General features: G+C 43.5%; 1 protein-coding gene across 1 annotated transcript; it reads right to left on the bottom strand.

Annotated features, from left to right (window-relative positions):
• Positions 1-30,118: 30,118 nt before the first annotated feature.
• Positions 30,119-51,426, bottom strand: LOC139267096 (large ribosomal subunit protein uL5-like). Its single transcript, XM_070884887.1, has 6 exons — positions 51,323-51,426; positions 45,764-45,908; positions 43,451-43,557; positions 35,877-36,008; positions 31,474-31,584; positions 30,119-30,194 (listed from the first exon to the last, which is right to left on the bottom strand). Exons 1-6 carry the CDS (start codon positions 51,326-51,328, stop codon positions 30,165-30,167), a joined length of 531 nt encoding a protein of 176 aa, XP_070740988.1. The 5' UTR covers positions 51,329-51,426; the 3' UTR covers positions 30,119-30,164.
• Between the last annotated feature and the right edge of the window lie 20,663 nt (positions 51,427-72,089).

The raw sequence follows: 72,089 nt of genomic DNA, 5'->3' as shown, positions 1-72,089 counted from the left end.
ACTGTACACATACTGTTTGTGTTTAACACTCTTCAATAAATCTGACTTGTAATTTGCAGTTGAAGCCATGACCTGATGGTGTGTGTTCTTCTGCCTTTCAAAGTTGAGGAAATCATGTGAGGGAACATAGTATATGCAGTAAGCTAGAATACTAACAAGGATTTTTTATTCAACTCCTGGGCTCATTACATTTACCTAGGTATCGGGTTTAAAAAAAAAAAGAACACATTCTGGGTTGTGAGGTGTGCAGACTCTCCTACAGGAGTGATCGATGACATTGAACCTGAGGAACATATTTAGAGTTTAAAAACCCCAAAACATAATATGATATAGTGCCATCACTCTACTAGTTTCATCTTGTAGTCAGCGGAGACATTTTAGCTGATTAGGTTTTGTCACAGCAACATATAACATTGGGTCTCATGGAACTGTACCCCCCCATCCTCTGCTCATCTTGAACTCATGATCAGGGATATTTTTTTAGGTTTTTAGGATACTCCCTATCCTCCACCTCAATGCAGGTTCAATGACCAGGAAATATAGAGACACCTGATTAATAAAGTTTATTAATAAACACACTAATACAACCCATTACTGTGTCTGAGATCAATGTCAAAAACTAACAGGCATAGAACTCACCAAGGCTGGTGAAATGGCTTCTCTCCACTGCTCGCAGTATTCGACTACACAGAGTTCCGAAAGTCCAACAGTGTAGCTTGGACTTGTATGGTTAACTACTGGACCAATACTTCATCACCTTGTATTGCTAGGTCAGCTTGTTTAGTGGTTCTGTCAAATGCTATCATTCAATCCACATGTCAATTAATGCCTTTTAGGATTATTGCACTCTGGATGTTCCCCATGCATGAGTGCTCATTCGGATTCTTTGTAGCTTTTAATCCCTTATCTCTCTCAAATCTTTATTGCAAAGGAACTTATTCCCCATCTACACTGGAGTCCATTAGGCATTGACATTCTCTTTTCCTGATGTGCTGAAAAGCCTGTCTGCTAAATTTGTCTAACCTACAGTGCTCCAGCTCAATAATTATATAATTTTATGTAATGCTAACTAGCTGCTTCTATTTAATAATGTCTACCTGCCTAATTTACATTTTTGTTTCATGCAGTTTGCTTCCATTTGTCTGAATGGGTTGTCATTGTACAAGAGCAGTGCGATTATCCAAACAGCTTTCCTTGTACAAGCTGTTCTATCCGTCTCCTGCTAAACCTGTGGGTGGGTGCCATGTTTCTGCCCTGAATGCTTTCTATAACTGAGGTGCCAGCCAGCCTGTCTTTCTGTTCCTCCAACAATGCTCGTGTTTCTCAATGCGGACCAGAATCACAGGCAGCAGGATGATTTATGTTGTTTTCTGCAAAGGCTACAGTTTGACATTCACCTGTCAATTTTAGGTATCAATTTTAGTGTCTTGCTGTTCCACTCGCATTGATCATGTGAGTGTTGCTATGTTGGTATTCCAGTATGGTAAGTCGGAGATGCTGAGTTCCATTTACAGGCTGCACACAAAACACAAGGGGAGAAATAGGGTGCATTTGCGCCTCCCGTAGGGAGCTCGTGAAGTCCATGCCATGCGCATCGCTCCATTAGCACCCCAGACCTGAAATTCACATCCTCCCCCTGCAGCAGCGCCGGGCAAAAACACCAGCAGCTGCAGGAGGCATGGATATGGTGGCCGGCTGCTACCGGGGCGATAATTAAAGGCGAGGTGGCAGAGGAAAGTATAAAATAATTTTTTTTAATTTACTTTGCCGTTTTCGTCTCAGGTTCCTCCCCGCGATCGTTCCACCCGGCTCTCGAAGTGCTGGGCTGATTGCACGGGATCGCTGTGGCCTTGGTGGTCCAGATAGGTGACTCTTAAATTGCTGAGCCTGCAACAATGGTCCTTCCCATTAAGGAAGGGAAGGGCCTCATTGAACACAGCAGGGCTGTATGGCCCAGTGTGCAGCATTGCTGAGGTCTCTGCCGCCCCCCCGGCGTGTTCTTTAGCACTCCAAGAAAGTCCTCTCTCACCATCCTCCTTCAGAGCCCTGTCTTCCCCCTTGCTCTCTTGCCCTTTCTCTCTTTTTCTCTCTCTCTCTCTCTCTCTCTCTCTCTCTCTCTCTCTCTCTCTCTCTCTCTCTCTCTCTCTCTCTCTCTCTTTCTCTCAACCCCTCCTCAATCACCGCCCCCTCCACTCTCTTTTTTTTCTGTCTCCTCCTCAATTTTAAAATTTTTATCCTGGTGTTCAGACCCCTCCAAGGCCTCGCCTCTCCCTATCTCTGTGACTTCCTCCATTCCTACAACCCTCCTAGTACTCTGTGTTCTTCTAATTCTGACCTCGAGCACATCACCAACTTCCTTTGCCCCGCCATTGGTGGCTGTGTCTTCGGTTATCGCAGCCCTCCCTAAACCTCTCCGCCTCTCTCTCTCTCTCTCTCTCTCTCTCTCCTCCTTTTAAGACACTCCTTAAAACTTGCCTTTCTGATAAAGCTTCATCTGTCCACATATATCTCCTTGTGGCTCGGTGTCACCAGGAAAAATTATGAAATTGAATTCAATAAATGTGGTCATTTGTAGCCTGGCTCCAGAAAAATATCGCCATTGCTCGGAAAAACTCAACTGGTTTACTGGTTTTCAGGGAGGTGAATTTGCCACCCCTAACCAGTCTGGTGTACCCCACTCCAGTACAAGTCTTAATACTCTCAAATAGCCTAGAAAACCAAACTGCTGTAAAACAGTTACTACCATCTAAAGATGGGCAATAAATTTAGCCATTTAGCTTTCCTATTGTGATGGCAACTATTTTTAAAAGTACAGTTCGAAGTCCTTTTCTAACCTAATATGTAAAAAGCCCAACAAGGGAGGATTCGCTATTGGATCCAGTAATGGGGAATGAACCAGAGCAGATACAAGAGGTAAAAGTAGGGCAATATCTAGGCAATAGTGACCATAATATAATACGCTTTAAGATGATAACTGAGAATGTCATAAGTATAACAAAAACCTGCGTAATAGATTGGCGAAAAGTTGATTTTGAGGGGCTGAGAATAGAACTTCTGAAAATAAAATGGGCAACGAAATTGGCAAACAATGATGTAGAGCAGTAATGGGAAATATTTAAAACCGTGTTCAACAGAGTGCAGGAACAATATATTCTGCTAAAAGTAAAGAACAGACACTAATGAGAATCCTTGGATGATTAAAGTCATAAGGGAACAATTGGGGGTAAGGAAAGAGGCATGCATTACGTACATTGACAGCAGGGGAAAGTATGATGATGGAGAATATGACAAGATTGGGAGAGAAGTAAAAAAAAAAAACACAATTAGGGAGGTAAAGAGGAACGATGAAATTAAATTATCAAAGAACATAAAAGAAAATAGTAAAATATTTTACAGGCACATCAATTAAAAGAAGGTTGAGATGGGAATACGGCCATTAAGGGATCGACCATAGAAACATAGAAAATAGGTGCAGGAGCAGGCCATTCAGCCCTTCTAGCCTGCACCGCCATTCAATGAGTTCATGGCTGAACATGAAACTTCAGTACCCCCTTCCTGCTTTTCACGCCATACCCCTTGATCCCCCGAGTAGTAAGGACTTCATCTAACTCCCTTTTGAATATATTTAGTGAATTGGCCTCAACTACTTCCTGTGGTAGAGAATTCCACAGGTTCACCACTCTCTGGGTGAAGAAGTTTCTCCTTATCTCGGTCCTAAATGGCTTACCCCTTATCCTTAGACTGTGACCCCTGGTTCTGGACTTCCCCAACATTGGGAACATTCTTCCTGCATCCAACCTGTCCAAACCCGTCAGAATTTTAAACGTTTCTATGAGGTCCCCTCTCACTCTTCTGAACTCCAGTGAATACAAGCCCAGTTGATCCAGTCTTTCTTGATAGGTCAGTCCCACCATCCCGGGAATCAGTCTGGTGAATCTTCGCTGCACTCCCTCAATAGCAAGAATGTCCTTCCTCAAGTTAGGAGACCAAAACTGTACACAATACTCCAGGTGTGGCCTCACCAAGGCCCTGTACAACTGTAGCAACACTCCCTGCCCCTGTTCTCAAATCCCCTCGCTATGAAGGCCAACATGCCATTTGCTTTCTTAACCGCCTGCTGTACCTGCATGCCAACCTTCAATGACTGATGTACCATGACACCCAGGTCTCGTTGCACCTTCCCTTTTCCTAATCTGTCACCATTCAGATAATAGTCTGTCTCTCTGTTTTTACCACCAAAGTGGATAACCTCACATTTATCCACATTATACTTCATCTGCCACGCATTTGCCCACTCACCTAACCTATCCAAGTCACTCTGTAGCCTCATAGCATCCTCCTCGCAGCTCACACTGCCACCCAACTTAGTGTCATCCGCAAATTTGGAGATACTACATTTAATCCCCTCGTCTAAATCATTAATGTACAATGTAAACAGCTGGGGCCCCAGCACAGAACCCTGCGGTACCCCACTAGTCACTGCCTGCCATTCCGAAAAGTACCCATTTACTCCTACTCTTTGCTTCCTGTCTGCCAACCAGTTCTCAATCCACGTCAGCACACTACCCCCAATCCCATGTGCTTTAACTTTGCACATTAATCTCCTGTGTGGGACCTTGTCGAAAGCTTTCTGAAAGTCCAAATATACCACATCAACTGGTACTCCTTTGTCCACTTTATTGGAAACATCCTCAAAAAATTCCTGAAGATTTGTCAAGCATGATCTCCCTTTCACAAATCCATGCTGACTTGGACCTATCATGTCACCATTTTCCAAATGCGCTGCTATGACATCCTTAATAATTGATTCCATCATTTTACCCACTACTGAGGTCAGGCTGACCGGTCTATAATGCTTTCTCTCTCCCTCCTTTTTTAAAAAGTGGGGTTACATTGGCTACCCTCCACTCGATAGGAACTGATCCAGAGTCAATGGAATGTTGGAAAATGACTGTCAATGCATCCGCTATTTCCAAGGCCACCTCCTTAAGTACTCTGGGATGCAGTCCATCAGGCCCTGGGGATTTATCGGCCTTCAATCCCATCAATTTCCCCAACACAATTTCCCGACTAATAAAGATTTCCCTCAGTTCCTCCTCCTTACTAGACCCTCTGACCACTTTTATATCCGGAAGGTTGTTTGTGTCCTCCTTAGTGAATACTGAACCACAGTACTTGTTCAATTGGTCTGCCATTTCTTTGTTCCCCGTTATGACTTCCCCTGATTCTGACTGCAGGGGACCTACGTTTGTCTTTACTAACCTTTTTCTCTTTACATACCTATAGAAACTTTTGCAATCCGCCTTAATGTTCCCTGCAAGCTTCTTCTCGTACTCCATTTTCCCTGCCCTAATCAAACCCTTTGTCCTTCTCTGCTGAGTTCTAAATTTCTCCCAGTCCCCAGGTTCGCTGCTATTTCTGGCCAATGTGTATGCCATTTCCTTGGCTTTAATACTATCGCTGATTTCCCTAGATAGCCATATAATACCACAGGTAACGATAATGATTTAATATTTCTGCCATCTATTTATTTCACTTCAGTGTTTACCAGGGCAATAGAATAGGTGGACATGACATTGAATGATGAGATTAGTAAAGAGATAAGTACATTTAAAATAAAAAGAGAGGCTATATTAAGTAAACTAATCAAACACGGAGGATAAAACCTCTGGTCAGGCTGGATTGTGTCCACGTATTTCAAAAGAATCTAGAGAAGAGATAGCAAAGGCATTAATACACATTTAATAATTCATTAGAAAAAGGTGTAGTGCCAGAAGACTGATAATTATGTAACACCTATATTTAAGAAGAGGGATAGAACATGTTGAGGGAATTATAGACCAGTTAGCTTAACATCGATGATAAGAAAAATAATGGAATTCCTACTAAAGGAGAAAATAGAAGAACATCTAGAAAACAAAAATATAATAACAGTCAGCATGGATTTCTAACGGGAAAGTTTTGCTTGCCCAACCTCAGTGTCCACTCTGTTACTTCTTCAAAAAATTCAGTGATAAAGCAGTAGATGTAATTTATCTAGATTGTTTTTAAAAGTCCTTCGATAAGGTACCCCATAATAGATTGATCAACAAGGTCAGAGAATGCGGAGTCAGAGGACAAGGAGCAGACTGGACAGCTAGCTGGCTTCAAGACAGAAAACAGCTGGTAGGGGTAAAAGTAGCTATTCACAGTGGCTGAAGGTAGATAGTGGTGTTCCACAAGGATCAGTCATCATCATCATAGGCAGTCCCTCAAAATGAGGATGACTTGCTTCCACGCCAAAAAAAAATGAGTTCACAGGTGTTTCAATGAAGGACCCAAACTACATCCTCAAGGGTGGATTTTTTTTTTTAATGTGTGGTGGCCGTTGCACACCAGCCACCGCACGGGCTTGACAGAGCTAGGTCTTGGTCCCGTGGCAAGAATTACCCAAGACAACTGGAGACCAGTTCTGTGCACGGGCCTAGTGCGTACACACATCGCAGTGTGGGCTGGCCCCGAACTCTCGCCTCCCCTGGGCCCCGATCACGTCCCTCCACAGTCTCTCACCGCTCCTTTGCCATGACCTCGCCGTTCCTGCTGTATCTGCCCCTGCTCCAATCATCGACCTGGACCTTGATGACATCACTCATTGCTGCCGTCTCCCTCCTGCACCAACTTGTGCTGCTCCCTAAAGGGGCCACCATGGTGCTCCCGGGCCGTTGCTCACCGCTCCTTTTATGGCGCCGACCTGCCTCTGGTGTTCTCATGCAGGTCGGGGCCTCCACGCTGGACCATTGTTGTTCATAATTTATATTAATGATTTAGACTTTTGAATCAAAACACTTTCTAAATTTGCGGATGACACCAAATTGGGGGAAATAGTCGATACTGAGGAGGACTAACAAACGACAGGAGGACATTAATAAATTTGCAGAATGGGCATATAATTGGCAAATGAAGGTCAACACTGATAAATGTGAGATTACATTTTGGTAGGAAGAATATGGAGGTCACGTATTACTTGGAGGGTGAGAGTCGAGGTGGGGTAGAGGAACAAAGGGATCTCGGAGTACAGATACACAAATCACTAAAAGTTGTGACACAGGTTAGCAAGGCCATAAAAAAGCAAACCAAGCACACTGGTTTATTTCTAGACGTCTAGAATTGAAAAGTAAGGAAGTTATGATAAACCTGTATCGAACCTTGGTTGGACACTGCGTACAGATCTGGTCACCATATTATAAAAAAGGACATAGAGGCACTGGAGAGGGTGCAGAGAAGATTTACAAGGATGATACCAGAAATGCGAGGGTATATTTATCAGGAAAGGATAAACAGGCTGGGTCTCTTTTCTCTTGGATAAAAAGAAGGCTGAGGGATGACCTAATAGAGGTCTTTAAAATTATGAAAGGATTTGATAGAGTGGACACAGAGAGATTGTTTCCACTGTGGGGAAGAGCATAACTAGAGGCCATCAATATAAGATAGTCACCAAGAAATCTAATAGGGAATTCAGAAGAAACTTCTTTACCTATAGAATGGTGAAATTGTGGAAGTCGCTACCACAAGGAGTGGTTGAAGCGAATAATTTAGATGTATTTAACGGGAGGCTAGACAAGTATATGAGGGAGAAGGGAATAGAGGGTTATGCTGTTAGATTTAGATGAGGAAAGACGGGAGGAGGCTCGAGTGGAGCATAAACGCCAGCATGGACTGGTTGGGCCGAATGGCCTGTTTCTGTGTTGTATATCCTATGTAGTCAGCATAGTATGATAGCCTTGTGCCATACCAGAAACTCTGACTTGTCCTGTTTTCAGCTGATTCTGCTGCGCACACAGCTGCACAAGGTTTAAATCAAATAAATCATCAAATACTGTTTTATGTACAGTAACCACTGCGGCCACTGGACCTGCTACCAGTTAAAGTTAATTGTATATCATTGTATGTGGTAACACACACGCGTGCATTGCTAGTGTAGCAGACGCAGTGGTGCTTGCTTATGTTCACAATTGAAACTCAGCACCATCCACAGCTCCTACCTGCTATTACTGCTCTGGGGGGAACCAAAAGGGGTTTAAATTTGGGACCACTGTTTTTGAGGAGGTGTCACTGCCTGAGTGCTGATTTTGACACCGGGTGTAGGTGCATCCTCAAATTCCTAAATTCAGTTTTTACTCCCAAAGATGAGAGAGCAACGCTAAAAAGTGGCGTTGCACAACAATCCTCGGGCGGGAGCTCAGGAGACCGACTGAATTTCCCCGATGGGAGGCTGCCAGATTGCTAGAAAAAAATCGGGAAGGAAAAAAACATAACTGCAACTTCTCCGATCCATGCACACACTCTTCCCGCCCCCCTGCCTTAAAACTAATGAAAACATGCAGAAATAAATAAAGAGAAAAACTTACCTTCCTTTCGTGCCAATTCCGCCCGAGATCCGCTCTTTAATCACCACTTTTTCCTGGCTGTGCGATCACCTTTTTGTACAGCAGCCGTACAAAGCGAATATCACGACAGAGTTGTTGTATGTTGGATGACGTCCCCACACAGGTGGTGTTAGCCGGCTCAGCATTACCTCTTGGTGCCTCTGCCAAAGAGCCGACTTAATTTAGGGTGAGACATCGATGCTGCTTACCAACAACGGTAGGCATTTGCTGCCCCTTAGCTGCCTCCCGCGCGGTAACGGGCAACATACAAAACTGAATTTCGACCCCATAGTGCTGCACATTGAGGGTGGGAATTCTTGCACTAGTTTTGCACAAGGGGCATTCAATCACCTGGCGCAATAGTATGAGAGAGAAAGTGCTGCATTTCTGCCCGGGCAAAGATGAGCAGCTTTTGCGCAGAATAATTGGGAGCGCAGAAGAACCACCGCACAAAGTCTTTCAGCCCAATGCTCTTCACTCTCCACATAGCCCTGTATCTGCTTCTATTCCAAATATTTTTCTTTGCTTCCAAAAAAAACAGTTTCTGACCCAATTGCTCCTTGTTGCTAAGCATTTCATGCTCTATAGAAACATTTCTCCGAACCTTTCATCGGTGACTCTGCAGCCAGATCATCTTTCCCTAATCGACCTCACAACATCCTTCATCATTTTTAAAACTTCTATTATATCTCATCTTGGCCAGCTTTCCTCCAGTGGCAATAATCCCACTTTTTCAAGTCTTATAATCCTCATAACCTTTCCTCATACCCCTTTCCCACCTTTGTTATCACCCTGGGGAATCTCAGCTGTATGCTCTCTATAGCTTTAATATCCTTCCTATAATAAGGTGCCAAAGAATGTACATGGTATTCTCATCATCATCATCATCATAGGCAGTCCCTCGAAACGAGGATGACTTGCTTCCATGCCAAAAAGGGATGAGTTCACAGGTGTTTCAATGAAGGACCTAATATTCCAGATGCTGAACTACATCGTGAAGGGTGGAAGATGCTAAGATAGATTGGGTAATGATACTTAAGGGATTGACTGTGGATGGGCAATGGCAGACATTTAGAGACCGCATGGATGAATTACAACAATTGTACATTCCTGTCTGGCGTAAAAATAAAAAAGGGAAGGTGGCTCAACCGTGGCTATCTAGGGAAATCAGTGATAGTATTAAAGCCAAGGAAGTGGCATACAAATTGGCCAGAAATAGCAGCGAACCTGGGGACTGGGAGAAATTTAGAACTCAGCAGAGGAGGACAAAGGGTTTGATTAGGGCAGGGAAAATGGAGTACGAGAAGAAGCTTGCAGGGAACATTAAGGCGGATTGCAAAAGTTTCTATAGGTATGTAAAGAGAAAAAGGTTAGTAAAGACAAACGTAGGTCCCCTGCAGTCAGAATCAGGGGAAGTCATAACGGGGAACAAAGAAATGGCAGACCAATTGAACAAGTACTTTGGTTCAGTATTCACTAAGGAGGACACAAACAACCTTCCGGATATAAAAGTGGTCAGAGGGTCTAGTAAGGAGGAGGAACTGAGGGAAATCTTTATTAGTCGGGAAATTGTGTTGGGGAAATTGATGGGATTGAAGGCCGATAAATCCCCAGGGCCTGATGGACTGCATCCCAGAGTACTTAAGGAGGTTGCCTTGGAAATAGCAGATGCATTGACAGTCATTTTCCAACATTCCATTGACTCTGGATCAGTTCCTATCGAGTGGAGGGTAGCCAATGTAACCCCACTTTTTAAAAAAGGAGGGAGAGAGAAAACAGGGAATTATAGACCGGCCAGCCTGACCTCAGTAGTGGGTAAAATGATGGAATCAATTATTAAGGATGTCATAGCAGCGCATTTGGAAAATGGTGACATGATAGGTCCAAGTCAGCATGGATTTGTGAAAGGGAGATCATGCTTGACAAATCTTCTGGAATTTTTGGAGGATGTTTCCAATAAAGTGGACAAAGGAGTACCAGTTGATGTGGTATATTTGGACTTTCAGAAAGCTTTCGACAAGGTCCCACACAGGAGATTAATGTGCAAAGTTAAAGCACATGGGATTGGGGGTAGTGTGCTGACGTGGATTGAGAACTGGTTGTCAGACAGGAAGCAAAGAGTAGGAGTAAATGGGTACTTTTCGGAATGGCAGGCAGTGACTAGTGGGGTACCGCAGGGTTCTGTGCTGGGGCCCCAGTTGTTTACATTGTACATTAATGATTTAGATGAGGGGATTAAATGTAGTATCTCCAAATTTGCGGATGACACTAAGTTGGGTGGCAGTGTGAGCTGCGAGGAGGATGCTATGAGGCTGCAGAGTGACTTGGATAGGTTAGGGGAGTGGGCAAATGCATGGCAGATGAAGTATAATGTGGATAAATGTGAGGTTATCCACTTTGGTGATAAAAACAGAGAGACAGACTATTATCTGAATGGTGACAGATTAGGAAAAGGGAAGGTGCAACGAGACCTGGGTGTCATGGTACATCAGTCATTGAAGGTTGGCATGCAGGTACAGCAGGCGGTTAAGAAAGCAAATGGCATGTTGGTCTTCATAGCGAGGGGATTTGAGTACAGGGGCAGGGAGGTGTTGCTACAGTTGTACAGGGCCTTGGTGAGGCCACACCTGGAGTATTGTGTACAGTTTTGGTCTCCTAACTTGAGGAAGGACATTCTTGCTATTGAGGTAGTGCAGCGAAGATTCACCAGACTGATTCCCGGGATGGTGGGACTGACCTATCAAGAAAGACTGGATCAACTGGGCTTGTATTCACTGGAGTTCAGAAGAGTGAGAGGGGACCTCATCAAAACGTTTAAAATTCTGACGGGTTTGGACAGGTTGGATGCAGGAAGAATGTTCCCAATGTTGGGGAAGTCCAGAACCAGGGGTCACAGTCTAAGGATAAGGGGTAAGCCATTTAGGACCGAGATAAGGAGAAACTTCTTCACCCAGAGAGTGGTGAACCTGTGGAATTCTCTACCACAGGAAGTAGTTGAGGCCAATTCACTAAATATATTCAAAAGGGAGTTAGATGAAGTCCTTACTACTCGGGGGATCAAGGGGTATGGCGTGAAAGCAGGAAGGGGGTACTGAAGTTTCATGTTCAGCCATGAACTCATTGAATGGCGGTGCAGGCTAGAAGGGCTAAATGGCCTGCTCCTGCACCTATTTTCTATGTTTCTATGTTTCTATGTTTCTATGCCTGTGCTTGGATTTTTTTAATGTGTGGTGGCTGTTGTACACCAGCCACCACACGGGCTTGACTGAGCTAGGTCTTAGTCCAGTCACAAGGATTACCCAAGACTAATTGGGGACCAGCTGTGCTGCACAGACCGAGCATGCACACACATCGCAGTGTGGGCTGGCCCGTGCTGTCCCTGGACTCTAACCATAACCTCACAATTGCCATGTACAAATTAATCAGAACTTTGTTTTGCTTTTGTATTGTGTAATATATCTGCGTCACTGTTCCCATGTTGTATTTTCCCTGGTACCATCACGACTTGTTCGTCATATACTGTTGTAGTGAAAAATGCTCTAGCGTTATGGGCTTTACGTGACCACATACTATGTGTACACTCCCAGAAGTAATGTTAATGATGATTGCCTACCTAATCTTGAAATGATTCCTTGCTTGACTTTAATCATTTGTGCAGTGTTTCCATTGCGCTCTTTTCATTAATAGATCATCAGAGTTACTGAACATCCAGAGTACATGACCTTGCCTACCCGATCAGCATCACGTGGTGCAACAGTCTCTGTAAATTAATCATTATCCTCACACCAGCCAAACTTCACAATTAATTAGAATGTCAACAAAACTAAGCATCTGCATATTTAGTCAACTGTGAAACCAAACGTTTCTTTGGTGAACAAAAGTTGGACTGGGTGTTAATTTAATCTCAGAACAATTTGTGCATGGCGTTTGCTGGATGTGCTCCATTGTTGAAGATTAAGCCCACATTGCTCTATACTAGCCACAGTGCAGAAGAGAGCTTTAGTTTGGCTCAATTCTCTCAGCTGTTGGAACTACAAGCTTGCATCTGGTCCAGCAAGTAGTGAAAATTGACAACATTGCTGTTAATTCCAATCTGTTTTATAGCTTTTGCAATATAATTTCCATGATTTTTTTCTCTGCATATTCTAATTACTGGAGCTATTTTCCTTTACACTTTGAACTGTTTCTTTAAATCTAAATTTTAAACATTCCAAACGCTGAATAGTTAACACTTGCGGCAATTCCAGCTACATTCTAAACCATGTACAATACAATTTGCTGCATCATTGATTCTTTTTAACTATTTTTTTGCAGCGAGTTATGATCTGGAATGCACAGCCTGAATGGGTGGTAGAAGCAGATTAAATAATAACTTTCAAAAGGAAATTGGATAAATACTTCAAGGGGAAAAAAATTGCAGGGCTATGACGAAAGGGAATGAGACAAATTGGACCATTCTTTCCAAGAGCCTGCACAGGCACCCTGGGCCAAATTACCACCTGTGCTGTACCATTCTATGATTTTTGCCCAAATAATTCCCAGCTATTTTAAGGTTGATCGTGCATTTGGAAATTGTAATTTTTTTTTTTCAGGTTGTGTGCATATGTTTTGGGGGCAAAAATAAAACCATGTTCAAATGTAATCAGCCAAACCATTTTGGAAAGAACAAGTGTAAATTAAAGAAAAGCTTGTAACTGCTGCATTTTCCCTCCTTGCCCTCTTCAACATTTAATACAGCCAACCATTTGATTCTCCTCCCTTGCCTCTCCTCAGTTGTCCGGCTCTGTGGGTTTGGCCTCAGCTGGTTGCACCCCTACCTATCGAAACAAAGCCAGCACACCTACGGCAATGGCTCCTCTTCCAACCCCTGAGCAGTCACCCTGGAATGCTCACCCTCCTTCCCCATCTACACGTTGCCACTCAAGCGATATCTGCAGGCACTGAGTCAGTATCCACATGTATGCTACTGACTCCCAGCTTGACCTCGCCACCACTTATCTCAACCTCACAACAACCGGTTGAGTTGTCAAGGCACGCATGAGTTAAAGTTCCCTGCAACTGAATGTAGAAAAGAGCGGAACCATAATTTTTAGCCCCTGCCATAATCTTTGCTCCCTTGTCACTGACATTACAACTCGCCCCAGCCGTGCACAGAGGCTGAACCAGATCATGCAAAACCTTGCCACCCTGTTTGACCCACAGTTTAGCTTCAATCTCCACAACCTGTCTATCACTAAAACCGCTTTCATCTCAGCAAACTTACCTGTGTTTGCCCCACAATGTGAGAGCCCTTTTTATTTGTTTGAGAAGTGGGCAATGCTGGCAAGGCTGCATTCATTGCCCATCACCAATTGCCCTGAAAAGGTTGTGCTGGACCTTGTCCTTGAACTATTGCACATTTTTGTCACCTCCAATGTCCTCCTTGCTGAGTCCCATATTCTCCTAAGCTCATTTGCCCATTCCCATCCTTGCTGACCTAAACTGACTTCCTGTCCTGCAGTGCATTGAATTTAAAATCTTCTTCCTCCTCTTCAAGTTCCATAGATTCCCCCACCTACCTCAGCAACCTCATCCAGCTTTGTATTTCCTCAGTGATTGCTCCATCTCTGGCCCTTTGTACATCCATAAACCCAGCTTGACTCTACTGTCCGGAATTCTCTCCCGAAATCCCTGTGTTTCACCATTTCTCACTTCACCTTTTAAAAAAAAAACTCTCAAAAGTCATCATTTTGATCAAGCTTTTGGTCACGTCTCCTACTATGGTTTGGTGTCTGTTCCTTTATCTATTTCATTCATTTGTTCTTTCCCTCTGGTTTTTAAGCTACAGGTGTTGTATAAATTAATTTGTTGTTGCCATCTTCATAATGTAACATGCTAAAAGGAGTTGGTATGCATCATTAGATCCATCCTCAGTGTCTCCTCCCCCCACACTTTCACTCAGCTAATTGACTACATTGTACACTGCACATTGGTGCTTTCAGTATGGGGAGAAGATGAAGTCCCCCTAAAACAAGAAGGGGAAATCATTGTGCCATATCCAAAATGAAGTGTCTAAATAATGACATTTCTGAGTATTATTGGGTTTAACTCTCATTTCGAAATTCTTCTTTCAAGAGTTACTGGATTTGGTCCTTTAAATCAAAGGGCTTATATATGAACAGTGCATTTATCAGCCTGTCAATTCTAGTCCTTCTCAAGGCAAGAGTTGGAAGCGTAAGATGGGGCTGGCTCAAAGGCACATATCTTGGGCACAATAGGAGGGACAGATGGCATCACGAGTATGTGCCTTATTGGAGATCAGACAGATATGGCAGAGTTGTGCTTTAATGTTGGTCATAGTGGTAGAACAGAATGGAGCAATGTTCTTTGTCAAGCTCATTAAGATTAGAGTTAGAGGAAAAGTAAGTGGACCATCAGTATGACAGAGGTGGAAGGGAGGAATCTCCGAACTTGGCTGCTGAAATGCATCAGAAATAAGAACTGATAGGATAGGAAGACAATAATTAACACTCTTGTGTGTAGCAGTTCTAATAGTGGACTTGCAGGTATAGTACCTGTACTATACATGGCAGTAACCTTGTTTAACCTTATTGCCTGTAAATATATTAAATGTGCAATCCAGGTACAATGTCTCAAATCTGGAATCCTCGGGACCGAATCCGTGCCGGATTCCGGGTTTTGACGGATTTCGGACCTCACCACCCAACGATCCTCCGCTCGCCGATTCCCTCTGCTCTTCGCCTCCCATCCCCCAGCGCCAATGGACCCCCGGCGCTGCATTGTTTTACCGGTTTCCTCATCCCTTGCTGCCCAATGTCGCCATCTCGGCCGCCTCAAAAATGTCTGGTTTTTGGACAATTCCAGTTTTGGGAATTCCGGATTCTGGACATTGTACCTGTATTATGATGGAAAGTATTGGACAAACCTTTTTCAATTAGAATATCAGAAGAATGGGAGCTCCCACAGTGACTTAGTGAGTATACCATGTGTGGCACCAAGTCATATAGAGCAGAAGGTCTCTGTTCTGATTGCCAGTGCTACAATTGGCCTCTGCATGCCTGGGATAGCATGCTGAAAAATAAACCAGAGCTTACTACTCCTGATTCCTATCTATTAACCCTTGCTGGAAAGTGCATATGTGAATAGTGGGTGAGGACATGGCCAGGCTTGCCTATGATGACCTCTAAGCTCAAATAGCCTGTCGCTTCATTAATGGTGCCTGAACAACTATCTGTAAGCAAGAGTTAGTGTCCTCAGGAAGGTGGAGAAAATTGGGCTGGAGGACAAAAGAAAAAGCCATTTTTTTCGTCAAGCCCGTGACAATCTACCCTATTATGAACTCCCTATTTATATCTGAAGGAATTATTGGCATATTTCAAAATTCTCATCCTCATTTTCAAATCCCTCCATGGCCTCGCCCCTCCCTATTTATGTATCGTCCTCCAGCCCCACAAACCACCCCCCCACCCCCCCGAGATATCTGTGCTCCTCAAATTCTGCTCTCTTGAGCATCCATGATTATATTCGCTCAACCATTGACGGCCGTGCCTTCTGTTGCCTAGGTCCTAAGCTCTGCAATTCCCTCCCTGAGCCTCTCTACCTCTCTTTCCTCCTTCAAGACATGCCTTAAAACCCACCCAAGAATTCGATCACCTGCCCTAATTTCTCCTTATGCGGCTCAGTGACAATTTAAAAAAATCTCCTAATACTCCTTTGAAGCGCCTTGGCACATTTCACTACGTTAAAGATGCTCTATAAATGCAAGTTGTTGTTGTTGTTGTAAATAGACAAAGGTAAACTTAAAAATATTCATTAGCAGAGAAAGAAAAGCTGTGTATAATGTTCCTTGTGCATAACCACAGCAATGATGCATTTTAATAAGATTTATATCCATATGTCTTCTGCTTGTGAGCAAACATAAAAAAATGTTTGCCAGGTACTTTTCAATGAAGACCATATTCCTTTTATCGTGAGGTAACAGGAAGGACTGGTGTGCACAGCTATAGTGCCCCTTGCTGGCTCAACTCCACATTGCACTGAAACATCACATCTCATTAATGACAGAATGACTGTGCCAGTAATCTTAGCAGAAACAATTAAATCTTGGCAGGGGAATTCCTTTAACAACACCTCATTGGCAATCATTAGTGATGAGCTAAAATATTCTGAAGTGCTGATAGATCTCCCATGGCATTGCTTATGTGTAATCCAGCACATATGTTGTGGAATGCAGCATGGGTTAGGGAGTTTGACCAGCTCGGAGTTGGAGTGGAGATAGAGCAACATGAGACTTAAATTGAAGATGGGATGGAGTGGGGTCAATTTAGCATCTGGAAGGTACTTGGCATCAGTTCAGAGCCTGAGGTGGCCTAACACCAGAGTGTTTGCAGTCTCGGGATGAGGCCAGGAGTATAGGCAGCTCTAGATTTGAGGCTGGGCAAAGGTTGGGGAGTGTGATGGGGGTATGAAAAAAGATCAACTCTGACCTTTGAGGGTCTTTGACTAGAATATTAAAGTATTTGAAGACGATTTTATAGCTAAGTCTAATTATGTACAAATTTTAAAATGTTTTTATGTGTGGAATGATTTTGTTTCCAGTCCATTGTTGGCAGGTAGAGGGGGAAACAAAGGTGATGAAGGAATTTTCAAAATGTTTTTTGTGCAATTTGTTTGATTTGTCTTCTCTTGACTGCTCGTTGAGGATTCATTGTTTTCAAAAGTCCTTATTCATTTCTCATGATTATTTTCTAACTGCTATCCTCACTTTTGACTTGCACGTTCCCAAACTTAGCAGCTCGCATTTGTTGCTGTTTCAATTTAAGGGAATCAAAAAGTGTGATGCCAAAAATGACATGACCGGAAGTGCTGACTTTATCTCAGTTTAATAAATGATATAGGAACAAGAGTAGGCTATTCAGCTGTTTAATTAGATCATGGATGATCTGTATTTTAACTGCATCTACCCGCCTTGGTTCCGTAACCCTTACTACCCTTGCCCATCAAAAATCTATGAATTTCTGCTTTGAAATTTTCAATTGATTTAGCCTCAACAGCTTTTTGGGGGAGAGAGCCCTATATTTCCACTACACTTTGTGTGAAGAAATGCTTCCTGACATCACCTCTGAACGGCCTAGCTCTAATTTTAAGGCTATGGCCCCTTGTTCTGGACTCCCCCCACCAGAGGAAATTGTTTCTCTCTATCTATCCTATCAAATCCTTTAACCATTTTAAACACCTCAATTAGATCACCCCTTCATCTTCTATACTCAAAGGAATAAAAGCCGAGTCTATGCAACCTGTCCTCATCATTTAACTCGTAACCCGGATAGCATTCTAGTGAATCTGTGCTACACCCTCGAAAGTTAATATATCCTTCTGAGGTGCAGTACCCAGAACTGAACGCAATACTCCAGGTGGGGTCTAACTAGAGCCTTATACAACTGTAGGATAACTTCCACTCTTTTGCATTCTGGTTTAGCCATTCACTGCCACATCTGGCTGGACTACATAAAACATTATTGGGTCCTACTCTTGTCTGCCAAAACTGCTCACACTTCAAGAATCATTCTGGAATGCAAAGAGAACCCCCAGCTACTATTCTCTACTGCTAACCATCTTCTTCAACTCCTCTCCCATGTCTCCACCACAATTACCTCCAACAACAAGATCAAGGAGCTTATGGACTTCTTTGTCTCAAAGATTGAGACCATCCGATCAGCTGCCTCTGCCAATTCCCTTTCTTCCCTGAGCCCACCAGGCCACACTTCTGAGATTATCCCCTGCCCTAGCTCTAAACTCGCATCTTTCTCCAGTTTCTCTCTGATCTCCCCACTTGACCTCTCCACGCTCATCCTGTCCATAAGAACATAAGAATTAGGAACAGGAGTAGGCCATCTAGCCCCTCGAGCCTACTCCGCCATTCAATAAGATCATGGCTGATCTGGCCGTGGACTCAGCTCCACTTACCTGCCCTCTCCCCGTAACCCTTAATTCCCTTATTGGTTAAAAATCTATCTATCTGTGATTTGAATACATTCAATGAGCTAGCCTCAACTGCTTCCTTGGGCAGAGAATTCCACAGATTTCACAACCCTCTGGGAGAAGAAATTCCTTCTCAACTCGGTTTTAAATTGGCTCCCCCGTATTTTGAGGCTGTGCCCCCTAGTTCTAGTCTCCCCGACCAGTGGAAACAACCTCTCTGCCTCTATCTTGTCTATCCCTTTCATGATTTTAAATGTTTCTATAAGATCACCCCTCATCCTTCTGAAATCCAACGAGTAAAGACCCAGTCTACTCAATCTATCATCATAAGGTAACCCCCTCATCTCCGGAATCAGCCTAGTGAATCGTCTCTGTACCCCCTCCAAAGCCAGTATATCCTTCCTTAAGTAAGGTGACCAAAACTGCACGCAGTACTCCAGGTGCGGCCTTACCAATACCCTACACAGTTGCAGCAGGACCTCCCTGCTTTTGTACTCCATCCAAAGAGTAGGAGTAAATGGGTACTTTTCAGAATGGCAGGCAGTGACTAGTGGGGTACCGCAAGGTTCTGTGCTGGGGCCCCAGCTGTTTACATTGTACATTAATGATTTAGACGAGGGGATTAAATGTAGTATCTCCAAATTTGCGGGTGACACTAAGTTGGGTGGCAGTGTGAGCTGCGAGGAGGATGCTATGAGGCTGCAGAGTGACTTGGATAGGTTAAGTGAGTGGGCAAATGCATGGCAGATGAAGTATAATGTGGATAAATGTGAGGTTATCCACTTTGGTGGTAAAAACAGAGAGACAGACTATTATCTGAATGGTGACAGATTAGGAAAAGGGAAGGTGCAACGAGACCTGGGTGTCATGGTACATCAGTCATTGAAGGTTGGCATGCAGGTACAGCAGGCGGTTAAGAAAGCAAATGGCATGTTGGCCTTCATAGCGAGGGGATTTGAGTACAGGGGCAGGGAGGTGTTGCTACAGTTGTACAGGGCCTTGGTGAGGCCACACCTGGAGTATTGTGTACAGTTTTGGTCTCCTAACTTGAGGAAGGACATTCTTGCTATTGAGGGAGTGCAGCGAAGATTCACCAGACTGATTCCCGGGATGGTGGGACTGACCTATCAAGAAAGACTGGATCGACTGGGCTTTTATTCACTGGAGTTCAGAAGAGTAAGAGGGGACCTCATAGAAACTTTTAAAATTCTGACGGGTTTGGACAGGTTGGATGCAGGAAGAATGTTCCCAATGTTGGGGAAGTCCAGAACCAGGGGTCACAGTCTAAGGATAAGGGGTAAGCCATTTAGGACCGAGATGAGGAGAAACTTCTTCACCCAGAGAGTGGTGAACCTATGGAATTCTCTACCACAGAAAGTAGTTGAGGCCAATTCACTAAATATATTCAAAAGGGAGTTAGATGAAGTCCTTACTACTCGGGGGATCAAGGGGTATGGCGTGAAAGCAGGAAGGGGGTACTGAAGTTTCATGTTCAGCCATGAACTCATTGAATGGCGGTGCAGGCTAGAAGGGCTGAATGGCCTGCTCCTGCACCTATTTTCTATGTTTCTATGTTTCTATTCCTCTATCCATTCGCCTTCCTGATTACCTGCTGCACCTGCAAACTAACTTTTTGGGATTCATGCACAAGGACCCCCAGGTCCCTCTGCATCTCAGCATGTTGTAATTTCTCCCCATTCAAATAATATTCCTTTTTACTGTGTTTTTTCCCAAGGTGGATGACCTCACACTTTCCGACGTTGTATTCCATCTGCCAAACCTTCGCCCATTCGCTTAACCTATCCAAATCTCTTTGCAGCCTCTCTGTGTCCTCTACACAACCCGCTTTCTCACTAATCTTAGTGTCATCTGCAAATTTTGTTACACTACACTCTGTCCCCTCTTCCAGGTCATCGATGTATATTGTAAACAGTTGTGGTCCCAGCACCGATCCCTGTGGCACACCACTAACCACTGATTTCCTACCCGAAAAGGACCCATTTATCCCAACTCTCTGCTTTCTGTTAGCCAGCCAATTCTCTATCCATGCTAATACATTTCCTCTAACTCCGCGTACCTCTATCTTCTGCAGTAACCTTTTGTGTGGCACCTTATCGAATGCCTTTTGGAAATCTAAATACACCACATCCATCGGTACACCTCTATCCACCATGTTCGTTATATCCTCAAAGAATTCTAGTAAATTAGTTAAACATGATTTTCCCTTCATGAATCCATGCTGCGTCTGCTTGATTGCACTATTCCCGCTATTTCTTCCTTAATGATAGTTTCAAGCATTTTTCCCACTACAGATGTTAAACTAACCGACATATAGTTACCTGCCTTTTGTCTGCCCCCTTTTTTAAACAGAGACGTTACATTAGCTGCTTTCCAATCCGCTGGTACCTCCCCAGAGTCCAGAGAATTTTGGTAGATTATAACAAATGCATCTGCTATAACTTCTGCCATCTCTTTTAATACCCTGGGATGCATTTCATCAGGACCAGGGGACTTGTCTACCTTGAGTCCCATTAGCCTGTCCAGCACTACCCCCCTAGTGATAGTGATTGTCTCAAGGTCCTCCCTTCCCACATTCCCGTGATCAGCAATTTTTGGCATGGTTTTTGTGTCTTTCACTGTGAAGACCGAAGCAAAATAATTGTTTAAGGTCTCAGCCATTTCCACATTTCCCATTATTAAATCCCCCTTCTCATCTTCTAAGGGACCAACATTTATTTTAGTCACTCTTTTCCGTTTTATATATCTGTAAAAGCTTTTACTATCTGTTTTTATGTTTTGCGCAAGTTTACCTTCGAAATCTATCTTTCCTTTCTTTATTGCTTTTTTAGTCATTTTTTGCTGTTGTTTAAAATTTTCCCAATCCTCTAGTTTCCCACTAACCTTGGCCATCTTATACGCATTGGTCTTTGATTTGATACTCTCCTTTACTTCCTTAGTTATCCACGGCTGGTTATCCCTTCTCTTACCGCCCTTCTTTTTCACTGGAATATATTTTTGTTGCGCACTAGGAAAGAGCTCCTTAAAAGTCCTCCACTGTTCCTCAATTGTGCCACCGTTTAGTCTTTGTTTCCAGTCTACTTTAGCCAACTCTGCCCTCATCCCACTGTAGTCCCCTTTGTTTAAGCATAGTATGCTCGTTTCTGACACAACTTCCTCACCCTCAGTCTGTATTACAAATTCAACCATACTGTGATCACTCATTCCGAGAGGATCTTTTACTAGCAGATCGTTTATTTTTCCTGTCTCATTACACAGGACCAGATCTAAGATAGCTTGCTCCCTTGTAGGTTCTGTTACATACTTTTTGAAGAAACAATCCCATATGCATTCTATGAATTCCTCCTCCAGGCTACCCTGTGCGATTTGAGTTGACCAATCGATATGTAGGTTAAAATCCCCCATGATTACTGCCATTCCTTTTTCACATGCCTCCATTATTCCCTTGATTATTGCCCGCCCCACCGTGAAGTTATTATTTGGGGGCCTATAAACTACGCCCACCAGTGAATTTTTCCCCTTACTATCTCTAATCTCCACCCACAATGATTCAACATTTTGTTCATTAGAGCCAATATCATCTCTGACAACCGCCCTGATATCATCCTTTATTAACAGAGCTATCCCACCTCCTTTCCCTTCTGCCCACTTCCTGCTCCCATTACCCTATTCCCACTAAACTGCTGACCACCCAACTTCCTTTTTTGGCCCGCATGACCCATTCTCCACAGCTCTCTGGGGCAGAGAATTCCATAGATTTACAATCCTCAGAGAAGAAATTTCTCGTCTGTTTTAAATGAGCGCCCCCTTATTCTGAGACTATGTCCCCTAGTTTTAGTTTCCCCTATGAGTGGAAATATCCTCTCTGCATCCACCTTGTTGAGCCCTCTTATTATCTTATATGTTTTGATAAGATCACCTCTCATTCTTCTGAACTCCAATGAGTAGAGGCCCAGCCTACCTTCATAAGTCAACCCTCTCATCTCTGGAATCAACCTCGTGAACCTTCTCTGAACAGCCTTCAAAGTATATCCTTCCTTAAATACGGAGACCAAAACTGTACGCAGTCCTCCAGGTGTGGCCTCACCAATGTCCTGTACAGTTGTAGCAGTTTCTACGCCTGCATCCTATCCAGCGACCTCCGCTACAAAGTGCACGTATGTGGTCGCTGGGTGAGAGTAGAATTGGCCTCAGCTGCAAAGCTCTCTGCAATTGAGTAACCCCCTGACACTCACTATTCTGCACTACAGAAGGGACTTGTGGTCGATGCGCTGGAGAACTGCTGACTCTCATGGATTCGTAGCCCACCATTGAGGTGTGCTAATTGGAGACCAGCACTTTCACAGCATGAGGTTATGTAGGAGGCATCTTTTGGAAGCCAACTCAAGAGCCGTAGTAGCAGATCATGGGACTCAGTCACTAGTTAGGCCTCAGCTAGAGCATTGTGTCCAATTCTGTGCAGCACACTTCACAAAGGCCTTGGAGCGGGTTCAGAGGTGATTTACTAGAGTGATACCAGGGATGAGAGACTTCAGTTATGTGGAGAGACTTGAGAAGCTGCGATTCTTCTTCTTAAGAGCAGAGAAGGTCTAGTAGAACTGTTCAAAATTATGAACTTTTTGTTCACTGCTTGTGCAGACTTTGTAGCTCTTTTGGTTTTGCTCAAATCACCCCACAGTATAAACCGAGGGACTATGGAACCTCAGACTGTTGAATTAACTGGGTGAAATATGTTAGAATTACAACTCTGGACTTCCACCTCAAACAGGATAACTGTTTCAGAAGCTACTTTAAGGAAACAGCATGTTCTGTACCATTACATAGGATATATACAACACAGAAACAGGCTGTTCACGCCAACCAATCCATGCTGGCGTTAGATACAGGTGGTCTAATTTGCTGATTTTGCTATGGCGGGGGGGGGGGGGGGGAGGAGGAGAGAGAATCCTGGAAATGCAGTTGGTTGGTCAGTATTTGAAAAATAAATATGGTGTTTTGGAATGGGATTACAAAACATTTTTCTCAGATTCAGTGTCTCAACCAACTGGACCATAAGGAGTTATCTGGTTATTGTAGCTGAGGGAAAGCCCAAACCGTTCAGTATCAATACTGGAATTAATACATCCCTTGGGCTTTGTTTGTATATGTTTATTGATAGTTTTTTAAAAAAGTTTGAGACACATTTGTATTTGGTTGCCCTTGTCAGTTAGAAGAAAGTATTTCTCAGCCTGACTATGGACCATCAGAAAGGCCAGGGAGCCTATGTGGATTGATGAGCAATAACCCTTACATGAAAGCAGGGATCTTGGTTCATCCACACCCTCCAGCATCTTGCCCTTATATTCCTGTTTTTTCCTCCTCAATTAACGATATTGAATCTGTCTGATGCAGATTGCTTTTACTTGAATACTTCAGAAAGTATAGATTATATGGAAATTTGCCAAATGTAGTTTCCTTTTTCATAAAAGCTAATAAACTAAAAATCCAAGTATTTTTATTGTTGGAACAGGAGACAATAATTACAACTGATCAAGATTTTATTTACATTGTTTAAAAGCTGAATGACTACGGTCCTCGAAATATCTGAACATTAAGCAACAGAAGCACATGTAACACAAAGTAAACTCATGAGATGACACTACTGCAGCACAAATGTATACCAGAAATATCCAGTGGAGTAGCTGGCAGGGTCATTGCTTTACTAGTGACCAAATAAATTAAATTATTTGTTATGAAATTATGGGTTATGTATCACATTGTGCTACTGTTTTATGGTGACTAAACAAGTCAGTAATTTTTATTGTATGGGACTACAGGATTTTCTGGGTGATGTAGGCATTGCTTTCTGCGATTGGTTCATTTTTCAGTGAGAACTGCAAAACAATGACCTCGGTGGTGATGACCGATCATACCAACATGAAAAGAGCAAGAGAACATTCAGAACAAAACATTCTGCCAAGCTAAAAACCACAAGAAATATTACAATTAAGTAAAATAAAAACAGGATCAGTGAGTGAACATTCTCGCTCCATGACTACCAAAATTCAAGCCAAAGACTTGTGATAATTTAACGTTTGTTCTTTGGCGCTTGGGAAGTTATGTGACACAACTCCTGTATATATAACCTTGTCCAACAATACTATTAATATTTATGTAGGCCCTTTAGTGCAGTTGTTGCTGTAATTTGGGGAAATGCAGCAACCAGAAACAGCAATGAGATAAATGATCAGATAATCTGTTTATGTTGGTTGAGGTGGTCAAGATACCAGAACTCTCCTACTCAAATAGTACCACAGAATCAGGCTCAATACTGCAGAAACCCTGGGAGTATAGAAAGTGCAGGGGTGAGATTAAAAATAAAATTGGGAAAGCAAAGAGCTTGAAAACATTTAGGCAAGTAAAACCCAAAGATGTTTTAAAAATACATTAAGATCAAGTGGATAATTAAAGAGTAGGGCCTATTAGAGACCATAAAGGTAATTGATGTGTGAAGGCGAGAGATGTGGGTATGGTTCTTAATGAATACTTTGTAGGAAAGGGGTACTGAGGGAATGATCAGCCAAATGGCCGACTCCTGCACCTATTTTCTATGTTTCTATCTGTTTTCACAAAAGAGGGGTGATGCAGACACTGCTATCATAGAGATGTGTGAAATTAGGGACAGGATAAATCTTCATTTAGAAAGACATGGATTAATCAAGGAGTCAGCATGGATTTAAGGGAAGGTCGTGTCTGACTTACTTGATTGAATTTTGAGGTGGTAACAAGGAGGGTAGTGCATATGGATTTTAGCAAGGTTTTTCTATTCCTACCAAAGTGAATTACCTCACATTTCCCCACATTATACTCCATCTGCCACCTTATTGCCTACTCACAACCTGTCTATCCCTTTACAGACTCTGTTCTTCTCACAGCTTATTGTAGGCAGCAAATCTGGATACATTACATGGTCCCTTAATCAGTCATTAATAGATTGTAAATAGCCAAAGGACCAACAGTGAACCTTGCAGCATCCCACGAGTTAGACTACCAACCTGAAATTGACCAATTTATCCCTATTTTAGTTATCCAAACATGAATAATTCCAAAGCAGGACATTTGGAAAAACATAATTCGGTCAGGGAGTTGGCCTGGATTTATGAAGGGGAAGTCATGTTTGACAAATTTGCTGGAATTCTTTGAGGATGTAACAAACAGGGTGGATAAAGGGGAACCAGTGGATGTGGTGTATTTGGATTTCCAGAAGGCATTTGACAAGGCTCCACATAAAAGGTTACAGGGTTGGGGGTAATATATTAGCACAGATAGAGGATTGGCTAACCAACAGAAAACAGAGAGTCGGGATAAATGGTTCATTCTCTGGTCGGCAATCGGTAATGAGTGGGGTGCCGCAGGTATCAGTGCTGGGACCCCAACTATTTACAATCTATATTAATGACTTGGAAGAAAGGACCGAGTGTAACATAGCCAAGTTTGCTGATGATACAAAGATGGGAGGAAAAGCAATGTGTGAGGACACAACAAATCTGCAAAAGGACATAGACAGGCTTAGTGAGTGGGCAAAAATTTGGCAGATAGAGTATAATGTTGGAAAGTGTGAGGTCATGCACATTGGCAGAAAAAAATCAAAGAGCAAGTTATTATTTAAATGGAGAAAAATTGCAAAGTGCTGCAGTACAACGGGACCTGGGGGGACTTGTCCATGAAACACAAAAGGTTAGTATGCAGGTACATCAAGTGATCAGGAAGGCCAATGGAATCTTGGTCTTTATTGCAAAGGGGATAGAGTGTAAAAGCAGGGAAGTCTTGCTAAGTTATATAGGGTATTGGTGAGGCCACGCCTGGAATACTGTTTACAGTTTTGGTTTTCATATTTACGAAAGGATATACTTGCTTTGGAGGCAGTTCAGAGAAGGTTCACTAGGTTGATTCTGGAGATGAGAGGGTTGAGTAGATTGGGCCTCTGCTCATTGGAATTCAGATGAGAGGTGATCTTATCAAAATGTATAAGATTATGAGGGGGCTTGACAAGGTGGATGCAGAGAGGATGTTTCCACTGATAGGGGAGACTAGAACTAGGGTGCATAATCTTAGAATAAGGGGCTGCCTATTTAAAACTGAGATGAGGAGGAATTTCTTCTGAGGGTTGTAAATCTGTGAAATTCGCTGCCAGAGAGCTGTGGAAGTCGGGACATTGAAAAAGATTTAAGATAGTTTCTTAATCAATAAGGGATTAAGGGGTTATGGGGAGCAGGCAGGGAAGTGGACCAGAGTCCATGATCGGATCAGCCATAATCGTATTAAATGGCCGACTCCTGCTCCTATTTCTTATATGTTCTAAAGTACTAAATAGCTACAATACAATAACATTTTTACCTGCACTCATTTAGTCATCCACACAATTATTCTTTTAATCTTTAATTTTACTCTTTACACTATTTTAGGTTTACATTTAATGTACCTTTAAGGCACCTTGATCTGACTGAACTTTGCAAAAGGTGGCAGCAACAATTGAAGTATTGGCTAAAAATCAGCATTGCGTTCAAACAAAAGATTGGCAGTCGCCACAGGGGTGAAGATCAGGTCAAAACGCGAAGTGCCTTTTGGCAGAGTAAACTCAATCACGTATTTCCCACTTCATAATTAGAAAAATTGAATCCTGGTGTAAATCCAAAATTGCAACCAACAGTTTCAAGTTACATTTTGTATTAGTGTAGTTCATTTTAACTAATCTAAACAAAACAAAGCAGCATGGCAATATTAGCATTTCTAAATTATAGGGTGGGGTAAAAGGAATCCAGTCCAACAGTACGATTATGAATTATCTTCACATTTCATGGTGTGCTTTTAAAAAAGTTACTACTTTCATTTTTCCTGCTATTTTCTTCAGCATGCTGGTCCTTGATTTACATACAATGAAAAGTTTGGCGAGGGGGCAACAATGATGACTACAACCTTGAGTGCAACTCCTTTAGATCGCTGCCACGCAGACTTCGTGTCATTCCCATTTAATTTACAACTAACCTTCTCTGGAGCTGTGGGAATTCTTCAAGGGAAGCTAAAACTAACCACTGCATGGTGGTGTACCGTATTAAGGTAGCCCATGTTAGGCACTCGCTTGTACTGACATTACATAATCACCTATGCTCTATTTTTGCACTACGGAGCCCAGTTACCAACTTTCTCAAGTTACACTTTGCACCATCATTGCTTAATTTACAAAAGCAGTGCACGGTTTAAAAACTCTGCGTTGTAAATGTTTGACTGCACCTCTAACAATAACCTGTAAATTTGACTGATTACAAGAACAACTTTTACTGGGCACCGTCACATTGAAGCTATTCTTACTGGTTAATTATGACGTTGAGAGTTTATTTCACCATCAAAAACTGGACAAGTAACCAGAACTCCAGGTTAACAAACATTCTGGGAAGAGAAATCTAGACCTCTCCTGGGCATGTGCTTGAGAAATAAAGACCTGATGTGAATTAAGACCTACCCAACTCGACTCGTAAGAACCAGAGGTGGTCTCGGTCGAAAGGCAAGAGACAGCGTGGATGTATTTCACCCGGACGAGGTCCAGTCTCTGAAGTGTTACTTCAACAAATGGCATAGTCGGCAGGATTACCAAGCAGACGACTTAAGCGGACAGATCATTGGGGTCAAGTAGTCATTTTTGAATACTTACTAGAGCCTAAATGAGTGTTCCTTCGGTTCAGACGCAATATGGAAATTGGGCAAGAGCGGTCAGGGAAAGAAGTCACTCAGGCAGTAAGTGGACACAGTTACTTGGGTGCAAAAAGGCACCAGGCATGGTAGTTACAGCGGCAGGACAAAGTGGCAGGAAAGGGCAACAGTAAGGGAGACAAAAGTCTAACAAAGACCCTAAGAAAAGAACGAGAAGACCCAGAATAAAATGAGGAAGTTGGTGGGATGCAGACTGGACACCATCCCAGAGCATTTTGGGATCAGCTAAAGAAAGGTAGCATCAAGGGCAATGCCATCAAAATATCCTGTGCCAGTGTTATGAATACACCACCAAGTGTCTGGGAGAAGCCACTAAACAAATCACTGAGGCCAGTAAGGTGCAGACACTGTTAGAAACAGTTACAGGAGAAAGACCAGCAGTTACAGGATGTTAAGGTGCAGAAAGACCAAGTTATATTTGAAGCGAATCCTCCCTAGTAGCTGCAACAGTTTTAGAAATTTGAAAGCTGCCATTAAGGTGATGCAGGGAAAGGTGGAACAAGGTAGGCAGAAGGACCCTGTAGATTCCAAAAGCAAGTTAAGCATATGTTTACTGTTGTATGATGATTGTGAGAAAGATGGAAACAGTAGAGAAGCATTATGATCCTCAGGTGAACCTGACACTTAAACTTCTAACTTTAGTGCTGAGAAAAACATAGAATTTGCTACTATGGATGCTTGAATATATTGTGTGATGTTTGTGTGAATGGTAAAGTTATAAACATGGAGAAGTTTGTCTTAGTGCCTGTAGCTTTCCTCTCTTTTCCCCCCCCTCCCCCCCAAACTGGCACGTGTCAATTTATGATATTGATTTGAATTAATTGAGTTAGAGGTTAATTAACCTATTAAAACCAGATTTTTATTATGGTCATGGTGAAATTCTGATTGGGTTAAATTGTGGGGAAAAACCTCTAGTTCCAGACATGAGGCAATCACAGATATTTTAAAAATAAAATTTTGGACCAATTTCAATAACGTGTGGCCAGGGGAGAAAAAGTGACTGCTGGTGAGTGGAGTACAGAATGATTGTAATGGATGCTATTGGTTTGCATGGTGTTGCTTTACATGGATTCAAAAAGTAGAGATCATGCACAACTAATAAAGCAAATATGCATAACCAATAAAGCACGTGAAAGTAAGTGAGTCCAATAGTTACACATTTCAGAATTAAAAATAAAAACAAGGCAAGATGATGGATTTGAGCTCAACCCAAAGGCCATATATATCCTTTTCCTGTTTCTAATGTTAAAATCCATATTCACTTGTACATTTCCATGTGACCTTTTCCTGTCTGTACTAAACTTTATTGGTCTATATAGATTTTAGGTATGGCTCCAGAGTTTAATACCTGTGTTAGAGGTCTGTTTTCCATATTCTAAAAATCAAGAAACTCCCTAGAATATAGTAAATTAAAAAAAAATTAAGCTTTCCTAATTTTGATGTCCACATCCTCTTAAAAGTCCTTCAGTATTGCTGCATTAGTTTGTGACCGAGGAGCGGAGAGAGATCGTGGCAGAGGTGCAACAGATGAGGGTACGGGGCAAAGAGGTGAGGGCCCAGGGTCAGCACGGGCCAGCCCACAGTGATGTGCGCGTGCACTAGATCAGTGCAACAGAGGTTTTGTTCTGGTTAACCCTTGCCACTGGATAAAGGCCTAGTTGTCAAGCCAGTGTGGTGGCTGCTGTGCAACAGTGACCACACGTTAAAAAAAATCCATGCACAGGCATCTTCCATCCATCGATTGGAGTTCAGGACTGGTACAGAAGGTCCTTCATTGAAACATCTGTGAACTCTTGTGTAAGCAAGACATCCTCGTTCGAGGGACCACCTATGATGACTCAACAACTTGCATTATAGTGCCGTTAACATAGTAAAATGTCCCATGGCGCTGTCACTCTGCAGTTTTAAACCACAAGCATTACCAGTCAAACTTTATTTTAAATATAAAAAAAGACAGACATCAATAGTACCATTTCAATTTGCTTTTATTGCATGTGTCATGTGTTCTTCAAATTACTTTCCAGGCAGGAGGATACCATCATACTGAAAAACAAAGGAAATAAAGTATTAACCAAAGATTACTTGAGTAAGCATGCAGTACATTTGACAAACTGAAATTGAGTTGCATCTCAACATGTCAATCCTCACCTAACCACTCCAAATCTCTGGAGAATGAATGCTCAGTTCCAAAGTACTCCCTAACATTGAAGCTTACATAATTATTTGCAAAATAGAAGCTGCATATGAAATAAGATTGTTTTCATGCACAGCACCAGAAACCCAAACACCATTCAATACAAGCAACACCCTAAGGGATGGCAGTGCTATATAGACAAAATGTACAGAATTATGCCAGTTCAATTCCCTCCCAAGTTAACAATCTCAGATGCAAAGATGGAAAATGGGAACCCCTCATGTTACATCAGTTAAGGAACAGGTGAATTAGGAATAGGTCAACCATGCAGATGGTGCATGGGTAAAGACAGTGGCGGGGGGGGGGGGGGCGGGGGCAGAATGGATGTATGTGTCATTAAAAGGTAATTGATTGGTGAAAGTTTCTACATGGAGCTGCTAAATACTCTAAAATTAACAATTTGCTAAATTCTAAAAGCACAAGTTTTGTCTGAGATTAGTAAAAATTATTTTTAATAACTGAACCTCCTCTGCCTATTTTTTTTGGGTTAGAACTAATTCTTGAAGTTTTTAACACCAGCCAGATTTCTAAAAGGTCAATGTGGTACAGATTAATTAGGGGAGGAGTAGTCCATTGACAAATTGGGGCATACAATAATCTATCAACTGTTTACTGAGTGCAGCTGAGATCTCAAAGCTTCACATCAATTAATTGAAAAAGCAACACAACTGTTCACAGGCAGTTCTGGAATTGAAACTATGAGGAAGGATTTTGTCTTCAATACAAAATTCCAACATAGGATCTTGGATCAGCAGGGCTGTATTCATTTAAAAAAAAGCTAAACTCTCAAGTTATATCCTAAATCACAGCCACCACTGAATGCAACCCTACAGCAACCTCCATTGACTTACTATTTGGGGATGGAGGAAGCGATGTTGAAAAGTCACAGCAACTTTGGTCAGGAATTACCAGTATAAAAAGTTTAAATCTTCTTTCCAGCAATACTAGTGTATTTATTCTGCAGTCTTAGATGTCTAAACATTTTAAAGGTGTTGGAGATGGACAGATTTATTATATGGCATACGAGTGTATATGACCAGCTGTACATTCACGGCAAGTATTTTCTATATGGTCTGAATACACGAGGGAAGAAACAAGAGGGACATTAGAATCCGAGATGCTGCTTACTTTCTGCTGAAACCACCTCATTGATTCCTCCTTGGAGATTTTGTGCTTTGAACCAATGCGCCCCCTTTTCACCTTTTTATCAGAAATACTGAAACCAGGCCGCCCCATGACCTGTGAACAAAACAAAAACATTGCTGGGCAAGAATTCAACAAGGCTAAAAAATAATTTTCTTCTTTCTGCAAATCTGTTCCATTCCCAAGATGCAAGCTGGCTGTCAGGGTTACACAACAGCCTTCTTGTGTACTTGATTATATACCTCAAGCAAACTATTAACTACAATTATCTATAAATATATATTTTGATTTCTCACTACCAGTGCAAAAGTATAAAACAAATGCTTGTTTTTGTATGGTGAACCGCAATCCCCATTGCAATTAGTAAGTGTCAAATTGACGGGAATGGATTTTCAATGTCATGGAGATACTCCAAATTCATCATCTCAAACTGCTCCTACCACTATCAGCTACAAGCCTGTAAGTCAGTATTTTGTCCCAATTCAAATATACAGCTCAAAATATTCTCTTCAAATACAAACCAAACTTAAAGGTCAAATGTAGAATCCCACTGCTAGTGCAACTACAAGTGGAACTGCATTTCCTGTTGACTGCCATTAGGCTTTACTGAAATGCATGTGGGGTTCAGTGCTATTCATCAGTATCTCAAATCTCAGTCTGTTGCATCACTAAGTTGTGAAATCTTTTCCCACCCCGGAAAAAAAAGTCAATGTGCCTGAAATCATGCTCCCAACGGGCACATATGCACCTGTGGGTGGAAAATTGGGCTATTTGCCCAATGAAATGTCCTTCAAATTCTTATGGCTGTTAAGTCTTGCGCTTACACCTTACTTTTGTCAGAAAAATACATTTTTGAAAATTTAAACATTTAAATTCCTGTTAAATAAGGTAAGTTTACTTTTCAGACCCTTTAAAAGATGCAAGTTCAAAAAATTAAATTGGACTTAATTAATTTGAAATGTGATTTAAAAAAAAGTTATTTTCAATGTTGTGTTTTTGGGGTATTCCCATTTCATATTTACGGTGGCACCATACATACAGAACTAAAGTATGAATGGGGATCCCTGCTGATTGGAATCACGCAGGCCAGCCCAACCATTGATGCGTATGAAACCCATATTCTTCTGGGATACTTGGGCCTCTATGAAGGCCTTTGCTGAGAAGCCCAGGACGACAAGTCTCCTAAAACACCAGGTACTTTTGTCGAAATTTTTGAATTCCGAGGCTTTCGACTGCAGGAAGCCTCCAAACACAATTTCAGGGCCAATGTAGCTCATTTGTTTGTATTTAAAATTGTTGAGTAACAATTTGCTGAAGAGCACAGCTGTAAAGGATGGCATGGCCTTGCTTTTAAGGGACTTGTGAATATTTGAGTTCCAGTTACTGCTGTATTGCAGTCAGGTCCTGGGAAAGCCAGGTGCAGTTGGCAGTGCTGTAAAATAGTTGCACTGTGGGGAGCTGTTAATTGGAGTAAGTAGTGACATTGTGCCACGACAGAGAACTTCAATATGCGTGATGTCATGCCAAAGCGCACTGCGACTGTCGGAACAGCCCATTAAATGGCCCCTGAAGACTGCTGGCCGTCAGGAATATCCGTTAGACAAAAAAAATCTAGTCGGAAAAACGCAGTCAGTTTTTTCAACCCACAAACAGCATTACAGAAACCAGTGGTCAAAAACCAGCATGAAAGCAACATAGAAAATAGGTGCAGGAGTAGGCCATTAAGATCATGGCTCATCATTCACCTCAGTACCCCTTTAGCCGTAAGGGCCATATCGAACACCCTCTTGAATATATCCAATGAACTGGCATCAACACTCTGCGGTAGGGAATTCCACAGGTTAACAACTCAGTGAGGAAGTTTCTCCTCATCTTAGTCCTAAATGGCCTACCCCTTATCCTTAAGACTATGGGCTAGACTTTCCACTTTCAGGCTAAGGCCGAAAAAAATGGGCCTTGTTCCAGCGATGCAGGACCGATTGCCTGTGCTGATCGCCGGCGCCCATTTCTTTTTTGCGATTTTCCACTTGGCCTTAGCCCAGCGATGTCAAATGAGCGATGTCATTTCTCGGCAATCTCCTGATCACCCAAAGAAAACAGAAGTGAATGAAAAAAAAAAAGCTTCTCTAGCAACGCATTACTGCGCATGTGCAGATTGATGCTTCTTCCTGCGTTTTGAGGTCAAGGGTCTTCACACATGCTCAGAAGCTCTGGGAGGGTGGATGGAGAGAGAGAGAGAGAGAGAGAGAGAGAGAGAGAGAGAGAGAGAGAGAGAGAGAGAGAGAGGAGAAAAGGAAGGTCAGAAAGTCTTATCCAAATTACAGATAAATTTAAAGAATGGAGGGAGGTGCAGGAAAGAGAAGGGCCAAACCCTTCAGTGAAGAGGCAAATAAGGCCCTCGTAAATGCTGTCAGCTCCAGGTGGGAGGATCTGACTGGTGGGCAGGGAAAACCTTCACCCAGTGCATATCGCAGGAATTGGTCTGAAATAGCTGACATAGGCACATCAGCCTCCAATGAAACGCGCACACTAGACCAGTGCTGCAAACGATGGAACAGCCTACTGGCAGCTGAGAGAGTAGTTGAAATTTATATTTATTATTTAATGATCTAAATAGTAACTAGACTCTGCAATGTTATTGGGTTACATTTAAACATAACTAAATTTTATGCAACCCAGCATAAAAAGTGAAACTTGTTGGCATGACTGAAATGGTCACTTGTTCTGTAAAATGCTGCAACGTTTTGGGGATTTTGAGAGAAGGGTGGGTTGGAGGGAGGGTGTTGTTCATTAGTTCTTTGTTTAAAAAAAATTCCTACAATTTTTGAACCTTCTCTCTTACTTAAGTTTTACAATGTACAGTTCTTCATGCAGATTTGTTTATTCTGTTTCCCCACAGAACAACTTCACTATGTAAAAGCTATTTAATAAATAATTCCAATACCTATTTATATTCCCTGTCCCAAATTTCTGAGTACAATTTGCATCAATTTTATTCTCTAAATAACTCAGAACAATTCTCCACCCTTTCTCAGAGGCTAAAAATGGTGTCCGTAGTGCCTATTTCCCTCTCCAAGGCCCTGAAAAAGCAACTATTTTTGAGCACTCTTGGGCCTTGCATCAGCCCAGCGAAGTGCATGCTAAGTGCTGAAACTTGGGATGGGCCTTGTGTGGGCGATCATCTCAGCGATCAAAGTAGAAACTTGGGGGCCTATTTTTCCGGCGATATTTTGGACCTAGTTTCCACTTTTTGCTCAAAATGGGCGATAGAAGTCCATTTTGGGCCATAGACGGGCAATGTGAAGTGGAAAGTCTAGCCCCATGTCCCCTGGTTCTGGACTTCCAATACTGGGAACATTTTTTCTGCATCTAACCTGTCCAGTCCCATCAGAATTTTGTATGTTTCTATGAGATCCCCGCTCATCCTTCTAAACTCCAGTGAATAAAGGCCCAGTTGATCCAGTCTCTCCTCATGACAGCCCAGCCATCCTGGGAATCAGTCTGGTGAACCTTCGCTGCACTCCCTCAATAGCAAGAACGTCCTGACTTAGATTAGGAGACCAAAACTGAACACAATATTCCAGGTGAGGCCTCGCCAAGGCCCTGTACAAATGCAGAAAGACCTCCCTGCTCCTATACTCAAATCCTAGCCATGAAGGCCAACATACCATTTGCCGCCTTCATCGCCTGCTGTACCTGCATGCCAACTTTCAATGACTGATGTACCATGACACCCAGGTCTCGTTGCACCTCCTTTTTCCAATCTGCCGCCATTCAGATAATGTTCTGCCTTTGTGAACTGTAGTGCCACGAGAAGTTACACCACTTTGTGAAACTTCAATGCCACACTTTTACTGCGATTGCATGTAATTGAAGGAACCAACTGCTTATTGCACATTCAACATGTGCTCCACCCAATAGCAGATTGCAAATTTAAAAATCAGAAGTCCAACCATCAGAGGTACTGGTGAGCAGACCACATGCTGCAGTGTGGATTTTAAGCAGCTGGTGTTACATTCAATAGTCTCTGCTCACTGCCCATCAATGTGGCATTAAAATATAAATTTTTGCAATTAGATTTAGTGATCTGATTATTAAATATGACCCACCCAAATCAAAAGTGTAACTGAAAGCCACATATTTAGCACACATGCCATTGTTAAAATGCTTTACATTTTTTGCATGTTTGCAAGAAGTTTGATGAAAAGGTAGCAAGCAGCTCATGGTATAACCAAGAACAATCACAGCTATAGTAAATATGTTTGTTAATCTTTGTAGCTGTTTTAAATTAGCAATGTCTGATTTTTGCACTGCAGCTCCCTTTTGTCAGCATGTTGCAAGAATTAACTAAAGTTCAAAGCCGTTTATAAATCTCAGCATTCACTTACCACGTAGAAATCCAGACCATAAATTCCAATACTAGGATCATACTTGATGCCCAGATCAATGTGTTCCTGGATCCCAAAGCCAAAGTTACCAGTGTTACAGAAGTTGCTCTTCCTCAGTTCATATTCACGAACCTAAAAAAATGTATTAATATTTATATAGATCTGAAGCATAAATGTTGATAATTCTAGGCAAGAAACTTCAGCGCTAGGAATAGATCACTTTTACTTCTATTAGTACGTAGTGCCAACATGGAATGCTCACAAGTCACGTATGGCATGGTCAGATGCACAGAAAACCTCACTTTACATGTAGCTTCCCAAAAGCTCAGCAGATAAGCACGGTGCCTAAAAGGATAGAGCCAAAAATACATGCTCAATCCTAGGTATGATCTCTGGTCTGCACTAAGTTAGTTCAATGCCACACTTTTAGACTGGCATTGAACTAACTGGTCGTGGGAACACCACAATTGGCCTTGGTTTCTTGGATTTGGGAGCAGCAGGTCTCCTTCATTCCAAGAGGTAACAGGATAAACAAGTGAAAGTGTATGAAAGGCAGTCAAGGACAGGACAAGACTGGGTTAGGGTTATGGTGCCTCCCATAATCAAACAACCTACTTATACTCAATCTAGGCATTCCAGACAAAGTGTTCATTTGAATAAGTTACAAAAGGCTGCTGTCCCTATGCAATTGTGCCTCAGGAGCAAACACCTTCCGGGGGGGGGGGGGGGGGGAGAAAAAAAAAAAGGAAATTGATAAAGGATGAACATTCTGTTTCAGCAGCATCTCAACATTAACTTAAGACCTGCAATTCCCAATGCAGCATTGTCTACTCCTTGAAGCATCCCTGCTCATTCACTATAGAGAATTGTTAAATCCAGAGAAAAGGTGTTGCGTTCGTCATTTTGGGCTGAATTCAAAGCTGCTTTCCAAAAGGTAAAGATACAATGTGTTCCAACAACTCGCACCATCCCAATACACTTCAACTGGCAACTGCTCAAAGCTCATTACAGTATATTACAGAACCTACAAGCGAGCAAGCTATCTTAGATCTGGTCCTGTGTAATGAGACAGGAATAATAAACAATCTCCTGGTAAAAGATCCTCTCGGAATGAGTGATCACAGTATGGTTGAATTTGTAATACAGATTGAGGGTGAGGAAGTTATGTCTCAAACGAGCGTACTATGCTTAAACAAAGGGGACTACAATGGGATGAGGGCAGAGTTAGCTAAAGTAGACTGGGAACACAGACTAAACGGTGGCACAATTGAGGAACAGTGGAGGACTTTTAAGGAGCTCTTTCGTAGTGCTCAACAAAAATATATTCGTGAAAAAGGGCGGTAAGAGAAAGGATAACCAGCCGTGGATAACCAAGGAAATAAAGGAGTGTATCAAATTAAAAACCAATGCGTATAAGGTGGCCAAGGTTAGTGGGAAAATTTTAAACGACAGCAAAGAATGACTAAAAGCAATAAAGGGGAAGATTGATTACAAAAGTAAACTTGTGCAAAACATAACAGATAGTAAAAGCTTTTACCGATATATAAAACGGAAAAGTGTGACTAAAGTAAATGTTGGTCCCTTAGAAGATGAGAAGGGGGATTTAATAATGGGAAATGTGGAAATGGTTGAGACCTTAAACAATTATTTTGTTTCGGTCTTCACAGTGGAAGACACAAAAACCATGCCAAAAATTGCTGGTCACGGGAATGTGGGAAGGGAGGACCTTGAGATAATCACCATCACTAGGCAGGGGGGGGTAGTGCTGGACAGGCTAATGGATCTCAAGGTAGACAAGTCCCCTGGTCCTGATGAAATGCATCCCAGGGTATTAAAAGAGATGGCGGAAGTTATAGCAGATGCATTCATTATAATCTACCAAAATTCTCTGGACTCTGGGGAGGTGCCATCGGATTGGAAAGCAGCCAATGTAACACCTCTTTTGTCTGCCCCCCTTTTTAAACAGGCAGGTAACTATAGGCCAGTTAGTTTAACATCTGTAGTGGGGAAAATGCTTGAAGCCATCAAGAAATAGCGGGACATCTAGATAGGAATAGTGCAATCAAGCAGATGCAACATGGATTCATGAAGGGGAAATCATGTTTAACTAATTTACTGGAATTCTTTGTTATAACGAGCATGGTGGATAGAGGTGTACCGATGGATGTGGTGTATTTAGATTTCCAAAAGGCATTCAATAAGGTGCCATACAAAAGGTTACTGCAGAAGATAAAGGTACGTGGAGTCAGAGGAAATGTATTAGCATGGATAGAGAATTGGCTGGCTAACAGAAAGCAGAGTTGGGATAAATGGGTCCTTTTCGGGTTGGAAATCGGTGGTTAGTGGTGTGCCACAGGGATCGGTGCTGGGACCACAACTGTTTACAATATACATAGATGACCTGGAAGAGGGGACAGAGTGTAGTGTAACAAAATTGCAGATGACAAAGATTAGTGGGAAAGCGGGTTGTGTAGAGGACAGAGGCTGCAAAGAGATTTAGATAGGTTAAGCAAATGGACTAAGGTTTGGCAGATGGAATACAATGTCGGAAAGTGAGAGATCATCCACCTTGGGAAAAAAAAAAACAGTAAAAGGGAATATTATTTGAACGGGGAGAAATTACAACATGCTGCGGTGCAGAGGGACCTGTGGGTCCTTGTGCATGAATCCCAAAAAGTTAGTTTGCATGTGCCGCAGGTAATCAGGAAGGCGAATGGAATGTTGGCCTTCATTGCGAGAGGGATGGAGTACAAAAGCAGGGAAGTCCTGCTGCAACTGTACAGGGTATTGGTGAGACCGCACCTGGAGTACTGTGCAGTTTTGGTCACTTTACTTAAGGAAGGGTATACTAGCTTTGGAAGGGGTAGAGACACGATTCACTAGGCTGATTCCAGAGATGAGGGGGTTACCTTATGATAGAGTAGACTGGGTCTTTATTCATTGGAGCTCAGAAGGATGAGGGGTGATCTTATAGAAACATTTAAAATAATGAAGGGGACAGACAGGATAGAGGCAGAGAGGTTGTTTCCACTGGTCAGGGAGACTAGAACTAGGGGGCACAGCCTCAAAATACAGGGGAGCCAATTTAAAACCGAGTTGAGAAGGAATTTCTTCTCCCAGAGGGTTGTGAATCTGTGGAATTCTCTGCCCAAGGAAGCAGCTGAGGCTAGCTCATTGAATGTATTCAAATCACAGATAGATAGATTTTTAACCAATAAGGGAATTAAGGGTTACGGGGAGTGGGCGGGTAAGTGGAGCTGAGTCCACGGCCAGATCAGCCATGATCTTGTTGAATGGCAGAGCAGGCTCGAGGGACTAGATGGCCTACTCCTGTTCCTAATTCTTGTGTTCTTATGAATGTTGGGGAAGTCCAGAACCAGGGGCCACAGTCTAAGGATAAGGGGTAAGCCATTTAGGACTGAAATGAGGAGAAACTTCTGCACCCAGAGTGGTGAATCTGTGAAATTCTCTACCACAGAAAGTTGTTGAGGCCAATTCACTAAATATATTCAAGAAGGAGTTAGATGGAGTCCTTACTACGAGGGGGATCAAGGGGTATGGCGAGAAACCAGGAATGGGGTACTGAAGTTGAATGTTCAGCCATTGAATGGCAGTGCAGGCTCGAAGAGCCAGATGACCTACTCCTGCACCTATTTTCTATGTTTCTATTACAAGATAAAGCATTTCTTATTACACCCATCTGGTCTTCATGAATCATCACCGTTCTCCCACAATAGTAAATATTACTTTACTTGTCGTCTTCAGTTCTCCCTCCCAGACTCCAAGTTCTTCCTATACACAGCATCCTTCTAGCCCTGTAACCAGCTAGTGGGAGGTATGCAACAAGCAGGTGCTATTGTTCAATTATCTCACCTTGTGGATAAGCGCTTGGCTTTTACTCTGCACCATTTTATCAGACATAACTTTTAAATTACAAAATACAAAATTGTAAAATTGGTGTATGCAGTGAGCTGGCCAGGCTGGGCACAAACTACCTGGGCAGAAGGCCATGAATTGAAGGGAAGAATTAGCAGTTCATGTTTAGTGTTGCAGCTCGGAATTTGAACCATGCCAATTCTCAGATCAGGAGGGGTATTCACCCCATCAGTCCACATTTCAGAAGTGGTGTCTCAGGTGCACATCGTACTAATCATGGTAATTTGTGCACAATGATTTGTCCAACAACCAATCAAAAAGCAATTCAGAAATCTACATTTATAAATGAAACAACTTATTTATATAACGTCTTTAAAGTAGTGAAACGTCACAAGTGCTTCATGGAAGAATTATGAGGTAAATAATTTGACACCAAACCACACAAGGAGAAATTAGGGCAGGTGTCCATAAGTTTGGTCAAAGGGGTAGGTTTTAAGGAGCGTCGAGAGGCAGAGCGGCTTAGCCAGGGAATTCCAGTGCTTAGGGCCTAGGCAACAGAAGGCACGGCTACTAATGGTGGAGTGATTATAATCAGGGATGCTAAAGGCGGCAGAAGAGCAGAGATCTGGCAGGGTTGTGGGACTGGAGGTGATTACAGAGATAGGGAGGGATTTGAAAACAAGGCTAAGAATTTTGAAAGAGGCATTGCTAAACCAGGAGCCAATGTAGATCAGCAAGCACAGGGCATGGGCAGCCTAGTTAAGTAGGATAGAACGTGGGAGACCAGTCAGGAGTGCATTGGAATAGTCAAGTCTAGAGATAACAAAGGCATGGATGAGGGTTTCAGCAGCAGATGAGCTGAGGCAGGGGAGGAGACGGGCAATGTTACAGAGATGGAAATAGGCAGTCTGTTATGGTGCAGGTAAGTGGTCGGAAGCTCAGTTCAGGGTCAAATACGACACCAAAGTTCTGAACAGTTTGGTTCAGCCTCCGACAGAAGTTGGGGAGAGGGATGACGTTAGAGGCTAGGGCGTGGAGTTTGTGGCAGGGACCAAAAACAATGGCTTTGGTCTTCCAATATTTAATGAGAAAATTTCTGTTCATTCAGAACTGGATGTCAGACTAGTGTGACAATCTATAGAGACTGTGGAGGCATTGAAAGAAGTGGTCGAGGGCTAGAGCTGGGTGTTGTCAGCATACATGTGGAAACAGACTGCATTTTCAGATGATGTCACCAAGGAGCAGTATGTAGATGAGAAATAGGAGGGGGCCCCAAGAACAGATACACAAAATTATATTTCCAGGGCAAGAAATGGAAAATTGATGAACATTTACAGACACATAGCATATTATCCATTTAGACTAGATTAGTGTATTCCACTATTTTACCAATTTACTGTCTTTCTGAATGTATTCAGAATGATAGCTGGACTTCCAAGGGTTACAACTATTTACAATCTATATTAATGACTTGGATGAAGGGACCAAGTGTAATGTAGCCAAGTTTGCTGATGATACAAAGATGGAGGAGATAGCAAGTTGTGAGGGAGGACACAGAATCTGCATAGACAGGCTAAGTGAGTGGGCAAACATTTGGCAGATGGAGTATAATGTGGGAAAGTGTGAGGCTATCCACATTGGCAGGAAAATAAGTAAACAAACAAATAAATAAGTGTCCTGCTACAACTGTACAGGTTATTGGTGAGACCACACTTGGAGTACTGTGTACAGTTTTGGTCTTATTTAAAGGAAGGATATACAGGTTGGAACTCTGGTCTAGCCTAGCTTACTGGTACCTGTAGACAGTAGACAGGCTCCTGAATGCCCCCACCACGCTCCAGCTACAAAATTCGGGTCTCGCTCACTCCATGTTAAATGAGGCTGGGAGATTTTATTAATTAACGTGCTGATTTGGTGCTCTAATATAAACCCTCCGCTCCCTCAGGCCCAGTTTCAGCACCTCAGTTAGCCGCCTGCCCTTCACGGCTCGGTTACCTCACCGAACAGAGCCAGGAAGCACGAGACTGGAATGCCACCCATGCAAAGCAGCAGTTCCGCAGCACAGAACAGAGCCAGGAAGTGCAGGAAACCAGGACTAATGCCAAACCACGATGTGTCTAACAGTCTCGGACCAAAGAGGTCCAACCTGTACTTGCATTAGCAGTTCCGAGAAGTTTCACTACGTTGATTCACGAGATTATGGGGTTGACTGAAGAAAGGCCAAGCCTGCTCAACCCATACTCATTGGAGTCAGGAATAATTAGAAGTGATCCTTTTGAAACATACAAGATACTTAGGGGGCTGGACAAGATAGATGTAGAGAGGATGTTTCCACTCGTGAGGGAATCTAGAACTGGGGGCATAGTTTCAAAGGGGTTGCCCATTTAGATCGGAGGCGATAAGGAATTTCTTGTGAGGGTTGTATATCTGTGGAATTCTCTGCCCCAGAGAGCCGAGGAGGCTGGGTCTTTGAGTATATTTAAGGCGGCGATAGACAGCTTTTTGAATGATAAAGGAATGAAGAGTTATGGGGAGCAGGCAGGGAAGTGGAGCTGAGCCAGAGATCAGATCAGCCATGATCCTATTAAATGGCCTACTCCTATTACTTAAAGAACATTAGAAGTGGAGAGCTTACACTGGGTTGTATTCCCTAGAATTTAGTCGGTTAAGGAGTGATCTGATCGATATTTAAATAGGGTAGATAAACTATTTCTGCTGGTTGGGGATGCTCAGACTAAGGGGCATAGTCTAAAAATTAGAACCAGACCTTTTAGAACACTTCTGCACACAATAGGAGGTAGATGTTTGGAACTCACTTCCGGAAACAGCAATTGATGCTAGATCAATTGTCAATTTTTAAAATCAGCGATTGCATGCTTTCTGTTGGCCAAGAATGTTAAGGGATATGGGCCAAAGGCAGGTTTATGGAGTTAGGTTGCAGATCAGCCACAATCTCATTGAATGGCAGAACAGACGCGAGGGGCTGAATGGCTTAATCTGGTTCCTATGCATTAACTCCTTCATGAAGTATGCTACCAGAGGCACTGGTCACTCTGGTACCTTACCCAAGTAGCCATTACTCAAGCCTCAACAGCAAGTGATGGCAAGCAGTTTGACTGTTAGGAGCGTCACAGTCCAGCACGATCCGGTCCTCACCCAAACACTTACAGCACAGTCACTAAATGGCAATCAGTGGGAACCCACCCCTTCATTTAAGCCAAGACCTGCTGTAATGTCCATACCATACCCTAACAAATCAGCTAAAATCAACAGAGGGCAGTGTGAAAATCAGCTACTCACTGCGCAAACTTGCTGAGCTACCGGGGGGGGGGGGGAAGCCAGACTTGTATATTTTAAAAGGAAGTGCGATACACCTTCATATTGCTGTTATGACTGCCTAAATATGTCATTGTAAAATTGTACCATACATTTTTTAAATCTCCATATAGGCTTGGTTGCACAATAGCAGTTAATAAAAACATGTACTAGTCTATTCATTAAACTATACTTGTGCACTGTCTACACAACCAATAATTAACAGGACCTTGCTCAGTTAGCCAAGGAAACAGCACGTCTTTCAACTTGTTAGACCAGTAGGTCATGGGTGACTCCATGCCACAGCATCACCAGTGGTGGAAGGACTATAACAGGCATTAGCTTCTAAATGTATCAAAAATACAATATATAAAACAACTCACCTTTAGGCCCTTCTCTAAAATTTCTTCAGCTTTGGCTCCTCGAATTGTACAATGAACAGCAATCTTCTCATTTCTTCTGATACCAAATGATCGGACAGTATAGCGAGCTGTTGGAGAAATAAGCAAGTTTGACATTTGCCGCTGTTACCTTCTCAAAATACCGAACAGTCCAGAATAGAGACAATTCAATTTCAAAAACCAGGTGTGTGCAAAAGCAGCAATCTACTGAACCACTCATTAAACTTGAAAGAAATAACCCTGAAGTGCATTAGAAAAAGAATTGAACATTTAGACACAAGTTTGATGAGTCTAAAGCCAATTCAACTTAATTTAGGGTCAGGATCGTATAATCTTACAGTACAGGCTTGTAGTTACTGGGCATGTTCCTCTCTTTCTTTTTGAACAGGGGTGCAACATTTACAACCTTCCAGTGCTCTGGCACCACTCCTGTATCCAAGGAGGGTTGAAAGATTGGCTATTTCTACCCATACTTCCCTCAGCAAACTAGCTTGCATCCCACCTGGACCAGGCAATTTTTCTACTTTGAGCATGCCAATCGTTTAAGTACCTCTTCAGTTATATCCCATCCAATTTCTCTACCTCTTCCTCTTTTACTGTGACATTGACAGCATCTCTTTAGGTGAAGACAAATGCAAAGTACTCAACTAGTACCTCAATCATGCCCTCTGCCTCCACAGGATTTCCTTTTTGGTCCCCAATTAGCACCACCCTTCAATGCTTTATAAAAAAGTTATTGGTTAATCTTCATACACTTTGTCCATAATTTTTTTCCCAGGTCTTCTCTGCATGCTATTTCAGTTCAATTCTCTACTAATATGAATCTGACATTTATCAGACTTAGTTTCATTTTAATCTCTATAGGCTAAAAATTCGCCAACTTTGCAACCGTTTGTTGTGATATTTCGCCATTTTTGGTGGAAAACCGGTTGGCGAGAAATTCAGAGACACCTTGTGGCAGTGGTTTAAATACCGCTGGGGAGCGGACCGCCACCGTGCAAGGCTCAAAATAAAAATTGCTTTTGCCAAAAGTTTAGCGTATTTAGCACAAAAAATATCAGCAAGTAAAAAGCTGCGTTGCAACGGCAAGCAAGATCTGCAAAAAAAAGGCAAGTAAGTTTTTTTTTTAAATTCAGTGATTTGATAGTTAAGTGTCGTGATTTTTTGATTATTTTTGGTGTTTTCCCCCTCCCAAGGCCTCTCGCAGCAGTATCTGCCTCAGTAAAAATGGTAGAAAATTCATAGTTTGTGCCACAAATCCTCGCGTGATGCCGATTACCGCTGTGCAAATTGAAACTTGAATTATCGGCCTTGCATTTTTGGCAAAAATTACTGTGTGCCAAAATACAAATTTCTAGCCCAATATCTTGAGTTATCCAGGGAGCTCTCGTTTTGGATATCTTGCTCCCCACATTCCCTCCCCATAGAAGTGTTTATACTGCACCCAAACTCTTCCTTGAACACGTTGTCTTACACATCAATCTTTCAAATTTACCTTTGAACTACTCTAAACCCGATTAGTTGGCTATATGGTAGTTACTATATTTATCCTATTCAACATACAAAACAGTTAAAAATTCTGTCGACACCAGTTTAATGAGTAAAATTAGACACAAGAAAATCTAAACTTTTAGTTTTGCTACATCAAAAAAAAAAAAAGAGTACCAGAGGCTGCCATGTTCCCACTTGCAGTTCAATGAACAAGGCAGTCATAATTCTAGGCCATGGACTCAGATCATTGATTGGGCTTCTGTATTGTACAGTGCAACTGTTTTTATCCTTTGCTCAGCCATCATAAACTGTTCCATCCAATACCTAATAAAAAGACGGAGGTTGGAATGGCAGCTGAAGCCATCGTAATTGCTCAGTGGAAATGCAATAGCAAAAAAAAGCCAGCCACCTTTTTCTTATGGGTATTTTTTTTTTTAATGTGCTTATGAAAAAGAGTATGTAATTAACAAGTAACTCCCAGCTCAACTGACCAAATTAAGAGTCAATCTCCTTCTACTCTGCCTGAAAAAACATCTCTAACAGCCTTCAGAAGCACATCAAACCCTTACGCCAGTGTCAATTTACTAATATTTAAGACCATGCTATGGCCTTTAACGAGATTGCCAAATGGCCCAGGCCCACCCTATTGTGCAAGGAGGGAACACTGCTGTAAACTTACTCCACCCAGCATCCTAGACATCTATCCTGCAGGAGTTGGATTTGAACACAGGTGAATATTGTTCTAAGCTACTGTCTTATTTTTGTTCAAAACATTCAATCCAGTGCAGAGACAGAACTACTAACCTTTGGAAAACACTGGTGTCTGGCCAGTGAGTTGCTCTAGCACTTTAGCAGCTCTGGTGAGTCTGTCACCACTTTCACCCACACAGATATTCAGACACAGCTTCCTGATGCGGAGCTCGCGCATAGGGTTTTCCTTCTTTTCACTCTGAAACAAGCCAATAAAAACATAACGTGAGTAAAATATGACAATCTGTTACAAGTTTCATTTTGGACAGGATTCCTTCCAGTTTCTTCCCCACAACCAAGCCATTCAAACAGAGGATTCAGTGAAAGTAACAGACTTGCAATTCCACAGTAGGTTCACAGCAGTTTTATTTTCTGCTATATAACCATTTGTGATTAAATCACATATCACTTATTTGAACATATTTGCAATGGTCAGGTACCCAAGACTGCAGTCATTCCAAGTGAGTGTATACAAGTCTAGAATACCATATTTTGATTTAGTCAAGTGCCCTGAAGGTCTAGTCTAGTACCCGATATGGGATGTGTAAAACAAAACTATAGGAACAATTAGAAGTAAAATAAGTAACAGCATAACTGAATAGGCAGCCAGCAAGTATCTGCCATCACCATCAAGAAGAATACATCTAGATTTCCAAAAGGCCTTCAATAGACTAATGAATAAGGTCAGAGCATACAGAGGCAGGGAACAAGTAGCAGAATGGATAGTTAGCTGGCTTCAAGACTATTCAGAGTGACAGAAGGTGGATAGTGGTGTTCCACAAGCATCAGTGCTGGGACCACTCTTGTTCACAATTTACATCAACAATCTAGACTTTGGAATCAAAAACAAATTTCCAAATTGGGAGGGAATGTCAACACCAAGGAGGACTGCAACAACTTACCAGACATTAACAAACTTGCAGAATGGGCACGTAATTGGCAAATGAATTTTGACAGACATGTATGAGGTTTCACATTATGGTAATAAAAATGTGGTCACATTACTTGAAAAATACAAATCTAAATTGGTAGAGGAGCAAAGGGATTGGAGAGTTCAAATATACAATAAAAGTTGCGACGCAGGGTTTATTTATAGAGGGATGGAATCAAAAAGTAGGGAAGTTATGCTGAACTTGTAAGTTCCAGTTGCCATATTATAGAAAAAGAGGGTGCAAGTTAGATTTACAATTATGATACTAGAACTGCAAGGCTACACCCATCACTAAAGGGTGAACAGGCTGGGTCTCTCAGAGAAGTAGTGACTGAAGAGGTCATTTAAAATTATGAAAGGTTTTGATAGAGTAGACAGTGTTTCCACAAAGAGCAAAACTAGAGGCCATCAACACAAAAGTCATCAAGAAACCATATAGGAAATTCAAAAGAAACTTCATCCAGAGAATGGGGAGAATGTGGAACTCACTAAAATAGGCAGTAGTTGAGGCAAATTGTATCGATTAATTAAAGGGGAAGCTGGCGAAACACATGAGGGAGCTGGGAATAGAGGGTTAAGCAGAGAGATAAGGCAGGATAGGAGGAGGCTCAAGTGAGGAGCAAAAAAGTTAACGTGTGAAATACCAACCGATAAAAATCCGCAGAAATAATAGGATGAAATAACTTTATAAAATAAGTCTGTAGCTGAACATGTTTTTCCACACAAGTTCTGATAATCAATGTTTAAAAGTTACTTGTATTACTCCATTTAAAAAGTGTTTTACACATTTATATGGATAATTTAAAACTTGTATTTTCAACCTGATTTGTAGTTAGTCTGGTCAGAACTATCAAGGGGCTTGACATTTATCATGCATGATGAAATAGCTGTAAACAGTACAAATCACTAGTTTTCCCACAGTAGTCACCAAACACTAACAAATTTATGGATCAAGACAAAACATTCTTTATAATAAAAATGATTGAGCAAGCTCACCCCAGCACAAGACAAGGCTTCAATTGCAATGCAATGCATGCTCAGTCCTGTGAACGGACTTGCATCTTAGCTGCAAATAATTTAACTGGAATCTAAGTTTTTTTTTTAAATCACTGAAATAAAAGTTTTGCCCCTTCCCAAATGAGGACATTTGGCAGCTTTCATAGAATCCATTCAATGAAATAAAAATCAACCCAATTTAGAATGTTAATAGGAAACCTTTATTGTGAAACAGAATTAAGCTTCCTAAATGTTTCCATTCATTGCAATATAACGACAAGAACGGGCCTGACAGGAATATTTCTTTCAACTTGATTCATTAAATATTTTAAGTTTTTCTAATCACTGACATTTTCAAACACTAAACTTTTTTTTTTTTTTAAAAAGGTGACCCATTTACTATCTAGTCCAGTGCAATATGACTGAAGACACCCAGCATGTTGCCCAGGCTGCCTACAACAGACACCAAGACTTACCAGTAGGAAGAGGGATTAGGTTTCATCCAGCAGGAAACATTTTATAAAAAAAATGATAAAATGTGCTGCTTTTATTTTAGAAATGGTTTAAATATTGGTCATGAACAAGAGTTTTGCTTGCATGAAAAATTGCTCTGGAATAGTGCAATTAGAAATTTACAGCACATACTGAACAAGCTCACTTGTATAGCACCTTAGCCCATCTCCATCTCAAAACACTCATCATTGTAGTTAAGACGACAAAAGTAGCAGCTACAGCAAGATCCCATCGATATTAATATATGAGATGATCAACAGATTAATTTGTTGGACAGGACATCAGAATTTTGTGCTCCCGTTCAAATTGTCGTGGGATCTCAATACCTACACGAACTATCAGAACAGGAAGACTGGGCTAAAGTTTAGTATCTCATCCAAAGAATGACACTTTAGACAATGCAGCACTTCCTCAGTATTGCACGGAAGGGTTACCCTCGCTTACATGCTGAAATGGTCTGCAAATAGCTGACTCAAGAAGCAAGACTGAACAACTCAGTCAACACTTAAAATGTTGTCTGCTAAAGTTAAGCTTTCTTGCAGTCTAGGTGTTGCTCAATGGTGCTGCAGCTGCAAAAATTATGGGCCAGAAATTGCAATTCCACGCACGCTCCCGCAGGTTCTCTGCATGTTCCAGGTTTCTGCATGCAAGCAAAGGAAAGGAAAAGGGCCTCTGTGGGTGGAGATTTGGGCTATTTGCCCAACTCCTGCCCAGCAAATGTCCTTTAAATACTTACGCGGGTTTAAACAGGCACAGGGCCTGCTTTTACCAGCATTAGAGTGTTTAAAAAAAAATAAAATGTTCTCATTTATATATTTAAACACCCTGTCTATTAAGGCAAGCTTATTTTTAGCCATGTTAAAACATTTAAAAAATATATATTTTCAGTTTGCGCATTGGGGGTATTTCCATTCGTACAGATAGCCGCTCCATACATACAGAACTCACAAGTATGAATGGGAATCCCCAACTCCTGAAAGGTTGTCTCTAGTCCACGTGATCCCAGATATCCCTACAAAACCCATACGATTCTGAGATTACATGGGTCCCCATGCTGGCCTTTGCATTGAGCCCCAGGACCGCAAGTCTCTGAACCTCTGGGCCCACAGGAAGTCTCCTGTGCCTGTGTGAAAAGGCTAACAAACCAAAGCCTTGTGGAGGGAAGCAATTAGTAATTACAGAAGTGGATTCAAAAGGCTTGTACAGGTATTCAGGAAAGGCAAAAGTACTAAGAGAAGCCACATTACAACACAAATACCAATACATTATTTCTACTGCTGGATACAAAGTGATCAAACTTTTATGCCTCTCCTGAAATTACCGGGGTGATTTTAAATTCAATTCCTATGCGTTCTCTAGCCCAGAGGGCTGTGGAAGCTCAGTCGTTGAGCATATTTAAGCCCAATTTTTGGATATTAAAGGGAATCAAGGGATATGGGGATCGTGGAGCTAAGGTAGATCAGCCAAGATCTCATTGAATGGCAGACACCCATTTCTGTTCAATGGGGTGGCAAACTAGCCGAAGCAGGTCGGCTGCACGTTAAGTGTCTTTTTCTGCCCCTCAAAAGTTTAAAAACCAGCCCCACTGACAGGCTGAGATACAGTTCCAAGAATGGCAACAGCCCTTGTGGAAATCATACAAACTTAGGATAGTGACTGTCAACAGGCTACTCGACCAAACATGACAGCAATTTCTGATCCTATACTTACCTTCCAACAAATAACAGTGGCTTGCCACTTCTAACCCTCAAATGACAAGGCCAATTGCAGAACCCAATCCCACCCAGCTTATCAGCCAACAACTATAATAAATTGGGTGTGAAGTTCTATGGGTAACCCTAAAGATGAGAAAGGCACTATAGAAATGCAATTTAGGGCTCAGCCTTGCCTCAGTCGTAGCACTCTCATCTAAGTTGTGGGTTGATGTCCCAATTCAGAAACTGGAGCAAATAACCCAGGCCAACACAAAGTGCTGTACTGTTGGGGGTACTATCTTTCCGTTGAGACATTACCTGTTCACCTCAGGTGGAGTAAAAACACTATACAAAGAGATGGAGTCCTCACCAGAATACTGGCCAATATTTATCCTTCAGTTTCACATTGCTGTTTGTTGGACCTTGCTGTGCACAAGTTACCTGCCACATTTCCTACATTACAAAAGTGACTACGCTTCAAAAGTACTTCATTGACTGGTAAACACTTGGGACATCCTGAGGTTGTCCCAAAGTGTTTATTGTATAAAATACAAGTTTTTAAACTTTCATCTTAAACCTCACCTCCATCCCAAGTTATCATAAAAGGACATAATAGGAGCAGGAATAGGCCATTTAACCCCTCAAGCCTGCTCCACCATGGCTGATCTGATCATGGACTCAGCTCCACTTCCCCACCCGCTCCCCATAACCCTTTACTCCCCAATTGCTCAAAAATCTGTCTATCTCCACCTTAAATATATTCAATGACCAAACCTCCACAGCTCTCTGGGGCAGAGAATTCCACAGATTTACAACAGAAGAAATTCCTCCTCAACAGTTTTAAATGGGCAACCCCTTATTCTGAGACGATGCCCCCTAGCTTTAGTTTCCCCCATGAGTGGAAATATCATCTCTGCATCCACCTTGTCAAGCACCCTCATTATCTTATATGTTTCCATAAGATCACCACTCATCTTTTATTAAATCGACATGAATCTGGAGAAAAATTACATTCATGAGCCCAAGGGCCACGGCTATTTTAGACTGTCTTTTCGTAATGGGCCTCATTGGTTCAGAGCAGTTTCAACCAGCACTGAGTACAGCTGAATCTCGCGTTAATGGGCCAGCCAGTACCAAGGCTGGATATACGGAGTATCAGTATTGATCCTAACTGACACCATTCCTGCAGCAACAGCCAAGTCCCGCGAACAACAAGTGGGGAATGTCAGGTTTATTGGCCTGTGCTGTGAGCGGCGCCCCCACCCCCACTACTCCCAGTGCCGAGGATTGCGGCCCAGCCCAGGCCCCACTTCAATCGGTAAATCTCTCAAATCACCGCCGCGGCTCACAATATACGGCAGGCCGGCACGCCGAGCCCGCGCCCCGGCCATCCCGCCCCGCCGCTCACAACCACTGGGGCATCAGAGAGCCGATGGCGGCGGATTCCGCCACGCTCGCCCGGTCCGGCTCCACACTCACCGCCATCGCCCCGGAGTCCCTGCCGCCAAAGGACGAGCGGCACGCCGGGAAATTCTGACCCCGCCCCACGCTCACAGCCCCGCATCCTGCCCGACAGATAGCACAGTCCTCCAATCACCGACAACGGTTCGCGGCCCCGCCTCCCCGGCTCACAGCCCACCTCCTCCCCGACAGACAGGCCAATCCTCCAATCACCCAGCTCCGGCTCACAGCCCACCTCCTGCCCGACAGACAGGCCAATCCTCCAATCACCCAGCTCCGATTCACAGACTCGCCGCGCCTCCTGCCCGACAGACAGCACAGTCCTCCAATCACTGGCAACTGCTCGCGGCCCCGCCCCCCCCGCTCACAGCCCGCCTCCTGCCCGACAGAACAATCCTCCAATCACCCATCTCCGGCTCACAACCCCGCCTCCTGCCCGACAGACAGACCAATCACCCATCTCCGGCTCACAGCCCCGCCTCCTGTCCGACAGCCCATTCCTCCAATTATAATATTTAAAAGTAGAAAATGCTGAAATCTCAGCGGATCAGGCAGCATCTGTGGAGAGAAACGCAGTCCCCCCCAGCCCAGTGTCCCACTGAGCTAACGCACAAACTTTTTTGTTTTACATCCTGTACTTTCGTCCGTCGATTTCCGAGGAAGAGATTGTAGCACAGTTTTCCCTACCTTGCCCTTGCCCGATCCCACTGTTGGCTCCATCCCGCCTTTTGAAGTGCTGTTCCCTGATTGGGTTTTTTAAACCCGCCCAGCGAGGTTCTCGACCAATTAGAGGAAGCGGTTCTGTTGACGTCATTTGAATACTCGTCACCAGCCGGTTTCCTGAAAAGGATCATGGTCAAATTAATTTTGACAGTTGTGCTGCCTCTTTTAAGTAAGTACCTGTACCGGCAACTGCCAATTAAAAGTCAAGCATGTTAGGGGCACAACCAATAAAGACCGTAAGTTAACAAGTTTTAAATGAAACTTACTAAATCAAATTAAAATTTTGCTCCCAGTTATGTTAATGCACTCCAGTCCCTCCAGTGCCCATTGGTCAGCCATGATCATATTGAATGGTGGTGCAGGCTCGAAGGGCCGAATGGCCTACTCCTGCACCTATTTTCTATGTTTCTATGGTCGTGGAAGGCCTCGAGCGTGCCGGGGGATACCGCGTGCTCCATCTCCAGGGATACCCGGACGTGAACGTAGCAGCGGACGAGAGGCAGGCAAGTCGGCCAAGATAGTTGTACAGCATTAAGGTACTGCAAACACTGACAAGCACTGCACAGCCCATGTCTCCCTCCATATCCGTTGGGCGGGCCATATCATCCGCATGCCCAATACGAGACACCCAAAGCAAGCGCTCTATGTGGAGCTTCGACACGGCAAGCGAGCCCCAGGTGGGCAGAGGAAACGTTTCAAGGACACCCTCAAAGCCTCCTTGACAAAGTGCAACATCCCCACCGACTCCCGGGAATCCCTGGCCCACGACTGCCCAAAGTGGAGGAAGAGCATCCGGGAGGGCGCTGAGCACCTCGAGTCCCATCGCCCAGAACAAGCAGAAACCAAGCGTAGGCAGCAGAAGGAGCATGCGTGAACCCAGGCTCCCCACCCACCCTTTCCTTCAACCACTGTCTGCCCCACCTGTGACAGAGACTGTAGGTCCCGCATTGGACTCCTCAGTTACCTGAGAACTCACTTTTAGAGTGAAAGCAAGTCATCTTCGACCGAGGGATTGCCTATGATGATGATGATTATGGAGGGAGTCACAGCACGCAGGGAGGTTCTCTTCCCTTCCAATGGGTGGAAAAGACCTCCCCAGGAGACCAACACAGACTGGTTGCACATTGCACAGGAGGGCACAAGCAGGGATATCGTCAGGAGGACCTGGCTACAATGGCGCAAACTTTTCAATGATCTCAGTAGATCACAATGTTACTGCAAAGCCACACTCAACCTCATCCTGCTGTGCCACTCATCACATCCCCATCACTCTTACCTTCCCTACCTTACTCCTGCACATCCTTACTCAACCAACTTACCTTGCACCTCCACCATCCCTCTCCATCTACATTATCATTTCCCCATCTCACTAGCCACCCTCATCCTCGTCCAATCATACCAACTAACAATTTACAAGGGTAGGCACTTGTGTGTTTTAGTCAATGTTCACATGAAGTTTCTGTTAATGTGCTGTCAAACATTGAAATCTTAATCAGCGCAGCAGATACAGTTCCACGGTCCAGACAGCAGCAGCAGAGGGGGAGAAGAGGGAGGGAGGGAGGGAGGGAGGGGGCGAGGCCTTTTGGCAAGGGTTAGGAGTGGCACTGGCTCTGGGCTGGGAGGGAAGCCTTTCGGCCAGGGCTAGCAGCGGCAACCGGCACCAGGAGGAGGGAAGCCTCTCGGCCAGGGCTAGCAGCAACAACTGGCACTGGGAGGAGGAGGGAGGGAAGCCTTTCGGCCAGGGCTAGCAGCGGCAACTGACACCAGGAGGAGGGAGGCCTTTCGGCCAGGGTTATGAGCAGCATCCGGCACCAGGGTGGGGGGGAGGGAGGCCTTTCGGTCAAGGTGAGGAACGGCACCGGGAAGTGGGGGAGGGAGGGATAGACTTTTGGCATAAACTCTTTAATAATTTCATGCTGGTAAGTTGCTGCAATGTGCAAGGTGCTTCTGCAGGTTGCTGTGAGCTGGCTAGAATGTGTTGTATGTTTCACTTTTCAGCCTCAGCCAGCGTTACTGTGGCAACCTGATTTTTTTGGCGCAGATCTTAGGCTCCACCCACAAAACTAAAGGACAGGCTACACAGCGCCAAAATCAACAATTCAAACAGGGAAATTTGGCTGATTTTTTTTGGCATAGATTGGCCCAAAAAAATTGGGAGTAACTCTTCAAGTACGCCAAAAAACGACTTTGGGGAAGATTTAGCTCAAAGCTTTTATTTTTTAATTCTTTTGCAGCGATTTGCTAGATAAGTGTCTTGTAAATGTTTTGTGAATTTTTTTTTTGTTTTATTCAATTTATTTTTAGGAGTTTTTCCGCCCTCCCTTGGCCCAACTCGCAGCCTCGGACTAAAGTTGGCGAGGATCGCAGTTTGTGCCGCAAATCCTCGTGCAATGCCGATTTTTACCACTGTGCAAATTAAACCTCGAATTTACGGCCTCATAGTAACAGCGTTGTGATAATGGTAATTTTGGCAAAAAAATACAGTTATCGCCGAGAACCGAATTTCTAGCCCAATATTAGGTTTAGCTTAGTTATGGAAAAGGACAAGCAACAAGCAAACTGGAGGAGGGCTAATTTCAGTGAGTTGAAAAGAAATCTGGCCCAGGTGGAATGGAAACAATGGGAGGAATGGGAGGCCTTCAAAGAGGAGATAGTTCAGGTACAGACTAAAAGAAAGAATTAGCCTTGGGTTTATATAGCGCATTTCATGACCACCAGACGTCTCAAAGTGCTTTACAGCCAATGAAGTACTTTTGGAATGTAGTCACTGTTGTAAAGTGGGAGATGTGTCAGCCAATTTGCACACAGCAAGCTCTCACAAACAGCAATGTGATAATGACCAGATAATCTGTTTTTGTTATGTTGATTGAGGGATAAATATTGGCCAGGACAATTAGGGTTGACAAACACAAATTAGGGTTGTATTCCCTAGAATTTAGAAGGATAAGGGGTGACCTGATCGAAGTTTTCAAGATATTAATTGAGATAGATAGGGTAGTTAGAGAGAAACTATTTCTGTTGGTTGGGGAGTCGAGGACTAGGGGGCATAGTCTAAAAATTAGAGTCAGATCTTTCAGGAGTGAAATAAGGAAACACCTCTACACATAACGGATGATAGATGTTTGGAACTCTCTTCCGCAAATGGCAATTGATCAATTGTTAATTTTAAATCCGAGTTCAATAGATTTTTGTTAACCAAAGTTATTCAGGGATATGGACCAAAGGCGGGTATATGCGGCCCAAGCAGATCAGCCATGATCTCATTGAATAACAGAACAGGCTCGAGTGGCTCAATGGCCTACCGCTGTTCCTATGTTCCTATTCCCATGAGGTGGAAAGGAAGGGAATCCAAAGCTAGAGCTCTCTGGATAACTAAAGAAATTGAAATGAAAATGAAACTGGAAAAGGAGGCTTTTGATAAATTTTAGGTTCATAATATATTACAGAATCAAGCTGAATACAGAAAGTGCAGAGGAGAACTGAAAAAGGAAATGAGGGCAAAAGAGAGTGTATGAGAAACAATTGACAGGCACCAAAAAAAGGAAAACTGAAGTCTTTTATCAACATATAAAGAATAAAAGTACAGTTGAAGGAAGGACCAAAAATGAAAACTTCTTGTGGGGACAGAGGGCATGGCTGAGGTACTGAATGAGTACTTTGCATCTGTCTTCACAAAAAAAGAGAATGCTACCAATTTAACAATAAAGGAGGAGGGTTATGCAGAGAATTGTTATGATCTGTGCTATGTTGTGGCCGTGAAAGGTGCTATATAAATGCAAATCTTTCTTTCTTTTCTGTGCTGTATTATTCTATGATTCTATGATTAGGAGAGGTCAAAGAGGTGGATATTAAGAAGAGTTTTAAAGGAGAAGTTTAGGGATTTAGGGAAGGGATTCCAAAGCAAGGTGCCGTAAATAGTAACATAAAGTGGGGGTGCACAAGAGGCTAGAGTCAGAGAAAAGGAGAATTCAGGTGGGGGCTGTTGTATTTTTTAAATACTGAAGAAAAGTAATTGTCAAATGAAAGCTCTAAAATAGCAATTATAATGTTAAAATGAACTATTTTAAAGGACTATTTCAATAAGATGCCGTACTACAGTTTTATGCTTGAGATTCCTGGTAGGGCAGCTAAGAAAAATACATCGCAGCTGATTTTGCTTTTAATTTGATTGGCATATTTAAATAACATGCAAATATATGAAAGTGTCTGTTCATTATGGACACGTCAGAATGAATACCTTATATGTACCTCACATTTTCTCACATTATATTCCATCTGCCAAATTTTTGGCCACTTACTTAGCCTGTCTATAATCCCTTTACAGATTTTTTGTGTCCTCCTCACAATTTGCTTTCCCACCCATCTTTGTATCATCAGCAAACTTAGCTACATTACACTCGGTCCCTTCATCCAAGTCATTAATATAGATTGTAAATAGTTGAAGCCCCAGCACCGATCCCTGCAGCATCCCACTAGTTACTGTTTGCCAACCAGAAAATGACCCATTTATCCCGACTCTCTGTTTTCTGTTAGTTAGCCAAACCTCTATTCATGCTAATATATTACCCCCAACCCCATGAACTTTTATCTTGTGCAGTAACCTTTAATGTGGCACCTTATCGAATACCTTCTGGAAATCCAAATACACCACATCCACTGGTTCCCCCTTATCCACCCTGCTCATCACTGCAGACTCACCTATCCCGAGTCCTGCTTAGCTACTGCACGAGACCCCACTCACTCATTGGGATCCCACCTGCTGAACTGCTCATGGAAAGAGCACTTAAGACAAGGCTCTCGTTAATTCACCCTGATCTACATGAACAGGTAGAGAGCAGGCGGCTTCAACAAAGTGCATACCATGTCACGCGAGATTGAAATCAATGACCTCCACAGCACCCTCAAAACTGTCACCAAGCTCATGCTCTACAGGGCCGTAGTAATACCCACTCTCCTGTATGGCTCAGAGACGTGGACCATGTACAGTAGACACCTCAAGTCGCTGAAGAAATACCACCAGCGATGTCTCCGCAAGATCCTGTAAATTCCCTGGGAGGACAGACACACAAACATTAGCATCCTTGTCCAGGCCAACATCCCCAGCAGTGAAGCACTGACCACACTTGATCAGCTCCGCTGGGCAGGCAGGCCACATAGTTTGCATGTCAGACACGAGACTCGCAAAGCAAGCACTCTACTTGGAACTCGTCCACGGCAAACGAGCAAAGGCGGGCAGAGGAAACGTTACAAGGACACCCTCAAAGCCTCCCTGATAAAGTGCGACATCCCCACTGACACCTGGGAGTCCTTGGCCATAGACAGCCCTAAATGGAGGAAGTGCATTCGGGAGGGCGCTGAGCTTCTCGAGTATCGTCGCCGAGAGCATGCAGAAATCAAGCGCAGGCAGCGGAAGGAGCTTGCGGCAAACCAGGCTTCCTGCCCACCCTTTCCCTCAACGACTATCTGTCCCACCTGTGACAGAAACTGTGGTTCTTGTATTGGACTGTACAGCCACCTAAGATCTCATGCTAAGAGTGGAAGCAAGTCTTCCTCGATCCCGAGGGATTGCCTATGATGATGATTGATCTATGGGCTGCGCCATTTCCACCCCCGTGGTGGGCAATGACAGCCTACTGAGAGCATCGGCGCAGTTTTCTGTGCCTGGCCTGTGGCGGATGGCGTAGTTATATGCGGACAACGAGAGCGCCCATCTATTTATCCCTTTACTCTCGGAAAACAGGGATATAAGTGGCTTATGGTCAGTTTCCAATTCGAATTTTAGCCCAAACAGGTATTGATGCATTTTCTTTACCCCATAGCTAACGCTTCTTTCTCAATCATGCTGTAGGCTCTCTCAGCTTTAGACAGACTTCTGGATGCATAAGCAACCGGTTGCAGTTTCCCAAAATCATTAGCTTGTTGCAATATACACCCGACGTCATATGACAACGCATCACATGCTAGTACCAAACGCTAACATGGATCATACAACACAAGCAATTTGTTTGAGCATAACAATTTTCACGTTTTTACAAAGGCATTTTCTTGGCTTTTGCCCCAAAGCCATTCGTCCCCTTTTTGTAGTAAGACATGCAGTGGTTCTAACAGTGTGCTGAGACCCGGTAAGAAGTTACCAAAGTAGTTCAGGAGTCCCAGAAATGACCGCAGCTCCTTCACGTTCTGTGGCCTCGGTGAGTTCTCGATTGCCTCCGTCTTCGCGTTGGTGGGCCTGATGCCATCCGCCGCAATCCTCCTTCCCAGGAACTCCACTTCAGGCGCCAGGAAAACGCACTTCTAGTGTTTTAACCTGAGCCCCACACGGTTGAGTTGATTAAGAACCTCTTCCAGGTTCTGCAGGTGCTCGACTGTGTTCCGACCTGTGACCAAGATGTCGTCCTGGAAGACCACGGTATGCGGGACCAACTTCAGTAAGCTTTCCATGTTCCTCTGGAATATCGCCGCCGCCGATCGGATTCCAAACGGGCATCTGTTATAAACAAAAAGACCTTTGTACATGTTGATGCAGGTGAGGGCCTTCGAGGATTCCTCCAGTTCCTGCGTCATGTAGTCTGAAGTCAGGTCCAGCTTCGTGAACATCTTTTCTCCCGCCAGCGTTGCAAAGAGGTCATCAGCTTTTGGTAGTGGGTATTGATCCTGCAGGGATAAACGATTGATAGTTATTTTGTAATTGAGGACTGGGACAATAGGACTGGCCCACTCGCTGAACTCGATCGGTGAAATGGTACCCTCTCTTTGCAGCCGGTCTAGCTCGATTTCTACCCTTTCTCTCATCATGTACGGTACTGCTCTCGTCTTGTGATGGATGAGTCGCGCCCCCGGAATTAGGTGGATCTGCACTTTTGCTCCTTGTAATTCCCGATTCCTGGTTCGAACAGCGAAGGAAATTTGTTTAAGACCTGGGCACAGGTCAGCGGGCGATAGCGCTCGGACATCGTCCCAGTTCCAGCGTATCTTTCCCAGCCAGCTCCTGCCGAGCAGCGAGGGACCATCGCCCAGTACCACCCAGAGTGGTAGCTTGTGCACGGCTCCATCGTAGGAGACCTTTACGGTAGCGCTGCTGATTACAGGAATCAGTTCTTTCGTGTAAGTTCTTAGTTTCGTGTGAACTGGAGTTAAGACTTGCCTTGAGGTCTTGTTGCACCACAACCTTTTGAAAGTCTTTTTGCCCATGATGGACTAGCTCGCGCCCGTGTCCAGCTCCATTGACACCGGGAGTCCATTTAGTTCAACCTTCAGTATTATCGGGGAACAATTCGTGGTGAATGTGTGCACCCCATGTACCTCTGCCTCCTCGATCTGAGGTTCTGGTTCATCATGATCCTCCGTGGATCTGTCCTCCTCTGCAATATGGTGGTTGGCAGGTTTAACAGGCTTTGCAGCTTGCCTGCACACTCGTTGGAGGTGTCCCATTGTTCCACAGCCCTTGCAAACGTACTCTTTGAATCGGCATGAATGGAAACGATGATCACCCCCGCAGCGCCAACAAAGTGTTAATGGCCTTGCATTCATCACCCTTGATGGTGAACTGTGAGAGATCTGCGGACGTTTAGCTGCAGGTATGTGTGATCTGCCCTGTACGTTCCGATTCGAAAACAACATCACAGTACTTGTAGCAGCACTTGTGTGCTGAGAGATTTGCTTTGTATTGTCACTGGTGGCAATGAACGCCTGGGCTATCGCTATGGCCTTATTCAAGGTTGGGGTCTCTGCAATCAAAAGTTTGCGAAGTATCGTTTCGTGGCCAATGCCAAGTACGGAAAAGTCTCTGAGCATGTACTCCAAATGTCCTTCAAATTCGCAATGTCCTGCAAGGCATCTTAGCTCAGCGACATAACTCGCCACTTCCTGGCCTTCAGAGCTTTTGTAGGTTTAGAACTGGTACCTCGCCATCAGAACGCTTTCCTTCGGGTTCAAATGCTCTCGGACCAGTGTGCACAAATTGTCGTATGATTTCTCCATGGGCTGGAGTGAGCAGATTATTCATGAGGCCATATGTTGGTGCTCCACAGACAGTGAGGAGGATCGCCCTTCGTTTGGCAGTGCTCTCTTCCCCATCTAGCTCGTTGGCCACGAAGTATTGGTTGAGTCACTCTACAAAAGTTTCCCAATTATCTCCCTCCGAGAATTTCTCCAGGATGCCCACTGTTCTCTGCATCTTTGGGTTCGCTATCTATCTCATCACCAGTTGTTGTGTATGGAGAAAGAGTCAAACTGAACACAGTGAGCTCAAAGGAAAGTGTGACCTTAGTCTTTTATTGCAGGTCTCCAGAGTGCCTCTCTAACCTGTGAATACCTGTGCTCCCAAGGGATTATGGGATCCCTTGAGACTCCAGGAGATGAGCCCTCTGTTGGCTGTATAGAGTAAATACTAGTTTACATATATAACAACTATATCCTCAAAGAACTCCAGCAAATTTGTCAAACATGATTTCCCTTTCATAAAACCATGCTGACTCTGCTTGATTGAATTATGCTTTTCCAAATGTCCTGCTACTGCTTCCTTAATAAAGGACTCCAGCATTTTCCCAACGACAGATGTTAGGCTAACTGGTCTATAGTTTCCTACTTTCTGTCTGCCTCCTTTTATAAATAGGGGTGTTACATTTGCGGTTTTCCAATCCGCTGGAACCTCCCCAGAATCCAGGGAATTTTGGTAGATTACAACCAATGCATCCACTATCTCTATAGTCAGGTCTTTTAAGACCCTAGGTTGTATGCTATCAGGTCCAGCGGACTTGTCCGCCTTTAGTCGCATTATTTTATCAAGTACTACTTCTTTAGTGATAGTGATTGTATTAAGTTCCTCCCTCCCTATATCCCCTTGATTATCCACTATTGGGATGTTTTTAGTGTCTTCTACCGTGAAGACCGATACAAAATATTTGTTCAACGTCTCTGCCATTTTCCTGTTCCCCATTATTAATTCCCCAGTCTCATCCTCTAGGTGACCAACATTTACTTTAGCCACTCTTTTCCTTTTTATGTACCTGTAGAAACTCTTACTATCTGCTTTTATATTTTGTGCTAGTTTACTTTCATAATCTATCTTCCCTCTCTTTATTATTTTTTTAGTTGTTCTTTGCTGGCTTTTAAAAGTTTCCCAATCCTCTGGATTTGGGGGGTCAGGAGGGGAGACACTTGCCGTAGAATCCCCAGCCTCTGACCTGCTCTTGTTGCCACAGTATTGATGTGGCTGGTTCAGTTAAGTTTCTGGTCAATGGTGACCCCCTAGGATGGTGATGGTAGGGGATTCGGCGATGGTAATGTCATTGAATGTTAAGGGGTGGTTGTTGGAGATAGTCATTGCCTTGTGCAGCTCAAATGTTGCTGGCCACTTATCAGCCCAAGCCTGAATGTTGTTCAGATCTTGCTGTATGCGGGCATGGACTGCTCTATTATCTGAGGAGTTGCGAATGGAACTGAACACTGTGCAGTCATCATCGAATATCCCCACTTCCGACCTGATGATGGAAGGAAGGTCATTGATGAAGCAACTGAAGATGGTTGGGACTAGGAGACTGCCTGCAGAACTCCTGCAGTGAGGTCCTGGGGCTGTGATGATTGACCTCCAACCACCACAGCCATCTTCCTTTGTACTGGGTATGACTCCAGCCAGTGGATCGTTTTCCCATTGACTTCAGTTTTACTAGGGCTCCTTGATGCCACACTCGGTCAAATGCTGCCTTGATGTCGAGAGCAGTCACTCTCACCTCACCTCTGGACTTCAGCTCTTTTGTCCATGTTTGGACCAAGGCTGTAATGAGGTCTGGAGCCGAGTGGTCCTGGCGGAACCCAAACTGGACATCAGAAAGCAGGTTATTGTAAGTGCTGCTTGATAGCACTGTTGATGACACCTTCCATCACTTTGCTGATGATTCAGAGTAGACTGATGGTGCGGTAAATGGCCGGATTGGATTTGTCCTGTTTTTTGTGGACAGGACATACCTGGGCAGTTTTCCACATTGTCAGGAAGATGCCAGTTTTGTAGCTGTCCTGTAACAGCTAGTTCTGGAGCACAGGTCTTCAGCACTGCAGCCAGGATGTTGTCAGGGCCCATAGCCTTTGCTGTATCCAGTGCATTCAGCTGTTTCTTGATATCACGTGGAGTGAATCGAATTGGCTGAAAACTGGCTTCTGTGATGGTGGGGACCTCAGGAGGAGGCCGGAATAGATCATCCACTTGGCACTTCTGGCTGAAAATGGTACTAAACACTTCAGCCTTTTCTTTTGCACTCATGTGCTGGGCTCTGCCATCATTAAGGATGGGGATATTCATGAAGCCTCCTCCTCCTGTCAATTGTTTAATAGTCCATGTGGAGGAAAAATTAAGTAGAGGGAACCTAATTAATCAAAGGGGACCTAATTAAATAAAGTTAAAAACCATAAGCAAGGCTGAAAGAAAATAAAGAAAGATACGTGCTACAAAACACAGGGACAATGCTAAACTAGAACTCTCAGGAAGATAAATTACCTTATCACAGAAAAAAAACAGACAGTTGGGAAAAATACACTCCAAGGCTAGGTCACATGGGGTGGTAAGAGATTACAGAAAACAATGGATGATTGAGAACTGGGAAGAGTTCACAGACCTGAGAATGATGTAGCACATAACAAATCAGATAAAAGGCATACAGGGGCGGTAATGAAGCTTACTGTCAATATAATTGTATTAACCAATTAATATTTGTAATCATAGTAGTTAGGCGAAACTTTGTGACGCGGTAGGGAAACAACAAATGGAAAGCGTCCGTGCGGAACTTCATGATTTTGTATGTATTTTGACTGTATAAAAATAGCAGCCCCGAAGCTACTCGGAGAGAACAGTTGGTTTGGGTCACCGAGTTACTGAACTCGTGTAGAAGCTGTATCTCCCTTGATCGATCGAGCAAAATAAACAACTCTTTTCTCCATATACAGACTTGTGTTGAGTGTTATTTAAATATGCCACAACAATTGGCCCTGCGAGCAGGGTACCTATGGGAACAGACAGACGGGTGTTTACAGAGCTTCACGAGTGAGTATATTTTAACTACCACTCATAATCCGATGTAAGCTGTTACGAAACGTGTCAGTTGCCCGGGGTATCTGAATCTGTGAAAAGTCTGTTATGGTACAAAAGACTTGGGGGTAATTTAAATGTGTTGTATATCTGTCACTATATAAGTCAAAATGAGAAACCGGTAGTGGTTGCAAACTCTAGGTTTAAGGAACCAGATCAGGGAGGCAATCAGTATTGTTAGTCCAGCCAGACATTAGAGGTGTCCAAGGACTTGGAGTCAGTTCACAGAATCCGGTGAAGGGGTAGACGTGCCCAAACGTGAGATTATAAGGTATCGATGGGATTGTAGACTCGAGGGAGGGATGATCAGTGTCTAAGAATACAGCTTAAATCGATAGGAAAATATCATTGGGGCCATAGACTCTGGGTTTAAGGGAAAACAAGCAGAGCGACGGGTGATATCTGATACAATGAAACCGATTAATAATGACTATGTTAAGTGATGGGTGGGATCCCAAAATAGAGCCGGCCAAACAGAAATTATGGTGGGAGAAACAGAAAAATAAGAAAACAGCCAAAGCAGGATTAATGGTAATAAATCAGTGCCTACAATTACGGAGGTTAAGAGTAGAAGTGAGTTGTTTGAGAATGACGCCCACCGGATGGTTGGGACAGAGACTGACGAAGAAAAACAAGAAATAAAAAGAAAATAAGCTGTGTTGAATGAAAAGTTGGTGGGAATGTCTGTCTTTAAGTGGAAGTTTTCTTGACTGCGGAATATTTGAGGTGGGAGTTAATGAATTTTTTCATTTGTCTGAAAGCCCGTCTTTTGAAAGAAAAATGGTAGCTGTATGTTTGTTTTAGCTCCACCCACTTTTTCAGACAGAGAGTTGAACGTTTTTAACCCTTTGTAGTGCTGTCCGAGATGTGGGAAGTTTTAAGAAAGTGTGAACCTAGAATTGAGTTACATTTTAAGTTCGAAACGCAGGTGCGGATTTATTTTGATTACGGAGCAATGAAATGCACAAAGGATGGGTTTGTTCAACAAAAGATAAAACCTTCAGCCTTGCTAAAAAATATTTTAAAAAGAGAAAACAGAATCGACACAGAAGCTTCAGCTTTTGTGCCAAGAAATTTGGATGTTCTAATTGGATTACAGTAAAAAAAAAATGCGTTTAAAAAAAAAAAATCCGACATGCTCACTTACTTGTCAAAAGAAAACACATAATCATTGACTACATTGGGTTCAAAGACAATAAATTTAGTCTCGGAATGAGATAAAGAAAGGAGAAGGGAGAGTGTAATGCCTTTAAAAAAAAAGGCCTGCGTGGGTTTCTCGAGGCTATGGGCTGGGGGAAGCTACGCCCCTGTTTTCCTGTGTGTAAAATCTTATGTTAAATGACGTAAAAGCTTCTAGCTCAGTAAAAGAGTTTTAGATATTTCAGGTGATTCTCCTTGATAAACATTTTGGTTGTATTAGAAAATCTTGGGTTTGGAAACCTTTTTAATAGAAATAATAAAAGTACACATCTGTGTCTTTTTCTTAGGCAGTGCCTCATATCAAGGATGACTTGCTTCCACGCCAAAAGGGATGAGTTCATAAGTGTTTCAATGACGGACCGAATATTCCAGGTCCAGAATTACATATTGAAGGGTGGAACATGCCTGCGCGTGGATTTTTTTTTAACGTGTGGTGGCTGTTGCACACCAACCACCACACAGTCTTGACAGAGCTAGGTCTTGGATCAGTGGCAAGGATTATCCAAGATGACTGGAGACCAGCTCTGCTGCACAGATGTCGTGCGCACACATATCGCAGTGTGCGCTGGCCCGTGCTGCCCCTGGGCCCTCGCCTCTCCTGGGCCCCAATCATGACGCTCTGCAATCTCTCGCCGCTCCTTTGCCCCGATCTCGCTGCTCCTGCTGTACCTGTCCAAGCTCCAATCAGCGACCTGGATTTTGGTGATGCCAATCCAGTCGCCCTCTTCACATCTGTGTAACTTTACCTCAACTACTAAGTCAGAAGCTGAAGCTTAAAAATATGTAATTTATGAGGTACTGTATCACAAAATATATCTTGAAGTTACAGAGCAGAAGATTTTCTACTTATGCTATTCCTACTTGGGTTGGAGTTTTTTTTTATGTTCAGCTTCTAAAACAGAAGTTAGGCATATAATTACAAAACAAGTACTTTGCATTCTATGATCTGTGAATCACTTAGACATAAGAAGTTTAAACTATAAGCATAAATGAGAATTCTAATATTTAAAAAATAATTCAAAAATAAATACAAATACCACAAAAGGCGAGCAGCAATTAGAATGGGAACAGTAAAGAGTTAATTTTGTTGTAAAGGTTTCAAGTGCCACTGGTTAAGAAAAGGCACAACAAAATACATTTAACATTGAGCCTCTTTAGAACTATTTTGGTGTTTGAGATTTTTTTTGATCTGTATTGTGTTCCGAACACAGATGAGACTACATACAGGGAGGTTAAAGTAACGGTGACCTCAGTCTTTATTAAGACACTCCAGAGTGAGGAACAGGACTTAGGGGCCGGCTTCTATACAGTGCTCCCAAGGGATGCTGGGATCTCTTGGGACTTCAGGGGACGCGCTCCCTGGTGGCGGAACATGGGAGTGCATGCTTTACAGATACACAACATCATTCCCCCCCCATCCCCCCACCAAAGTCAAAGTGAAAGCTATTTACAAGGTGAGGCGATCGGGAGCTTTTCTTTCCCTGGTGGACCGCTTCAGTACAAATGTCTGTTCTGGTGTGCTGGATGTGCCCTCGCTGGGCTGGCGTGTTGTTGGCCCTGCAGGGCTGCTGGGTGAGCCTGGCCTTGCTGGGCTGTTAGGCATGATGGGTTCGATTTCCTGGTCTGGGGTGGTGTCATTGATTCTTTGGGTGTGTGTTGTGGGCTCAAAAAAGGTGGTGTCTGCTGTGGGTGGTTCAGGGCAGTCTGTGAACCACAGCCTCGTTTGGTCCAGGTTCTTTCTGCAAATTTGTCCATTGTCTAGTTTGAATACAAACATCCAATTCCCTTCTTTACCATCATCGTGCCCTTGATCCACTTGGGACTATGTCCATAGTTTAGCACATACACAGGGTCATTCAGATCAATTTCCCGTGACACAGTGGCGCGACCATTGTTTATATTTTGTTGCTGCCACCTGCTCTCTGCCTGATCATGCAGGTTGGGGTGAACCAGCGAGAGTCTGGTTTTAAGTGTCCTTTTCATGAGTAGCTCAGCCGGGGGCACCCCTGTAAGCGAGTGGGATCTCGTGCAGTAGCTGAGCAGTACGAGGGACAGGCGGGTTTGGAGTGAGCCTTCTGTCACTCGTTTAAGGCTCTGTTTGATTGTTTGTACTGCCCGCTCTGTCTGCCCATTGGAGGCTGGTTTAAACGGGGCCGAAGTGACATGTTTGATCCCATTGCGGGTCATGAATTCTTTAAATTCGGCACTGATGAAACATGGCCCGTTGTCACTGACCAGTATGTCAGGTAGGCCGTGGCTGGCAAACATGGCCCTCAGGCTTTCAATGGTGGTGGTGGCAGTGCTTCCCGACATCATTTCACATTCAATCCATTTTGAAAAAGCATCCACCACCACCAGGAACATTTTACCGAGAAACGGGCCCACATAGTCGACATGCATTCTTGACCATGGGCTGGAGGGCCAGGACCACAAACTTAGTGGTGCCTCTCTGGGCGCATTGCTCAACTGAGCACACACGCTGCATTGCCGTACATAGGACTCTAAGTCAGAGTAAATACCGGGCCACCACACGTGGGATCTGGCTATCGCTTTCATCATTATTATACCCGGGTGTGTGCTGTGGAGATCCGAGACGAACGTCTCCCTGCCCTTTTTGGGTAGCACTACGCGGTTACCCCACAACAGGCAGTCTGCCTGAATGGACAGCTCGTCCTTTCGCCGCTGGAACGGCTTGATTAGCTCTTGCATTTCAACGGGGATGCTTGCCCAGCTCCCATGCAGTACACAGTTTTTTTACTAGGGACAGCAGAGGATCTTGGCTGGTCCAGGTCCTAATCTGGCGGGCCGTGACGGGTGATATATCATTTTCAAACGCTTCCATGACCATTAACAAGTCTGCGGGCTGCGCCACCATCAACAAGTTTGCAGGCTGCGCCATTTCCACCCCCGTGGTGGGCAATGATAGCCGACTGAGAGCATCCGCACAGTTCTCGGTGCCTGGCCTGTGGCGGATGGTATAGTTATATGCTGATGGCGCAAGTGCTCACCTTTTTATGCAGGCTGAGGCATTAGTATTTATCCCCTTGTTTTCAGCAAACAGGGATACGAGGGGCTTGTGATCGGTTTCCAGCTCAAATTTGAGGCCAAACAGGTAGTGATGCATTTTCTTTAACCCGAATACACAGGCTAATGCCTCTTTCTCAATCATGCTGTAGGCTCCATCGGCTTTGGACAAGCTCCTGGAGGCATAGGTGACAGGTTGCAACTTCCCCGCAACGTTAGCTTGTTGTAATACACACCCGACTCCGTACAACGATGCATCACATGCTAGCACAAGTCTTTTACACGGGTTATACAATACAAGCAGCTTGTTGGAGCATAAAATGTTTCTGGCTCAAAAGCAATTACTTGGTTTTTTTCCCCATACCCAGTTCTCACCTTTAAGCAAAAACACATGTAGGGACTCTAAGAGGGTGCTTAACCCCAGTAGGAAGTTACCAAAATAGTTGAAGAGTCCCAGGATGACCGCAGCTCCGTGACATTCTGTGGCCTGGGCGCGTTCCTGATAGCCTCTGTCTTGGCGTCTGTGGGCCGAATGCCATCCGCTGCGATCTTTCTCCCCAAAAACTCCACTTCTGTTGCCATGAAGACGCATTTCGACCTCTTCAGCCGCAGCCCTACGTGATTCAGTCGCTGGAGGACCTCCTCCAGGTTTTGTGGGTGCTCGACGGTGTCCCGACCCGTGACCAATATGTCGTCCTGAAAAACCACCGTGCGTGGTCCCAACTTGAGTAGGCTGTCCATGTTTCTCTGGAAGATCGCTGCAGCCGACCGAATTCCAAACGGGTATCTGTTGTCGATGAATAGTCCCTTGTGCGTGTTGATGCAGGTGAGGCCCTTTGAAGACTCCTCCAGCTCCTGCGCATGTAGGCCGAAGTCAGGTCGAGCTTGGTGAACATCTTGCCTCCTGCCAGCATTGCAAATAGGTCGTCTGCCTTAGGTAGTGGGTATTGGTCCTGCAGCGAGAAACGATTAATAGTTACTTTATAATCGCCGCAAATCCTGACCATGCCATCACTTTTGAGTACTGGAACAATCGGGCTGGCCCACTCGCTGAATTCCACTGGTGGGATGATGCCCTCGCGTTGCAGCCTGTCCAGCTTGATTTCCACTCTCTCCCTCATCATGTGAGGTACCACTCACGCCTTGTGGTGAATGGGTCGTGCCTCTGGGACCAAGTGGATCCGCACCTTCGCCCCTGAAAAGTTTCCAATGCCTGGCTCAAAAAGGGAAGGAAACTTGTTAAGAACCTGGGTACATGAGGCCTCATCGACATGTGATAGCGCTCGGATGTCATCCCAGTTCCAGCGGATTTTGCCCAGCCAGCTCCTTCCAAGCAGTGCCATCGCCCGGGACAATCCAGAGTGGCAGTTCATGCACCGTGCCCTCGTAGGTGACCTTGACCATGGCGCTGCCCAGGGCAGTGATGAGCTCTTTGGTGTATGTTCTCAGTTTTGTGTGGATGGGGCTCAGGGCTGGTCTGAGTGCCTTGTTGCACCACAGTCTCTCAAACATCTTTTTATTCATGATGGATTGGCTAGCGCCAGTGTCCAGTTCCATGGCTACGGGTAAGCCATTCAATTTTACATTTAGCATTATAGGTGGACATTTCCTCGAAAATGTGTGCACCCCGTGTACTTCAGCATCTGCCTCTTCTCATTGAGACTCGAAATTGCTTTGATCCACCATGGACCGATCTTCCTCTGCCACGTGGCAAGCTCGTTGGAGGTGCCCCATTGTTCCACAGCTCTTGCAAACATACCCTTTGAAGCGGCATGAATAGGCTGAATGCAAGCCTCCACAACGCCAACAAGGTGTGAATTGCCTAGCATTCATCCTCTGTTGTGAACTCTGAGTCATCTGGGTCACCTGAGGCCTGCTGGCATTTGCAGATTCATGGTTTCTGCCCTGTACATTTCTGCTCGCAAACAATGTTCCAGTTAATTTATGAACATTGCTAGCACTTGTGTGCTGAGAGATTTGTTTGGTGTTATTACTGGTGGACATAAACGCCTGTGCTATTGCAATGGCCTTACTGAGGGTCGGTGTCTCTACAGTCAAAAGTTTTTGTAGGATGGTCTCATGGTCAATGCTCAGTACAAAAAAGTCTCTGAGCATCTGCTCCAGGTAGCCATCAAACTCACATTGTCCTGCAAGTCGCCTTAGCTCGGCGACGTAGCTCGCCACTTCCTGACCTTCAGATCGCTGGCACGTGTAGAACCGATACCTCGCCATCAGCACACTCTCCCTTGGGTTAAGATGCTCCCGAACCAGTGTACACAGCTCCTCTGCATTGGATTCGTATACTGGTCGCCAGTTATTGTGTTCCTAACACAGATGAGACTGCACATAGGGAGGTTAAAGTAACAGTGACCTCAGTCTTTATTAAGACACTCCAGAGTGAGGAACAGGCCTTAGGGGCCGGCTTATATACAGTGCTCCCAAGGGATGCTAGGATCCCTTGGGACTTCAGGGGATGCGCTCCCTGGTGGCGGAACATGGGAGTGCATGCTTTACAGATATACAACAATCTGACAGAGATCGATTGAAAGAATGTCTTTCATCAAAAGGTCTTGCTAAATAGAATGTTAAATGTAGGTACTAACCAATGATGCCAACCGACAGTTCAAGTGTATGCAAATTTGTAAAATCTGATCTCTTTTTAAAAAAAAGAAATAAAACTAAAAAGTTTGGAAACAATTTAAAAATGCCATTTTCTCTGATGAAAGACAGAAATGCCATTTGGGGGAGACGAGATAAGATATGGAAGTAGCCTGGGAAATAATTTGCGAGAACTTAAATCGCAGCACTTGTATGTCAAGATTGATTGTTTTTGAAATACAGGAAACCGGACAATCCTGGCCAGAATGAGGTTACGTGCCACACCAAATCGAATGACAGGATTAACCCCATATGAGCTAATGACTGAATGAGTAATGAAGTTACCCGAGGGGATAGTTACAGGAGAGGCAGAATTAGGACTATTACGAGATAGAATCAGGAAGTATGTGATGGAATTGAGTAAGCAGCTGAAAGAGATGCGGCAGGAAGTAAGAGATCGACAAAGGGACGAAGATGAAGATAAAGGGACAAAACTCCCGGCGGTAGTGCCGGAGGTTGGAGCGAAGGTAATGGCTAGAGAATTGCCAGGTAAACCTAGATGGAGCGGACCATATGAAGTATTAATCAGTGGTGACACATGTACATGTATACATATGAAAATGGGGGCCGATGGAAACATTGGTCCCAGCTGAAAGAATATAAGGGTACGGCTGATGGCAGAACCTAAGATACTCCCAATAATCTACTCCTTAAAATACGCCCAAAATATAAGGAGTGGAGGGATTCATTGATAGATGGACTTTTCGGGGGACGAGGATTAATATTTTCAATACTAGGGATACTTGCCATAATGAAATGGAGCTGGGAAAGGTCACATGTCCGGAGAAATGGTGCAAATGATCTGGTCGAAGTAGAAATGGTAAGAATCTAATTAAAAATCTGGAATATCCAGGATGTGTTTTATCAACAAAATGTATATAAACGTGATCACCACCGCCCTTATGATTCTACAAGGACAAGGTACAAGGCTGCCCCTAGGGGGCCCAGAAGCATATACACACACTGGAGTATATAACAACGACGTAAAGCAGCCCCTTGGGGGCAATATCCGAGTGTCGGGAGCATTTATCTTGAAGCCACAAGATAAGTGGGTAACAAAATTTAACCTGAATATTGTAAACCAGGGGAATTAATCTTGGGAAAGCACATGGTAGTTAAACCTGGAACACAAGTAATAGTACATTGTCTGGTCCCAGAGAGGGACACGGTCTTCGAGCAGTCCTTGTTAAAAGTGATAGAATGGGTCATATGTCAGGAAGAGAGAAAGTGTTCCGGTCCAGCAGTGATGATTTATTGGCAAAAACCTATAGTCACGACCCTAGGACCAACAACACTACCACCAATTACTTGCCCCCTCCTTACTGAAGGTCCGCCGGGCGGGTTGGTGACGAGATCGGAGGGAATGTTGTTATTTGGCAATGTGCAGCATGAAATGTTACCTGTGATCATAAAGTTAACAGACCTATACCTGCCAGATAAGTGTAGCCCCAAGACTAAAGCGTTGTACACATGGTTGCTAGACACAATCCTGAGAAAAGCTAGTGACGCATCAGGAGCAAGGGTGTATCACAAGCAGCTGAGACACAAAGGAGGAAGACAGAGGAGATCTATAGGGAATGACTTATTAACTGCAGTAAGTACAGGGGCCTCTCTAGTAGATTTACAGGTGATCCAAGCAGGAGTAGATAGTTTGAGGGAAACGATGGAAGTACGAATGAGGAAACAGGTCGGGATAGGGATAGAATTTTCAGAGTTAGGATTTAAAACATCCAAAATACTGCTCGAGGGTATATCCGTATTGGAAGGCCATGCATGGACAATTAACGAACTAAATAAGCAGGGGAAGTCATAACTGGGAACAAAGAAATAGCAGACCAATTGAACAAGTACTTTGGTTCGGTATTCACTAAGGAGGACACCAACAACCTTCCGGATATAAAAGGGGTCAGAGGGTCGAGTAAGGAGGAGGAACTGAGGGAAATCTTTATTAGTCGGGAAATTGTGTTGGGGAAATTGATGGGATTGAAGGCCGATAAATCCCCAGGGCCTGATGGACTGCATCCCAGAGTACTTAAGGAGGTGGCCTTGGAAATAGTGGATGCATTGACAGTCATTTTCCAACATTCCATTGACTCTGGA

The sequence above is a fragment of the Pristiophorus japonicus genome, chromosome 7 (assembly GCF_044704955.1).
Source record: "Pristiophorus japonicus isolate sPriJap1 chromosome 7, sPriJap1.hap1, whole genome shotgun sequence".
Taxonomy (NCBI): domain Eukaryota; kingdom Metazoa; phylum Chordata; class Chondrichthyes; family Pristiophoridae; genus Pristiophorus; species Pristiophorus japonicus.
The sequence above is the reverse complement of the archived record's forward strand: the minus strand, read 5'-3'. Positions and strand labels throughout refer to the sequence as shown.

Excerpts from the sequence above, each read along its gene's own strand:
- LOC139267096 (XM_070884887.1), bottom strand. Across the intron at positions 36,009-43,450 it reads TTTTAGAGAAGGGCCTAAAG|GTTCGTGAATATGAACTGAG; the intron begins GTGAGTTGTTTT and ends ACATTTTTTTAG. Across the intron at positions 31,585-35,876 it reads ATGGTCTGGATTTCTACGTG|GTCATGGGGCGGCCTGGTTT; the intron begins GTAAGTGAATGC and ends TTTTGTTCACAG.